A 72089-nucleotide genomic window follows, 5' to 3' on the forward strand; every position below is an offset into this window, starting at 1 on the left:
AGGTCACACGTACTATACGCCGTATCTGGCCAGACATACACTCACAGCCTACCTACTGAAGTGGCGTCACACGGACTATACGCCGTATCTGGTCAGTACATGGACTCACAGCCTATCTATAGTAGTGATGTCACACGTACTATACGCCGTATCTGGCCAGACATACACTCACAGCCTACCTACTGAAGTGGCGTCACACGGACTATACGCCGTATCTGGTCAGTACATGGACTCACAGCCTACCTACTGAAGTGAGGTCACACGTACTATACGCCGTATCTGGTCAGAACATGGACTCACAGCCTATCTATTGAAGTGAGGTCACACGTACTATACTCCGTATCTGGCCAGACATACACTCACAACCTACCTACTGAAGTGACGTCACACGGACTCTACGCCGTATCTGGTCAGAACATCGACTTACAGCCTACCTACTGAAGTGACGTCACACGGACTATACGCCGTATCTGGTCAGAACATCGACTCACAGCCTACCTACTGAAGTGAGGTCACACGGACTATACACCGTATCTGGCCAGTACAAGGAGCCACAGCCTACATACTGAAGTGACGTCATAGTTATTATACACCGGACCTTGTCAGTACATAGTCTAACGGCCTACTGAGATGATGTCACACGTACTATATGCTGGACCTGTCTAACAGCTTCTGAAGTGACGTCACAACTACTATACGCCAGACCTGGCAAGTTCACGGCCTCATAGCCAACAAAGAGACGTTACGATATGCTGGACCGAGTTTTTACTCGTTCGTTGACAAACGCACTGCCGTAGTGAGGTATCTACATGCCACATGGGCCCTTGCTCGTGCATGGACTCACATAATGTTGTAGCTGTAGTTTCAATACAACACGGCGGAACTGGCCCTTACCTACCGGAACTGGCCCTTACCTACCGGAACTGGCCATTACCTACCGGAACTGGCCCTTGCACTCTTGACTTGACCAATACGGAGACTGAGACTACATCAGAAAAATAACAACACACTGGACTTGTCGCGTTTTCGCCGGATCTGGTCCGGAGACCTATGGACTCACAATCTGTTCTCCCTTGGCCACACATTACATGTAGATGCGAGGAACTAAACTTAGCCGTCTGAAACATTAGTGTGCGGCACTATTAGCTTGATTAACGAGTAGATGTTGAATAAGGTCTGTAAAGTAGCCGGATCGATAAAATAACATTTGTTTATTACCTTCTACGTACAAAATGTATATCTACATTGATCTACGTCTTTGATTGATTACATATATTTCCAGCTACAAGTATGTGTCTGCCAGAAGATATAAATGTTAGCTTAATTTCGTAGCCTTATTGACTAATATTAAAGCATATCAATTGCTTTGATCAGGGACGATCAATTCATGAACACTGATTACTTGGTTGGTTACTGATATATATACAGTATATAAACTTAACAACAACGAATTCTTCGATTTTTGTGTGACCTTTGCTATAAAATACTTCTTAACAAAAAAAGTATCAAATGCCCTTATACAAACAAGGCCAATATATACTGTTCTATATTTAGTGTTAACACAAATATAATATAGCACCACATATAATGCGCAAATACACTGCAGCGTCAACACATCATACCAAACTATACAAAACTTACTACGGCGTCAACACAAATACACTATAGCGTCAACACAAATACACTATAGCGTCAACACAAATATATTAAAGCGTCAAAACAAATACATTATAGCGTCAACACAACAATTCTTTAGTGTCAACACAAATACACTATAGCGTCAACACAAATACACTATAGCGTCAACACAAATACACTATAGCGTCAACACAAATATATTAAAGCGTCAAAACAAATACATTATAGCGTCAACACAACAATTCTTTAGTGTCAACACAAATACACTATAGCGTCAACACAAATACACTATAGCGTCAACACAAATACACTATAGCGTCAACACAAATATATTAAAGCGTCAAAACAAATACATTATAGCGTCAACACAACAATTCTTTAGTGTCAACACAAATACACTATAGAATCAACACAAATACACTATAGCGTCAACACAAATACACTATAGCGTCAACACAAATATATTAAAGCGTCAAAACAAATACATTATAGCGTCAACACAACAATTCTTTAGTGTCAACACAAATACACTATAGAATCAACACAAATACACTATAGCGTCAACACAAATACGCCATAGCGTCAACGGACATATGCTATAGCGTCAACAAAAAAAACACGATAGCGTCAACACAAATATATTATAGAGTCAGCACACATATACTAAAGCGTAAACATAAATACACTATAGCGTCAACACAAATATACTATAGCGTCAAAACAAATATACTATTGCGTCAACACAATAATACCATAGCGTCAACACAAATACACTATAGCGTCAGCACAAACATACTATTCCGTCAGCACAAATATACTATACCGTCAACACAAATATACTTTAGCGTCGACACAAATATACTATATCGTCAGCACAAATATACTATAGCGTCAGCACAAATATACTATAGCGTCAACAGAAATACACTAAAGCGTCAGTACAAATTCAATATAGCGTCAACACAAATATACTATTGCGTCAACCCACATAAACTATTACGTCAACACAAATACACTATAGCGTCAAGACAAATATACTATAGCGTCAGAACAAACATACTATTGCGTCAGCACAAATATACTATAGCGGCAGCACAAATATACTATAGCGTCAACAGAAATACACTAAAGCGTCAATACAAATACACTATAGCGTCAACACAAATATACTATTGCGTCAACCCACATAAACTATAACGTCAACACAAATACACTATAGCGTCAAGACAAATATACTATAGCGTCAGCACAAACATACTATTGCGTCAGCACAAATATACTATACCGTCAGCACAAAAATACTATAGCGTCAGCACAAATATACTATAGCGTCAACAGAAATACACTAAAGCGTCTGTACAAATACACTATAGCGTCAACACAAATATACTATTGCGTCAACCCACATAAACTATAACGTCAGCACAAATATACTATACCAATCAAACAGCTATCTTGGTGCCTTCAATTTTGCTATGACATATTCCAGGGATGCAGAGAGCGTAACTGAGCGTAACCCATGGATACCGAGAATGTAACTAGGTGTTCTGGAATGGTTTGCATTTCCTACACCATGAGTAGATACGTAGTATTATCGTAATTAAAGGATACTCTAAGAATTCCAGATCCAAAACCATAGACTAAAATTATCGACCTGTGTCAATTTGGAAATAGTACTGCAGGCCCCGCTTGCACGAAACTTCTTAATTCTTAGTTCTCAATTCTCAATTCTCAGACTAAGTACGAGCTTAGCTGAGAAGTTCTCAAAATTGGCTTTCTCAACCACGTTCTCAAATATTTGAGAACGTTCTCGACTAAGAACGTATTTATCGCGAACTAAGCGGCCTCGCAGGGAACTCTTTCGCGAAAGAAGGAAATTTTGCTACAAAACCACAGGGAACCTGGTGTGATGATTTAATTGGAGGTGAATGGGTTTTATCCTTGTTTTAATATGCTTGTTTAAATACATGTGTATTGTACGCGTATATCGTCCGCTTATTTACCAAAAATACTCAGCGATTTGATTATGAATCCTTAAATTCTAGACGTCAAAGTCGGGTAGAAAATCGACAATATGCAGCAGGTGTTTTAACTTCTTAGCGGTTGTCGTCAGTTGAAAGTCGGAAAGAGACTTTCACCGAAAAAGAGGGGATGAGGGCAGGCAAGTGGACGTAACACGACAAGGCATTGTTAGTGGAAGAAGAGATACATTGTTTATAAAAACTGCGGTGTCGGTCAACAGAAATTGGATCATGGAGAATAGCGGTGAATTTGGCATCAAATCTCCAGTGTGCTTTCTGATCACTGGGGTTCGTTACAAATGTCTGAAATACATACATATGTATATGATATACTGATATGGGTCACAATTTATGTGTGCTGTGACCCAGTCAGTATAGCATATGTGTATTTCAGACATTTGTAACGAACCCATGTGTTCCGATTGTGTCCCTTGGTACATGTGCAGTAATATTACGGATGAGAGATTGGCCAGTGTCATTTTGCGAATACCATAGTTATTTTTATTGTGTTTGATAACGCCGATTTATTGCCACAAGAACAAAATAACACAATGATGGGACTTTTGTTTTCTTTCATCTTAGAACTTGTCAGAAATATATATAGGTACCATATATTATAACTAAAGTTGTGAACCGAATGCCCCGTAATCCGCATGCTAAAATAGTTGGCCACCTAGACGAAACTTTATAAGCCCAACACATTGAGAAGGTGTTTTTTTCTATTTGCATTTTGACTAGTGTTGAGAAGATCTAGACCACATTCTAACATCTTTAAATGTGCTACTAGGGATGTTAAATAAAGACAATACATTTTGCATAATGAATTCCATTTTTACACATACTTTCATATTAATCCATATTTCTCTTTTTTTTTGTAAGTAGCAATTTATTTATTGTAATGTAATATAAGGAAGGAAAGAAAATCAGACAAAGAAAAACAAGAAAAAAGAAATAGAAGAAATAAAGACAGGTAAAACTATTGACAGACAGAAAGAAAGACAGGTAGACAAACAGATGGAAAGACAGACAGACAGAGGAGAAGAAAATTGTAGGTTTAAGAAACATCAATAAGTCTTTTCCATTTTTTCCATTCTTTCTTGAAGTTAATGAGATAGTTTTCATCTCTCTAAAAGTTCAATTAAAGAACATTACAATATTCAAAAATGTATTGCAAATAATTTAACTTTTAGTTCCTTATATAGATAAAGGCACTTAATAGAAAAGTTTGTTTATTAAAATCAGACGATTAATTAATGCATAAAATAAGGACTCAAAATTTTGTAAAATATTGTACTTTGTCACATCCCCGGGCCATGATACATGCTCTAGTGTCTCTGTTTCTGTGTTACACAGTTCACAGTAAGGGCAATTACTATATATGCCTACTTTAATCAAATATGCATTACACAATCAGTTCCGCATTTTGCAGAATGATTTTATCACAATATAATTTTAGCGATGAATACATTTTATACATAGGTTTACAGAAAAAGAAAAAAAAATTGTAAAAAGTATGTTTATATTATTCATACATTATATAGAAGCAGAACTGTCATCTAAAGAAGTACAATGAAGAATGAAAATTTATTTATACATTTTCTACATTAATTTTTTCGTTTATAAGATTTATGAGTATGGCTCAGATGTAATTTGACAAATAAGTGTTATTTAGTATCACAATAAACTTATTAATAACCACCTTAAGTTGTTTCTCAAAATAACACTATTCCCAGATATTCATACAGGTTTAGTTAAATACAAGTACAGAGGGGCACCTGTTAAATGCATGTACAAAACAGACCCTTTTATGTACAGAGGGGCACCTGTAAAATACATGTACAGTATGGCCCCTGCTACATGTATATTACATGTAATGCAAGTAGGGCGCCTGCTATATGTATAGTAGGACACCTGTTATATATCACTAAAAATACTGATTTAAAAATGTGTAGCAATGTGGTCACCAATTTCATTAGTGTCTTATTGTTATTAATATGACAAATTTATCCATTTCTATATCACATACAGATGGACCATTATAGTAACTTTAACTTTTCCTATTCAATATTTTTTCAGGTATGTGACCTTCAGGAACCTTCAGCATCCTCTGCAACAGCTTGTAACTGAACACATGTATTAGTGGATAGTGTTGTACATACACTGCTGGTCAGTGAGTGTCAGGTTATAAGAGTGTCTCATTTTGGAAGTTTACAAGAATAGATACTTCTGTTGATGTCTGAGATAATCCGAATACCACAAAGTCTAACTGAAAATTTTGTTTTGTGTCATTTTTATAAACTAAAATTTAAATTTGATATGGATCCCTGAACATGCATGTACCACCAACAAGGAGGAATACCTGAATACATTTGACTTAACAAGAAAATAATAAAGACAAAAATATAGGGCTCTTAGTTAGTTTATCTCTAAAATTTAAACAGCACACACAATATATTGAATGTGAAAACATGACTTAATTTATATACACTTAACACCCAACCCCAAAAGAAATATTCAAAAATGTAAATAGATATGAAAATTATCAAATTATTTTTTATCAAATAATCAGATAATTTCTTTACCTTTAAAATACTAGTTAGCAATTGTCAAAGTTAAAAACACCTTCCAACCTTGTTAGATATCTTTTTTAAATTAAAAAGCAAGTCTCAAAACTCACAATCACTGTTTGAAAATGAAGAAATTAGAGATATACATATACCCTTTGACAAATTAAAAGTCTGGTGTTCAACAGCAGACAACAATATATAACCCCAGGATGTCAACATACATATTAACACATTTGAGACTCAGATCATTTTGAAGAACGTAAAAAATTCTTTAACGTACACTCAAAGTTCACCCACTAGAGAATCTTAGTTAACATATCTAACGTCAATTCGGAATTAAAGTGTTTTCAGAGTGGTTGGTGGTCTGTGATCGCCTACATGGTATATATACTCCCTTCATCTCCAAGGGTGTCGCCAATCCCCATCTTCAGAGTGGTGACAGGTAAAATGTGCTATGTAGTGTTTGTGTTAAAGCTGAGTCCACCAGTTGTTTTATTAAAATGTGTGTTGGTATTTCGATTGTTTATCTCCTATCACAGTTTAAATCTCCTGTCAATATTTTAATCTTGAGTAATCATATCGACTGCAAGATCTAAACAAAGCCATTATATTTAAAATTTTGAATTTATATGTCCCAAGTGTACATTTCCATTTTGATGCATATTGCTCGAGCCAATACTTTTGATGAATACTCCCAACCTGAGGATCTCCATATACGTTTTATTATCTAGAGTGGAATCTTATTGCTTTAAATCAAAACCTATTGCATTTCTACACTTCCTGCCCTCACATAGCATGTCTGTATTCAATGTTTGTGTAGGAAATAACGATTTTCTCGGTTCCAGGTCTTGTTCTGAAGGAGAAGCAATCGTGACAAAAGCAAATGACATGAAATTATTGTTGAGCTAGAAAACCTGAAAAGTGCAATAATTAAACACAAACCAGCTGCATATGTTCCAGGAAGATTTTTGATTAGGCAACTTTTTGACAGTAGCACATGTTCAATATGCTCAAAACAAAACCGTCATGGAAGTAAGTTTTTAAATAAGGTTCGTAAATGGTTAATTATAAAAACGATGTGTTTGCATAGACTGCATGCACAAGGATAAACGCGGCAGCGCTAGGAATGCCGAGACATGCATTGTAGTCTCACTATGAAGCATTTCATCACTGTCTTCAATTTAAATCGCATCTAAAGAGAAGCTGGTTTAAACCACTAGCGAAGGAATCCATATCGATACAGCAAAGCTTAAGACATCACGTTTTGTCAGAAAATAAGCGAGCGAATTCTAAATATTCGCTGGAAGAAATTTACGAATACCACAGAAGTTGAAAGGTGCGCTCTGTAACTCACTGATTACGAATTATACTATTGTCGTTATAATTCCTCTCTTCTTACATGTATAACTGGAAAAAGACTGTAAGTTGTTCAAAATGTCAGTCAAGAGGCGACTTTCGTCGACGTTTCTTCAACTTTTGATAAAAAGAATATCTGCATAATTGTCATCTTGTGGGAGTGAAGACCTCGTATAAAACCCTGGAAACCATAAGAGATGTGCCACAAAGTTCCTGGTTCATATTGAGTTGGAGAAATCACTACATTTATAATTATATCCATTCACACATTTACAATACCCGTATCTATAATAAAGAAATAGAATGATTGTCAATGTTCTGGTCAACAACAGAAGCTAAAGGAGTATGTGAAGAAAAGTTCAATTAAGGTGGATAACATACGAAACAATTACGAACTATTGATACCAATAAATGCAAAATTCTGACTCGGGGTTACTTAAAAGCTTAGTGTTAATGTCCAAAACTAAAGGCATCTCCGTTAAGGACTGCTGCTGCAAGACAGATTGTAAAAAGAAGCAGTTAAGACTATGATTGTGCGGCAACAGAAGTAATCACATGCCGGAGAGGAGGGCTTCTTTCGGCCTGTAAGTATAGAAAACATCTAATTTCGAATATCAAGGCTGAAACAGAATTCTGTGGAAAACATGTTGTTGTGAATAAGATGTTGAGATACAGTCCAGCAGATGAAGCGGTAGAAAGTGGCAAGGAGGTACTGTATTTGGTTAAAACAGATTCTTTGATACCAGATGAAAGTCGGTAAAATTTACGTTTACCCTTAAACACAAATCCTAACAACATGTGATTGATAAACTGCCCATGTAAAGAGGCAATGCACTAGTCACAAATAACTTAGCCCATTGTTACTCAACGGTAGACTCAAGGATTCCATTTCCATTAGCCAATAGCTGTGGTTGACCTCGGGGTGAAAGTCCCTTTTATTTGAATGTAAAATATATGACTTATAAAAAAATAAAAATATTAAGATTAGAGAATGAACCTTCACATTAAAATATACATATGACGCATATTGACAAGACACGATAGGATCCAACATCCCTAATACAGCGCATCTTGACCTGACAGAAAACATGAAAGGTAATGTCCAGAAACCGATGGCTGTGCCACCTAAGTGTTATGCTGGTAATTAATGGCAGCATGGAATCGAGCAAGAACAACTTTGCGAGGCGGGAATGCTACACATTGCTGGGACATCACTAAATAGGGTTTGGAACTACGGCTTGCAGCGTTTATGGAAGGAGGTCCGCGGGATAGTATTGGTGTCAGTGACAGTAACCATGATAAACTTTGTGGTATTCGAATTATGCGAACATTTCTGTGTCCGTCATTGGGATTGAGGAAACAGCTATTTAAATTAATTCCAATGCTTGCAATGGCAAGACTTACCATATGCTGAATCGCAAACCCCTCGCCCCAGGTTGAGACGTCTCAGTCTATGACAAACAGGTTTGATAGATTCTATTGTTCTACGCTGACAATGATTTATCTTGTCAACTTCTGAATAATAAACGACACACGGAGGACAAAAATAGGCAATCACTAGATATGTTGTCGTTGATTCCATGTTTTATGGTTAAACGCGGGTTAACACAGGGGGCAGTCTTCTTTTTAAATTGTCATTTCACGTTTCGAAGAATATTATCAATCTATAAGAATACTTTTTCTATGACAAAGCCTGCACAATAAAGCAGACATAATCACGCCAATCGGTATCGGAAAGTGTCCGTTCATGTAAACGTTATTTGGTTAATGCAAACATTAAAAATAGCTTTCATATCAGACAATTGATACTCATGCTATTGCCCCTCGACACAACAATGTACACAGAGCAGCGCTCTTTGCCGACACCAATGTTTGCACACGCTTATGTCAATAGAAACAGTAGATGTCACCTTGTATAATACTCAACTGTTGAGTTTTATTTAGCAAGTAATATACGTTAATACTACCAAATCAGTTTGTCAGATATAATCCAATCCATATAACTCAAAAAAAAAAAAAGATATTGATAAATTCGTTAAAATTGTTTACGTTCAAAAATGCCAATCGTGCCGTTCAAATTACTTAATTTAACTAAAAAAATATCCCGTGATATATCAATATTTCCAAATCAGATTGCTGTTAGCTGATGACAAAGGTCGACTCTCGGCTTCCACCATCGGTCTCAGCAGGCTGTCAGGCAGTGGATAAGGCTGGAGCAGAATGACACTAGCGGCCAGCATTGAGGACGTGTTATACAGTGTACGGCCACAGTCAGGCACTCACACACTAGAACTGCTACTACATCATCTCCTCGGCCAGTTTGTATGTTAATCTCAACTATATGATTGCTGTACATTATGAAGATGTGAATTAACTGAATGGTGAAGGCTGGTGTGAGATGATAGAAGCCTTGAGATGGACATTTCGTTATGACAGCAGACGACATTTCGTACTAAGATGTTTCGCGTGAGATTCTGTAGCACGTGATGAGAGTTATCCGAGGTGTACATGACAACATCTACCAGGTTAGTTTATATATCATTATATCTTTGAATAGTATGTATGGACAAGTGTGTTCAGATACTGTAGGCGCTAATTGATTGGATCGATTTTATCCTGCCTTCTAACTTTTAATCGAATATCCAGTAATTTGTGTCGGAAAGCAAAGGTCTTTTTTTAGAATGATATTTATATATCTGTAGATTATATCTATATATCCTTCGGCTTATATCTTTATATTTTTAGATTATATCTTTATACTTTAGATATATCTTTATGTTTTTAGATTATATCTATATGTTTTTAGTCTAAAATCTTGTATTTTTAGATTATACAGTATCTATAAGTGTTAAGACTAAATATTTAGATTTTGTAGATTATGTCTTACATTTTCACTTTTACTCTTTCATTGAGATTTCTCATCCAGATTTTGATTAGTTCTAATATGTTTTGAATGTAAAAAAAAATATAATATGAATACCGTTTTTAAATCAATTATTTAACTTTAAAGGTTTCGAACATTACTTTAACTCTTACGCATACCTATAATGTCCGTACTTTATTCTGTTTTCTTTTGAAATATGCTTTTGGTTAAAAAAAAACATGTGATCTAGTTTGACAATGATATTCTGGCGATGTTCCGATGGTTAGAGATGATCTCGCTGGGTTTTCAGGGTTTCTCGTGCGAACAATTTCGCGTCGCGAATACGCGGAGAAAAATTCGAGAAGCCACCGCAGGTACTCACGTGTGAGCAATGAGAAAATTGTTCAATTGATAAACCCTAAAAGCATTGTGTGACCAACCGTTTATCAGCTATATACTGCTACCTTATGCATTTCCCAATTCATAAAAGGTGAAATAATTAACGTATCTACCAAATGACTTCTAGGCTAGTTGAATAAGTTAACTGGTACTTAAAACTCTTACTCAAACGCCTTGGTTATCAGAGAAATCCTAGAGATGAGACGACGCCCTGGGATGACGTAGAAACCCTAGTGTTGACATGACACATGGGTTGACAGAGACAATCTTGAAATGACACTACGCATGGGTTGACAGGGATATTCTAGAAATGCCACGACGCCTGGGTTGACAAAGATATTCTAGAGATGACACTTCATCTGGTTTGACAAGAGATATACTAGAAATTACACGACCCCTGGGTTGACAAAGATATTCTAGAGATTACACTACGCCTGGGTTGACAAGGATATTCAAGAAATGACACTACGTCTGGGTTGACAGAGATATTCTAGAGATGTAACGACGTCTGAGTTGATAAAGATATTCTAGAGATGACACTACGTCTGGGTTGACAGAGATATTCTAGAGATGTAACGACGTCTGGGTTGACAAAGATATTCTAGAGATGACACTACGTCTGGGTTGACAGAGATATTCTAGAAATGCCTCGACGCCTGGGTTGATAAAGATATTCTAGAGATGTAACGACGTCTGGGTTGACAAAGATATTCTAGAGATGACACTACGCCTGGGTTGATAAAGATATTCTAGAGATGTAACGACGTCTGAGTTGACAAAGATATTCTAGAAATGACACTACGTCTGGGTTGACAAAGAACTTCTAGAGATGTAACGACGTCTGTGTTGACAAGGATATTTTAGAGGTGACACTACGTCTGGGCCGACATAGATATTCTAGAGATGACACGCCCCCTGGGTTGATAAAGATATTCTAGAGATGTAACGACGTCTGTGTTGACAAAAATATTCTAGAGGTGACACTACGTCTGGGCCGACATAGATATTCTAGAGATGACACGCCCCCTGGTTTGACAGAGATATACTAGAGATGATTCCTCGCTTGGGGTTGACAGAGATCATCTGGATATGGCACGATGTCTTGGTTGACCGATATATTCTGGAGATGGCACGATGCCTTGGTTGACAGAGATCACCACGCTTGAGGTTGACTAAGATAATCTGGAGATGGCACGATGCCTTGGTTGACAGAGATATTCTGGAGATGACCCCTCGCTTGGGGTTGACAGAGATCATCTGGAGATGGCACGATGCTTTGGTTGACATAGATATTCTGGAGATGACCCCTCGCTTGGGGTTGACAGAGATCATCTGGAGATGGCACGATGCCTTGGTTGACAGCGATATTCTGGAGATGACCCCTCGCTTGGGGTTGACAGAGATCATCTGGATATGGCACGATGCCTTGGTTGACAGAGATATTCTGGGGATGGCATAACGCTTGGGGTTGACAGAGATCATCTTGAGATGACACGATGTCTTGGTTGACAGAGATATTTTGAAGATGGCACGATGCCTTGGTTGACAGAGATATTCTGGGGATGGCATAACGCTCGGGATTGACAGTGATATTCTCGAGATGACACGATGCCTGGGTTGACAGAGATATTCTGGAGATACCACGACGCTCGGGTTTGACAGAGATATTCTGGAGATGGCACGCCCCTTGGTTTGACAGAGATACCCTAGAGATGACACGATGCCTGGGTTGACAGAGATATACTAGAGATGACACGCCCCTTGGTTTGACAGAGATATACTAGAGATAACACACCCCTTGGTTTGACAGAGATACCCTAGAGATGACACGATGCCTAGGTAAACGTTTATATTAAAGAAATGAGTACATGGTCATTATCAAATGTTATCATTCTTTTAATCTTTGTAGTTTCAACTAAAGGTTACGTTTGATTATTTCTCATTTCATTGAAAAAAAGATGAGGTGGCTTCCTTTCATCAAATCAGAAAAACCTTAAAATAAAAACGGTACTCTGCATTCAAATCTCATTACATCGATCAATGGGACCGTAGAAACGAAAGAGAAGTGCGAGGTATTATCCTTTGAACAATGAACACATCAGAGACACGTTTTATCACAAACACATTGTATTGTAAATATCGACCCATTCTCGTCATACGTCTATTCCGAGGAAGTTAGTTTATATATGTGGTGTATATCAGACAGTAATTTGTTCTGGTTTTGACAGCTGCCTGTTTTCTTAACGTAAACAAAGTGATAAGATTAATCAATCACAAATTTTGATTGCCGGTACCATGTAATTGTGCACGTTTATGTCTGCGTTGTTAGTTACGTCTGCACGTGAATTTGTCTTATCACCGACATACAAACGTGTGTTGCCAGTGGCATGCTCACGTGTATGAGTTTTTGTCAGTGACAATTGAACGTGAATATTTATTGTCCATGACATGAACACGTGTATAGATGTCAGTGACATTAACACGTGAATGGATGCCAGTGGCACGAGTACGTGTATGGATGCCAGTGACATGAACACGTGTATGGATGCTAGTGACATGAACACATGCAATTGATGATAATTAAATGCACATGTATATTTGTATTGTTAGTGGCATGAACACTTGTATGTGCTTTCAGTGACATTTACACCTGTATGTGTGTTGTCAGTGATATGGACATTGTATGCGTGTTATCAAGACATGAACACATGAATGTGATATCAGTGACATGAAAACGTGAATGAACGCATGTAAATGTGATATCAGGGACATGCACAATTGCATACGTGTTGCCAGTAACATGAACACGTGTATGGGATGTCAGTGACACGCACACGTGTGTGTGTGTTGCCAGTGACATTCACACGTGTATGTGTTGCCTGTGACATGAGCATCTGTATGCGTGCTAGCAAGACACGAATAGGAGTATTGTATTATTCGCGACCATCTAATGTGGGCAAGATGACTAAACATATCTAATCTAATTTTACGTACAGTTACAGTGTAAACAGGTATTTGTCCCGAAAGCCTCACTCATTGACACTTAAACCGTAGCTAGTCAAAAATTAATTAAATTAACCACATGTTAAACGCTGTGAGATAATTGTCCCGTTAAAGAGGATTAGATTCTACATGATTCCAGCGTTAATTTCCCAAGTGTGATATTAAGCAATGGTTTATTTCTGCCATAAAAATAAATCTGGTAACTTTGTCATCTTCGAAATTCAATTAAAAACCTGTTATCGAGACGCTTTGAAATCAGAATTGTAAATACATGCATATTGCCCCTCGTTGGGAGAATAACTATTTAGACAAAATAACTCGTTATAACAGCAAATTAGCACAGAACTCAACTTAAGTCACTAAAGTTAAATCAGGAGTCTGTTTCCAGTTTTTGATGCTTTCTTCGTAAAAAAAGTTAAACACATGAATAAGATCATAATTAGAAATCAATACTGGTTCGGAAATGTAGTGTAATTAATTCATAAATTAGATCTAATATGCTTGTCAACAGCAACATAAACTGTATGTTAACCAAGGTACATCAACACCAAAGTGTCAAACGGCCAGTCCAAGGATACTTGGGAGATGCGTCACTAGTTTAAACTGAATAAATGCCAACAACGTTAGTCGTCTTAAACGACGTGTGACGGGGTATAATAACAACTGTCAGTTTCACTAAGAATACATTGCGTACTCTCCCAGAATGCATTTCGTACTTTCCTAGAATGCATTGCGTACTCTCCCAGAATGCATTGCGTACTTTCCCAGAATGCATTGCGTACTCTCCCTGAATGCATTGCGTACTCTCCCAGAATGCATTGCGATCCCCTCAAACATGTCTGTAAGTCCCACATGGCAATTAAGATTATCGAAACATACGTGCACCAAATGATATAGTAAAACCATGAAAGTAATGTTTTCATTCTTAACATTTAAAAGTATTGTTTTGAATTTGTCAGGTTAGTATAGTTATGATGTTTTCATCAATTATTACATTGGATTATTTTAGCGGAACATTCGCTGATTATTATTTTATTATATTTCCCATGTTGTTTTTCACATGGTGGGGTAGTAACAAAATTTAAATTCACAACGACAGTAATGTTATTTCGATAGTTATGAAATTGACTGTTGTAGATACCATCGCAATTCACCAGGTTAGTATGGCTCGTCAATTCCTTCAAAAACTTTGAACAGACGAGTGAGTTGTTCTTAGCGCGAGTCGCCTGGCAATAATTTACACTGATTATTTAACAATTTTGCCGAAATGAAAAAATAGATACTTCTCTTGAAAATCATTTGAAGTTGTGATAGTTGACGCACAAGAAGCCACCATTTTGTTACGATATAACTAATTATGACCTGAAAGTCAATTGATAAAGATCGTAAGTCGTTTAAAAAAGTGAATGGAGCTTACGGAACTCGTGGATAGATTTAACAACCAAGAGTGTATGATCTAAAATTCACAATTTCTTTGTATGGCTATTTTTTCATTAAAAAATTAGATAAAGACATAAAACTCCCATTTTTCAGTGTTAAAGTTCGTAACTCTTACAGTAACAGGACTGCAGACAAGTATCCTAAAGGCGTTAAAACACTTATTCGAATTGCCTGTAATACAGTTGATAACTATAGTTCTACTCGTATAAGACTGAAAAGTACACTATCTATTCGGTTTGTCTGTAATACAGTTGATAACTATAGTTCTACTCGTATAACACTGAAAAGTACACTATCTATTCGAATTGTCTGTAATACTGGTGATAAGTATAGTTATACTCTTATAACACTGAAAAGTACACTAGCTATTCGAATTGCCTGTAATACTGTTGATAGTTATAGTTCTACTCTTATAACACTGAAAAGAATTCAGTTTAATATTGACATGTTTTTACACCATATATCACGAGAACATGTTGTATTTGTTTACGCTTTACCAATGTCACATGGAACACCTATATACAGGTGATATCAAAGTCTACTCTGACCCAAAGTTAGGTAGATCAAAATATAACCCATTGCAAAGGTGATGACAAGTCTTGCTTCGACATTATCTTTGCATAAAGATCGGAATTTCATTCACTTTTCTGACCGGAAGAGGATGGAAATAAATTGTTTTACTTTATACGGCTAGATGTCAAAAAGAAAAAAAGGAACCAAAGCGTTCATATGCTTACATAAAATGTATTGAACTGTTTATGATTGGAAATGGCTGCACTTTCTGCCTGTGCTTCATGATTTGTATGTACATTTACACACAGCGGACAATGTGTTGATAGAGCGTATAATTGTAAATTTGAGAAATAAAGTTGCATTAAAAAATAGCTACTTTATGACCCCTTAACAATTGGTAATTAAGATAAACATCTGTTTAACAAACTAGGAATAATGATTATTTTTCTGCCTCCAAAGTGGCATATGTTGTTCACAGCAGGTTGAGACAACGTTTATGTTGCTTATCTAGTACATTTATCTGTTTAACAAATTATGAGAAGTTTTCCATTCTGCAAGATTTGAGATTCACAATCGATACGCTATTTTCTGATTTAGTGAAATATGATGTGGCAAGTTTGTATTTAAAATGAAATCGATAGATTTTGCATTCAACATCTAAACATCTACTTAGGTAGCAGTGTACAGTAGCGTACAATGGCCATGGGTGATCTTGTTATACAATGAATAACCCCTGTAATATAACATGTATCATCATTTTAAAAACAAATCAGCACTAAAATTTGCATATACATGATGAAGTGGACTTTGTGGGCTTCATAATTTAAAAAAAGAAAAATCGAATTTGGTTTGATACTTCAGTTTTGGGAATTTACAAATCTGTTTCTACACAACAAAAGCTAGCTTTTCATGTAGTCTATTTTTGTACTCAGCACATGTGTAAATATTGTGAAAAATCCACCGGAATGACCTATGCTTAAGCGTAAGTATTTCTGTTACCGAGTAGGCGGTATTTAATATCAGACGGGTTTTTAAGAAAAAAGTTACTACTTGCGGGGGTCAAATTTTGGGTTAAAAACATGTTTTTTTTGTGCATATTTTGGTTTTTTTTGATGTGGTAACCATGATTTTCACAAGTTCAAAATCTGGGGGAAACAGTTTTTGAAAAACAAATCAGTCTTCTAAACAAAATGAAATCAAAATGTAGTTTATAAATACGTATATATATGTTGGTGTGTTGTGCAGGTTTAATTCACTATCCATGTTTATCTGAGACGGGCCTTTTATTTTAAGGGTCAAGCCATTTCACGAATAACGGACTACTTTACATCGAGTTGACAATTTTCTCCTTTTTTCGGAAATCGATATTGCCAGATTGTACATTTCCCGGGTAGCCTCTGGTGGCCTTTCAAACAAACAAAACAAAGAAGCATTTATCTTCGTGTTCACTGAAATGTCGAAACACAGTGAGGTTCTTATTGTATTTCGAATGCACATTTATTGTTTAAGTAAAAGCATATACATGTCATTGCAAAAAGGAAAAGTAGGTTAATATATGATTCATTGCAAACGGAAAAATAGATCAATATATATTTCATTGCAAAAAGAAGCGTATGTCATTGTTATTATAGACCTTTAATAATGACATGAAGGTTTTTATCAGAGAAATCCAGGAAAATTAGTTTGAAGTTTTACGACACGCTCTTGTTGCAAGAAATTGCAAAACGATATTAGAAAAATAATATGTGGCCTGTCTTTTCTATGGATGATTAGTTCAGCTGAGAGAAACACGAGGAGGTACTTTATTAATGAATTTAGCGCTGGTATTTTATGTACACAAGTTTCATTTTTGAAAATACTTTACGACATTTCAAAGCTGTTTTTATTCTGTTGTTAATAAGTGTTATTTTTGCAAAGCTGAAATTGATTGATATGATCTATCGCAATTTAGATTGCGTTCGCACTTGATAATCGTAGCATTAGGTAGGTCTTTGTCCTGTTAACCTTTACTACAGTTATCCAGTTGTAATACATGCCAACATATAACATCGAAACGAAAACATCTTATTTATATAGAAAGAAATATACTGTTTAACCTTAAGAGTTTTATATGTGTTTGATAGCAGTTCAATTTGTTCTGTTAACATTTTTGTATTTATAGTAGTCTGGTATGTATTATGGACATTTTTGTATTTAAAATAATCTACTGTTTATTGTGTTTTGATGTTTTTTGAGTAATTGAAGTAGTTTTAATGTTGAAAACCAGCGCACTAATTATTGTAATATTTGATATAGAGGAAACCGACCCGTTGTTTCTCCTAAAACTCACCTATTTCCAATACTCTGACATTTTCCCTTAAAGAATTGATCCATCAGATATAAATTACTTGTTATGTTTGGTATACTGTTACCGTATATAGTCGATAATTTCTTACATAAAAAGGTCATAATTCGTTTTGTTCCGGTTCAACAGATAATTAAGGACCACTTTGTCTTCACAGGGCTCACGTGATACAATTAAACAATTATATTTCATTACAGCGTTCTCTGTACCAGCACCTTCATGTCATGTACGGTCGGTTAAGGAAGCCTCTAGACGCAGCGGAAGTACGGTGGGAGAATACCCAAAGGGATATATCATTATTTGTGATTTATTATTGTAAACTTATCGGAGGGAAAATCAATATGCTTCTATTTTGATTTACAAACATCACGAAACTGACGACATCAGTAATTACATCGACCATTGTCTCGGGGCTGTCATGATAAACTCTTTAAATTGTATATGTCCGTCTCGCTCACTTATACATACTGGCTGCTAAATCTATTTACCGTAATCTCACAAAATAATCAGCTGTTGATGGAATAGTCAAACTGCTACATCAAACGTGTAGAAAGTGTGCATGTTTATATTCTAATGTGAAATGTGTTTGGTCTGTGATTTTGTATCTCAAAGTATAATTTTTTCTTTATGTACCGGTAGTAGTCATGAAATGCGTCATGCGATTCCAGAATCTATATTGTTCAAAACCATAATTCGAACTAAAAATCAATAAAACTAGGGCAACGTATAAGCAAAGAAATATTTACATAGAGACTATTGAAAAAGTACAATTCGCTGTCACTGTTCTAGCTCTAAAGCATTGCTTGGATTTGGTCCCGACTTGCATGGCGGGAATCGTCGACAAGACGGAGGACACTTGCCCTTCCGGAAAACCTGCAGGGCCCGTTTTCATGAAACCGTTCTCATGCTCAAGCAAGGATTCTGTGCTCAAACCAGCTTTCTTGTTACGCACTTAAATCATGTAAACAATTCAAAAAGTAAAATGTAAACATTGAAAACAGCATTCGGCTTTATGGCTCTTCAATGTTTTTCTTTATCATTGAAATAATAGATTTTTTAATTAATTTTTAACCAAAACAAGTAATTAAGCTTCAGCACAAAGGCCATGCTTGAGCATGAGAACGGTTTCATGAATACGGGCCCTGGTCTTGTATTCCTGGTCTTTAATTTAACTTTATGCTAATCTTTCCTTTACTCATATTTTCTTTCCAGTATTTATCGATTTTGATTTGGTATTTTTTTGATACTTTGAACTAATTGTAGAGTACCAAATTAAATGTGTAATCTAAACTCCATGGGAGAGGATACTGATGTGTAATCTAAACTCCATGGGAGAGGATACTGATGTGTAATCTAAACTCCATGGGAGAGGATACTGATGTGTAATCTAAACTCCATGGGAGAGGATACTGATGTGTAATCTAAACTCCATGGGAGAGGATACTGATGTGTAATCTAAACTCCATGGGAGAGGATACTGATGTGTAATCTAAACTCCATGGGAGAGGATACTGATGTGTAATCTAAACTCCATGGGAGAGGATACTGATGTGTAATCTAAACTCCATGGGAGAGGATACTGATGTGTAATCTAAACTCCATGGGAGAGGATACTGATGTGTAATCTAAACTCCATGGGAGAGGATACTGATGTGTAATCTAAACTCCATGGGAGAGGATACTGATGTGTAATCTAAACTCCATGGGAGAGGATACTGATGTGTAGCATGTTCTTCTCTGGAAAGGATAACGTTTCCCATTTTTTTGTAGCAAGGTAACTTTATTCCTTACGACTTACAATGCAGTGCATAAAATACAATTGCTTCAACGTTCAACAAGATACAAGATACAAGAAACTTTATTTAACGTCGCATACAGGTAAACAAGGAACGTTAGCTCTTGAGAGCTATAATCGCGACAAACATATGTAAAAATAACAATAACATATTATATTATAAGTAAAGGGAGATAATCACATATATTAATAAAAAAAAACACCAGTAATAAATCATCGCAGAAAAAGAAAGTATACATATCCCAGGTTTCTAAGTGATTGGGAGTCCCCTACCTGCAAAGGCCCCCGGGATATATATATATAAACAGTGTTAATATATGAAAAGCATTAAATGTGATCACAGATAAGTAGTCTTCAGAATAGGTAAATAAAAGACATAGTTAATAGTGAATGAATACTTGTATATCACACAAGAATTACTTAGGACTCAGGTTTAAAACACTATGAAGTAAAATATACATACAATGCTTATATAGCAACGAATAAAAATTGACAGAATATACACTATTATAGTGTGAATTAAAAATGATTCCGAAATCAATTAACAAAATTTATCAAGTTTTGTAAAAATTTATATTTTAGAATATTTGAAATTAAAGTACAAATAAGATGCTGCAAAAATATAGAATAGAATTAAAACATATAAGAAATGAAATAAAGACAATAAAAGTATCACACAATCCAAAATGTCAGGTGGCAGAGGTAACCAGGGCATAGTATGAAGTATCACTCTTTGCAGATATTGCAAAGGCAGATGGGGCCATCCAAGGAATGGACCAGCATCCTGAATACTTTGAAGTTTTTAACTTTTCGGAAGTCATTTGGAAGACTGTTCCGCACCCAAGCAGCTTCAAAAGCAAACGATGTATGTCCATACTTCACAGTGTTGACCCTGGGCAACTCTGCAATATTTTCTTTCCTGAAGTCATAATTAGACATCTTAATATTTACAAGATTATGAATATATTCAGGAGAAATTTTGTTTATAATTTTAAAAACCTCACAACCCGTTTTCTTCAGACGCCTTACATGAAGCCTGTCGCTGTTGGTATTACTGAGTAAGTGTCTGAAGGATGAGTTGTGATCATTATGTATAAACTTTAAAGCTCTTTCTTGTATCTTTTCTAGCTTTCTGACACTCTTCATGGAACGAGAGTGTCAGACTAAAGGACAGTAGTTAAAATTTGAAACAATAAAATAATTACAAATTACAAGTCTACCTTGTTTGGTTAAAAAATCTCCCAATTCGCTTTAAAATGGACAATTGCCTTGAGGCTTTCCTACAAATTTCAGAGATATGAGCTTCAAAGTTTAAAAATGAATCAAAGTTCACACCTAAAAGTTTGACAACACTGTCAGGAACAATATCTATTTCGCCAATACTAAAATACTGTATAGCATCTACCGAACGTTTCCCAATACAAATGACCTGGAATTTATCAGGGTTTCCTTTCATCTGTTTTAAATTAAACCAGTCTATTAAATTTTGACAGTCATTTTCACTATTATGTTTAAAGCATCTGGGTCTTTATTTGATTCACTGACAGTGTTGTCGTCTGCATAATTATATAATTTACAGGATGTCACATATAAAAACGTATTATTTACAAACCATTAAAAAGCAAGGGTCCTAAAATAGAACCCCCTTCAGCACTTCCAGCCAGTCACCGCATTTGGAGCCAATTTTTACCTGCTGCTTCCTGCTGCTTAGGTAGCTGAACACCAGGTTAACTGAGGCTTTGCTCAGGCCATAGGCCTCCAGCTTCCCGACCAACAAGTTATGAGGAAGACAGTCAAAAGCCTTGGATAGGTCCATCAGTATGGCAGCGACATACTCATGGTTGTCCAGGGCTCTATGCCAATCCTCAACAAGTCGCAACGGGGTGGATTGACACCCAAATCCTGGTCGAAAGGCAGCAAGGAAATGATGAAACACATTACTAAAAAGGCAGTCAGTTGATCACACATGGTTCTTTCAAACAATTTCGATATACAAGGTAAAATACTGACTGGTCGGTAGTTTTGTTTATCTAAAATATCTTTTTTCTTAAAATTAGGAACTACCTGTGCCTCCTTGAGTCTGCAAGGGAGCTCTGATCTATCAAAACAGTTGTTCATCATGTCGCGCAGAGGCACACTGATGTCAGTACAACAGGCTCTAAGGAGTTTTGAAGATATGCCATCGATACCAGTGGCCTTCTTCGCCTTCACCTAAGAGATAGCCTTTTCAACCACGAAAGGAGAGACATGATTAAAACAAAACTTTGACTGATCATTATTGTGTGCCCTTATCTCTTTTGAAATAGTTTCATCAGAAGAATCTTCTGTACCGATATCAGAAGCAGCATTTACATAAAAACTATTAAAAAAATTGCTGACCTCTGTTTGATCACTGATAATGGCCTCATTTTCCTTTTAAATTACATTATTGCATTGTGCAGAGCCCTTATTTGATAAAATAATATGTGCCAATCATTGTTAAAGAGAATCAAAATAATATCACTAAAACAGCTATGGAGAGAGAGAATGAACCGCTATCATTGTTACGATGCAAAACTCATACGTAACCGATTCATTTATAGAATGGTGACGTATCAATACAGAAGGGTTCATCACATTTTCAAATGTTCATTGTTGGTTTCAAGGACCGAACTCTCGTTTAAACTACAGTAAGACTTGATTTCAAAGTTTTACTTTCTACACAAACAATGTACTATTAAACGTGTCGCAGCGTTAAGACCGACTGGTCCATCTGTCAAGCTATGACTGAGTGACAAAGGGACCAGTCGGTCTTGAAATGTTGCGACACGTTTAATACGTACATTGTTTGTGAAGAAAGTAAAACTTTGATATCACATATTTCCAAACTGATTAATGTTATTGAAAATACAATATAACTTGTTTGTGTCGAACGTGTTTACCTCGAATACAGCGTGTGGCTCGAATGTTTCCCTCGATCACAGGGAGTATACATAACATATCCATATTATTTTACAGCTTGAAATGTAATCCAATTTTGTTTTCTCCAGGATCAAATTGGTTTAAAAGATGAACCCTTTTTTATTCCGTAATTCACATGTGCATTTCCGTTTTTGTATGTTAAATTTAGGAGAGAAAAACAGTCAATCAATTCTATGGGATGTAGACCCTAGGATAGGATTTGTTAAATTGAGCACTCGCTACATGTAAAACTTTTTGCTTCAAAAATGGAATTTATCTCTCTACATCACCCAGGACTGATGGATTCTACAAATCTAAGGATGTTGAAATGTTTCTCCATTAGAGTAATTTTGCTTAGTAATTATTGACAAACGACGAAGTTTTAAGTTCGTCTCCGTATCCTTTAGATAATTTCCCCCTATGATATTGTTTTTGACTATGCTATTCCTGTCAACCATAGGTTTTACATAACACGTTGTCATTTATCTCGATGGTGACGGAGCCCAGGCCTGTCGTCAGGAGCTTCCTGATTATATGTCGCCGTTTTTTCGTGTTTACCATAATTGCCTTTCTAATCATAGAGCCGCTTTCGCTATATAGTGAAAACCTGATAATCAATGCGATGACTGAATTCGTTTTAATAGGCTTGCACCGTTATCCGTCGTAAATATCTCTGAAGTCTGATGCAGATGCCTGTTTCGCTTAACATGATGAAATAATTACGTGGCTATTAAGGAAAACAATGAGTATAGAAAATTGACTAAGGATGTGTATAATGTCTTCACGCAATCCCAACGAGATAACAAGTGTGTTTAATATTTTGTTTTTGTCTTAGATATAGCGTGCGATACTGAAATATGGTGTTGAAACAAATATGTATTTAGTCAATTTTAAGAAAATTTACGATGCAGTTGTTATGGTCACTAACACTAAAAGAAATTCGCGTCAACTTTCCATGGAACTTTCCATGGAAAGTTGACGCGAATTTCTTTTAGTGTTAGTGACCATAACAACTGCATCGTAAATTTTCTTAAAATTGACTAAATACATATTTGTTTCAACACCATATTTCAGTATCGATCCAGAAACGAGTTTTAAAATCTGCTGAACCCCCAAACAATACTACATCCTGTATTCCAATCCCCTAGGTTCTAAATTCGGGGGAGATAAGCTGTAGTAAAATCCAGTTGAGAAATTCTTCATAAAAAGTTAGGGGCTGGTAACCAGTCTAGTAGGAAATATGCTGGAAGTAGTTAAATATATATACCAATCCCCAAACTAAAAAGTTTTCTGGGTCTGGTAACAATATTTTCAAAGAACCTGAACTCAGAAATATGTTGCTCCTGACATATACCGCTCCAGCTTTGACAGGCGACATCAGGAATTGAAAAAAATGAACTATAGAAAACCTTAACCCTCGCAGAACTTCTTTTATCTCTGTTTCACCTCATCTCTGTACTGTTTGAGTGGGTAGCCTTAGTATCGTATTGTTTGATTTTGTATCACCCCGGTACTTGTTGCTTCCATGCAGTAACCATCTCTAGTGCCTATAACATACATTCTTACATGTACATATACATCGTGTTTGTTTTCAGATATACTCCCGATAAAAAATCGTTTCGATCATAATGTAAATACATTGATATTAAAAATACCCAAACCTTCCCCCTCAAAAAAAATAAAATAAAAAATACGATAAGAAATACGAGAAAGCTTCATCACAAAGTCGCGTCTCCTTAACTCAAAGAGCATTGTCTTTGTTGATATGGTCATGCTATGGGTCGACTAGCACTAGATTTAAAAGTAAGCACTTGGCACATGTACAGCTCCTGCATTTGACGAATCACACATAATCATACTATAACAAAGGTGTCAACCAAATCTCCGCAAAATGTCTGCTCCCTCTTATTTACTTCAACAAAAAATCTCTGATCGAGTCCAGAGCTCAATTTTCCTCTGAAAATTCTGTTCTGGAAAATATAGATGCCAGTTGACAGACACCTTGAGGAACATCTTGATGGTAAATTTCGTCCAACACAGCCTACAAGATGCTTTTAATGCATGTCTCAGTAGAAACTGCTTTTTTAAGAGTACATTCCCGTGGCATTGGGCAACAATTATACGGCAGTTCTAATGCTACCGGATACATCAACCTCAGTTTAATGTCATTGTAAGTGACACAATGTTTAAGAGCCTGAAATAAAAATATGGTATATCTTCTGACGCATTTTCCTGTATCCTGACATATTTCACAGATATAAAGAGTGGCAGTGGGTAGTGTTTTCCTTAAAAACAACTCGATTTAGGTGTTTCGCAAGGATCGGTGTCGGGGTCAAGGAAAATCATAATACAAACCTTATCATCGTTTTGTTGATGGTACATAAGAGTGAATGTTCATCGGATTTCAGAACAATGAGGAGATATTCTCATTCCGACAAAACGTGTTCTTATTGTCACCAGTATATTGATGCAATGTCTTGAAATCGAACCGTGAAAAACCTCATCGTAATAAGAACATGCCTTCATTATGGTTTGAGTTGGTTCCAATCATATCAAGGCTATGATACAATGAGAAATTTTTAGGTCTTCTGGGGGTCTTTATCTAAGTTAAAATAACTAAAACAAAATAAAAACGAACAAATGACGTTAGTAAGTAAATTATTCAAGAGAAGGAATGTTGGCTGCATTAGTTATTTCCATACCAGAGATGCCTGGAAGACACTTGCCAATGCACTGGTGACATCTAGACATGACAGTAGAGATACACTCACTGTAAGGTATCTCTGGAACTTTAATGAAGCATCATCAGAAAATGCTAGATACAGCTTCCCGTCTCCCTCCGGATATGTAGTTCTTTTAGCTAATTTCAGCACGTTTTTGACGTCCGATCTCTTTAAAGCCGCTTTGAATCTTTTTAATCCTAGAGGAATTATTAAGGGTTCATAGCGTCCGGTTTTACTGTACTTTAATTTGAAGACCTTTGGTGGTTTTTTATTTTATTTCACCAAATGTCAAGGTTAAGATTCATCTTATGCAAAGCTCTTTATATGGATTCTCCTTTTTTGTTTTTATAAGATAAGGGAATCGTATATGCCCTTGTCTATTTGGACGCTTTGCTTTCACAATCAATTTTGTTATCACTCTAAGGTTCCCCGTAAAAAATTTAAACTTTTAAAATGAAATTTTATTACTGGCATAACTTCTTTAATAAGGCATTTTTAAAAGAAACCTATATCTTGCAGATTTTTTCAGAATAATAACAAAGATAAATAAATATTCTTTATCAACGATATTTTGGGACAAAAAAAATTCTTTTCAGACACTGGGATTCGAACACTTGATTTTCGATCGTATAACTGTAGTTCTTCCATTGCGTCGAGCAATATATTAAACCGGAAGTCATAAACTTTGGACGGAAATCACGTAATAATATACCCTGAGATATGTTAGATTCTTTAAAACATATGATAGTTGGCTGTTTTTTGGGTTTTTTTTTGTTTATTTCACGGACATAATTGAAAAATAAAAATAAAAGTTTCTGAAAGTGAATATGGGAAAGACCCGGAACCAAACCTTTGTTTTCATACATTTGACAGTATCGCCTATTTCGACGGTTCATCTCAGGATTTTACAATGTCATTCCTATGTCATGTAGTTATTCTTCAGTTCATTAAGTTAAAATGAATTTACTGTCTCTAAATCACATTCCTATTTCTTTAACTGCTAACTTTAAGGAAACACTTTTTCCAATTTAGTTCAAAGATTCATACTGTTTTGTCAGGGACTTCAAAGACCTCGCTTTTGTTTTATGTGATATAATACGTTTCAGTAATTACACATGGAGAAAACATTCCAAATACTGATATAAGAACGATATAAAACAGTGCAAGTTTATAGCATGGTTTAAGTGTTGTTGTTTTTTTGGAAAAGTCTGTTATCGTCACTGTTGCTGTTATCGTCGTCGTTAGGGTACTATTATTCGGTATCAGAGGACTTACGTCATTATCCCATCAACATCTAGGTTCTATAACGGATCGCTCTTCTGTAGGTAATGTTACATTACAGAAACCTATTTACCATAAGTAGCACTGTGTTCTATACCTTACTCCAGCACACCGAACACGTCAGGCAGGTATACTGACTTATTAGCGTGATCAGTGTACGTTACACTTAATCGATCCAGGCTCAGTCACCTGTAGAAAGATCTGTTTGTGCTAATCAATCTAGTCTATAGCTTATACCCCGCCGTCCTTTCACATGTTTTAAATTCAAATATGGCTTTTATTAAAGAATCGCGTTCCTACCTAGCTAATGCATTTTCTGATCAATAATACTTATTATAACCATACCTTTTTATCAGTTATTCTCCTACGGCTTCTTGGGTTAAGGATTAAATTTACAACAAATAGCTATAAATCAACCCTATTTGATCTCGCGTTAGAGTTTCAACATCAAACACAAACACAAAATAGACCGATGGATAGAATCGCCTTCTAAACAGCTACAAAGGTCAGCTCTATTTTGTTTCTATAGGGACTGTATAGGGACTATAAGGGACTATAAGGGACTATATAGGGACTATAAGGGACTATATAGGGACTATAAGGGACTATAAGGGACTATATATGGACTATAAGGGACTATATAGGGACTATAAGGGACCGCTGAATCCTAATAAACTGAAACAACGATAATCTTCTAGTGCTCTTAAGTTTCCTTTTGACATGTGNCCCCCCCTACCCAACCCAACCCAACCCAACCCAAAGTGATATGCTTACTAAGCAAATGTCTATTTATACAGCGAATCTCACACTTTGTCACCTCTCAATGAGGAAAAGGAAGGTTCAGTTTTCTGATAAGAGTCCTTATTTGATAACCAAATAATCTGCGCAGAGATATATACTGAGATAATACACTATCCGCCTCTGTAGAGTGTGATACAGACAAAGAACTGTTACCTATCTAACATACTAAACTGTGTACGTACTGACAGTTATAGGTAAATAACACACTCGTATGTAAGGTTGGTTAAGTATTAATTGTCAGCAGGGTATTAAGATACCAAACTTCTCCAGTACAAGACGCATTTGAACACCACCTTTAAACTACTTAAATATAACGACTTTACTATCATAAGATAAGTTAATCCACAGATACCAAACAACTTTATGCTGCTTATCAAGTATCATTCTCTATATATAATAAATAAATAAATACTTCATATGTTCAGTGAAAAAAATATTTCCACAAATGTTAATCTCATAAACCCACATATACCGTTTTACAGTATTAATTTTCACTAAGACGCGATGTTATTTCTTTTATTATGTATAATTAACAGCAGATCATATATGTCCGTTTTTCTGCAGTTCCCTGCATTAGAAATTATTTTCCTGGGCGTTTTCCAGCCGTTACACCCTATCCCCGTTATATAACAAGAAGAAAATCCAAAAGAGAATTCCAAAGTGCCATAACAATCATATTGCGAATCAATCAAAATAGGGCAAATATGAACAAAGGACAAATTTACATGCAAACCTTTAAAAATGTGCAAGGAGAAGAAGACCAGGTGTTCAGAGGGGTAAGCGTCGACCATACCCGACATGTAAATAAAGATCAAATCTAGGAAGTGTAACGTCCTTAAATCTGGAACTCGGGTAGATATCAAGTGACAACAAAACGACCAGAACACTTAAGAGCATAATCTAGAGCATCGACCTTCGTATCAAACGAAGCAAAAACATGTTTTCCTCTTGAGATCATGATGGCGTCCATACTCTTCACCAACTTGCATTTTATGAAACCCTGTATTGTAAGTTTGTCCGTCAACATCTATCATAACATAAGGAGCAACTTCTTAAATGTTGAATCAAATGCGAAATATACACACCTTAGGTAAAGGAATTAGGGATGTTACTATCAAAAAGGGGAAGTTTACGATCGGAAAGTCAGAATCGCTCTGCTTATGTAACACCTTAGAAGTTAGCCGTCCCTGGTGGTCATGCTGACAGTAGACTATGTGGTATATTATTTTCTTTTAATCTTGACGCTGTTGTATATTTTGGCCTTGTTAGTTGACTCTGTTGTTAATATCGTCCTTGAATTTTGACGCTGTTGCGTATTGTGACCTTTTATATAGACACTGTGATCGGTTTTGTTCTTGTGTGTTCACGCTGTGATATATATATATATATATATATATTCTAGTATGTTCGCAATGCAGTACTTCAGTTTCATCACTTTTTTTTTCATTTGTAGAGTGAGTGACGTCTGAATGTGTTTTCCTATGCTGTAACGTGCGTCATTCCTTGATTGAAATGGCATGTTGATGACGTAATTCCATTTGTCTTGTGTTTCCTCGGTTACCGTAGTTAACTCCTCCCGTATCGACTTTGAGTTTCAGTTTTACCTCCGTGTGAGATCTAACGCTTGTGGCATACTTATTATATAGCTTACTACCCGTCGGCCCTAGCACAGTATAAAACACTGCCGCCGTGAAAGCCTACACAGCTTATAAACCAGACTACCTTTAAGCCCCTTTGGATGGCGACACGATCAACATACATCACAGATGGAAACCGGCAGAATATTTTGAAAGAAAAATAATCTGTAAAATAAAATAAAGCAAATTGAAGCTACATCAAAGGATATAGAAAGACAGTTTGTTCTTAGAGACACCTTCAATGTTTGGCGTGTACCTGTACATTGTACGGGTAAGTTTACATTATAAGTATAAGTTTAACCCTTAGACTGCCACAGGGCCGATTTAGGCCGATTTTTAGGTTGACTAACGCAGGGCCGATCTGGGCCGATCGGCTTTTAACGAATTTTGACGTCACGCTCGGCATGATATGGAAACTATTTGTTCTGTAAGGCGATTTATGTTCAAATTTCATTCATTGTAAAAAATGATATCGGCATCGCAGACGCACATATCGTATACCATGGAAAGCTGAGAACCCGATCTTGAAGCTCGTTTTTAAAAGAGATGACATGCTTTCTCCGTTTTTTGAAATACCCATCCATAGAATAAAGGAAAAAGAACAAAATCACGACATCAAAGTATATATTGCGTGGCCGTTTATTGCATTTCACGCAGTTGAATATTCTAATTTGATCTCCACCTTACTTCCTGTTTCGGTGTCAAGTGATAGAGTATGGATATTTTTGATTTATTTATCTATTCTCTTGGACTTTATGAGAATATTCGGAGCAACGGTGTCAGCATATTAGAAACCATTCACGGACTTTCGTGCTTTCAGAGATGAAATTGAACTTTCAATTCCTCGGAGATATGACGTTGGATACGGCCAGTGGACATATGGCACGGACAAGGTGTCTAATCCCTTATATTTACATTTGCATGGCATTGTCACTATATAGCCTCTTTGAAAGCTGTGTCGTTGATGGGACTTTAAGTACCATGCATCACGAGACACAATTCTAAAGGGTATTAATACAACACTGACCGGAACTACACTATCCAATATAAATATAAACATGACGGCTGCTGAAATATCGCTGGGCATTGTGAGATTTGACAATGCCATTGTAAATTTATATGCAAAATTAAAAATAAAATTTGAAAAACTCACTTTTATTACAACGAAAACAAGACCAAAGCCTGCCATATCGTACAAAATGCACATCGGTTGAAATCACCAATGCCGGCAATGGAAACAATTTTAACGTTCATGCAATTTAGCAGAAATATCGTCTGTTACACTGCACCGATCAACAGGGGTTCGTTACAAATGTCTGAAATACACATATTATATAGACTTACTGACACGTATGTTACAGACCTACTGATATGAGTCACAGCACACATAAACATTTCAGACATTTGTAACGAACCTGTGCGTCATCGAAAGATCACTCACTTCAAACGCTATCAGTTTCACGCGTCTCGCATCCACCATTCCTCAGTTTCTGACGACATGTCAAATAACGAGGATTTTATAGAATCTACCGACTGTTGTCAGATTCCCATACAATCTACAAATACATTCACGCCTGGATTCTTCACAAAATGAGCAAAGAGAAAAGTTCGAATATACGTCCAAAAATAACTCCCTCGTGGAGGGCAAGGTCGGATTTACGGTGTTCACTGTATTTGTCCATGCACCAAATTTGTTCCGGTGGAAAATCGAAACAATTTAAAATCTAACTTTCAGCTCAGAGTTCTATTGATAAACTTAAATCACCCTATATACATATCATATGCAATTGTATTGATACTGAATTGTGGAATAAAATTGAAGTGTTTGTTAAAATTTCAAAGTACTACTTTGTTTGCCAATCAGCACGCGACAATACGCTGTTCAAACTATTGAACGAAATTGTGTGGACTGTCGATAAGGCGGCCATTTGTAATTTTAAATATCAATTATAAGTTAAAAAAGAACATAAGAGGCAGAGAAAACGTAAATATAAGTATTGAACTGTTTTTGTATGGTATTTATTATCTATTTGAATGACACAGCTTTGCAAGCAAACAACATAATGCGCACTAAGTTCAATGCTTAAATATACATTATCTGGTATCATTTGTTAAACTAACTAAACTTCTATTTTTTCCAATTTTAAAGGAGCTGTGGTTCTCTAAGTCGCTTCAAACAGTTACTAATAACATGTAACGACCTAGTTTGACGAAGATATACGTGCCTCGGCGAGCAAGAATCAGTGAGAATAGGTTATTGTATTATGAACTTGAAGACGTCAATAAAAAACACTGAAATAGTAAATATAATGTCGACTGAAATATTTGGTACTTTGTTTTGTTTGTCTTAGTTATGTTAACTTAATCAAACAATTGATAACTTACAAGAAGAATGTCTCACCTGTTGGTTGTCTCACAAATTCCTCATTAGACGTAAGTAAATATTATTGAAAAAAAAAATGGTTCAGCATCATGTTGGGACATTTGGACGCTACACAGCTAACACTAGCCAAATTTCAGTTTGTCTAAGGTTTTGCTGGCTATGATTTGCTATGAATGGCGTTACACATTTTTATTTTATTTACGTCATATCGGTATCTATTACGTAAACAAAATTTGCCGCCCTAACCATCACCCTATCCCAACAAATTAATTAGGCTTTATATTAGAATAATTAGCGATACCGAAAGTATCTGACAGTGATTAAAAGACGAATACATGTACAAAATAGAGAAATGACTCACCGGTTTTATGTGCATGTTCAACTGAACATTATTGCAACTCTTTTGAAAAAATGTCTTCGAAATCAAAGACTTCCGCCCTCGATTTTGTACTGAGCGTGTAACCCTTGGATTTCGAAATTGCAGGAAATAGAGAGCATCATATATGATTGTGTACAACAAATCGTATACACATTCTAATTCGTTGTCAGACACTAAAGGTAAAAATTTCCACATCTGCAAGTTTCTACAATATACCTTAATATCGGCCGGTATAGCAACATGCGCACTAACTGCTGAATTACATGTAATTATATAAAGTAATAGATAATTATTCAGGTTTTCCATAGAGGTATAACATGTGGTTCTAGGTGATCGTAATAGTTTTATATGATCGTTTGAATATGAAGTTATTCAATGTATTTTTCCATGACGTTTCCGTAGTAAACGTAGTTGGATCTACGCATACATTTTTGACGTCAACAACGACGTCATCATAGGACATTTAAAAACCACGCTGAAAACTTGACCTGACAGAAAATCAGAGTTTTCACTGTGGCAGCGAAACTTGTAGAATACTAAAACTGTATCAGAATAGTGCTATGTATCTCACCGAGTCCACATTTGGTCGACTAGGAGGCATGTTTTCTGATCGAGTCTGTATTTGGTACCTCGGCATTGATGTGGTTGGTCCATCAGTATGAATGTGTTTGGAACTTTTTTCAGATATCACTGATTTTCAATTGATGATGTTAATCCTTAATACATGTAATATAAAGGAGTCATAATGTTATTTCAATAAGAAACCCTGTCACAGCATTGGGGTTCTAGTGTCTGTCCGAGACTACAACAGCAGTCTGATAACCAAATTTTAGCCCGATAACTCAAAATAATCCCACAACCCCAATATCAGTCCGAGACACAAATATCAGCCTGATGCCCCATTACCATCCCGATACCTTTATAATCTTCCGAGACTCGAACATCAGCTCAATTTCCCGACTTCTTTTATCGGCGTATCCGGCTGATCACATTCCGCTTACGTCAAAGAATTTCTGAGAGAATTATAAAAGATCTTGACACACGATGGAGGTGGTGATAAAGGGAGAGCATGAGAGAATTGATACAACTTTACAAACTACACTGCTTACACATTTAGATCACCCATTTCCCTTTAACCTATACGTTTCTTATCTACTAAATTGGCAGGTAAAAGGTATAATTTTGGGAGAAAAGTAGGATCAACAAAACAATATCTGACGATGTCAATTATATAACATCTCATGTAACACATCAATATCAATCGGGCTCGTCAGTGACAGAAAAAAACTAATTTATATCGGTAACGCAAATATTTGGGGAGTAATCAACAACTACTTTTGATATATGATTGTGTTCGTATTTCTTAGAATCGTCGTAATTTGTTAGTAATTTTACGAAGGTTATTCATCTCGTAGAATATTGCATTTCAATACTGTTAAGAGGATATATATTGGATTTGGTTACTGAGGTACATGTAATAAGTACTGTAGTACTTAGTATATGTAAGTGTTATTATTATATCTCTACTGAGTTTTCCCTATATAAAAACAATACGATAAAATCTGCTTTTTCCCTTAAATCACTTAAATATCTCCATCTGAGAGCTACTCCCTCCACAAATTAGGACTACTCTCTGCCAGAAAGAGGACTACTCCCTCATGAATATTTGTAGGTGGAGCTTATAAGATTTCAACCAATGAAAACATTAAATGTGCTATTTTCCTCATACCCATTCTATAACTGTATATTATTGTATACAAGTGTTTTTTATAGACTGAATCTCATAGTCACCATTCTTTTCCTACCATATCTAGATCATGAGATCTAGTCCTAGCCACTTTTTTTAAAAGAGCTTGCATGACCCTACTCGTCGACGCTTCCGGCATTCCGTTCTGTTGAATAAGTTTGAAGTGAATTCACTGCAGTCTTTATAACTCTTTTGTATTTAAGCTACGTTTAGCGTCCAAAATCTGCTGTAACTCCTCTTTACTACAACAAAACGGCCTTCATCGGTGGCCATTTTCACTGTTGTCATTTGGTTCTGAAAATGTGACGTCACGAGCGTCACGGAGAAGGCCCCGCCTACCAATGTTTTCATTAGTTGAAATTTTATAAGCTCCGCCTACCAATGTTTTCATTGGTTGACATCTTATAAGCTCCACCTACAAATATTCATGAGGGGGTAGTCCTCTTTCTGGTAGGGAGTAGTCCTTTTTTTGCAGGGAGTAGTCCTAATTTGTAGCTCTCAGATGGAGATATTTAAGTGATTTAAGGGAAATAGCAGATTTTATCTTACTTATTGTTTTTATATTGGGAAAACTCAATAGAGGTATAATAATATACAGTTATAGAATGGGTATGAGGGAAATAGCACATGTATGGTCCCCCGAGGTGAAAAACTATTTCCCGAATATTTTTCACCAAGGTTGACCATAAATTTGCTATTTGCTATTTCCCGAATTACCCATTCTATAACTCTTTTATTATAACGAAACAAATTATCAAAATCAGTGATGATATCGATATTGTTATACAATATATATATCTCACTGAGGTAATCAGTACTGTAGTCCTGTAGTACTTATTATATGTTAGAGATGATGTCGATATTGTTATACAATATATATATCTCACTGAGGTAATAAGTACTGTAGTACTTAGTATATGTTAGTGATGATATACATATTGTTATACAATATATATCTCACTGAGGTAATAAGTACTGTAGTACTGTAGTACTTATTATATGTTAGTGATGATATCCATATTGTTATACAATATATATATCTCACTGAGGTAATCAGTACTGTAGTACTGTAGTACTTATTATATGTTAGTGATGATGTCGATATTGTTATACAATAAATAACTCACTGAGGTAATCAGTACTGTAGTACTGTAGTACTTATTATATTTTAGTGATGATATCGATATTGTTATACAATATATATCTCACTGAGGTAATAAGTACTGTAGTACTTAGTATATGTTAGTGATGATATTAATATTGCTATGCTAATTATGTTATCAATATTCTAAATAATTGCTTTTATGATGGAATCAATAGGGCTGTCATATAATGATTCATGATAATAGCCAATCTCAGAGTACACTGTGCTTTTCATATAATCAATCTATCTTTTATTTATTTATTTATTTATTAATGTTGTAATGACATACATGGATAAGGTATGCATGTCTCAAGTAAATGCCTAGAGAAACAATTTTCACGGAGACTTGAACAGAAGATCATACTTCAAACATGATCAATCAGGTAGATTTGCGTACGTAATACAGTGACCTACCTGTACTAATAGCATGTGTGGTTTGTGTATTGCCATGTTTAATATCGCTTTGCCACCTCCCGGTCTCCAAGTGACGTAATATAACTAATTGTATTACGCCCGTTTATGATATGTCCTACTTATAGATACAATAAAGGGCAGTCGTCAAGGTAAGCTGATATTCAGGTAACGACGACACCTTATTATAATTCAGTATTAGGTTATGGTATGTAGAGGAGACCAATTCATTTAAAGTGACCATTTCGGATAAATCTGATTCATAAAAGATACAAAATCGTTTGTCAAACACCTTCGGGGCCCACTTGTATAAAACATCTCAAAGTTAAGGAAAATCTCAAGCAATGTATACGTATTGTCTATGGGAAATCTTAGACTTGAGGAAATCTCAAGAGTTGAGATATGTTATAAAAGTGGGCCCTGAGATGCTAATTAGCAATATCTACCCTGAGTTGTCGTTCCTTACACCCACTTACATGTACACCTCTGTCTGCGGCAAAATGCCAAGATTTCGGCGAAGTCTTGAAACGTATTTTAGCTGGAGCTATTACGTCTGCCAGAAATGATTTACATAATCATTTGTTTAAAAAGTTTACGTCTCCAATTGTTTTTTACCGTAAGACAACTTTCAACACAAAATCAATAGGATTATGCGGCATTGTGTAATACCGTTTGGTATCTACGTACGACACCTAAACAAAACCACGTGGTTAGCACATTAAGGATTAAGGATGAGCATACAAGCTGATATTATCAGAATTTCAAAGAAATATGAGCCTGGTTTTGGATTTAGAGACGCCTTGGAATAAAGTGACATTTTGATGAACTTACATAATGATGAATTAGTCCAAGGGCGCCATATTCTGACTTTGCGTATTGCAGAGTTATCTTCTCTTGGGAGCAGGTGTTGATTGTTACGTCACTTGTTTGTGAGAGTAACGTCATCAATTTTGGAGAAAACGACGTTATTTTTTCGCACAAACCAATGACGTAACAATCAATACCTCCTCCCAAGAGAAGATAACTCTGCAATACGCAAAGACGGAATTGTACGGTTTCATGGCACATGACCTAGTGTTTCATGAGCAGAGGCTTAATATAGTATTTTTTTATGATTTTAGCCGTTGACAAAGGTATAAGTAACGACAACTCTGGGTAGAGATTGATGATTTATCAAATTTACGTCAGTAAAAGTCACACTTAAAACATATGTGATACTTTACTTATTCACATACAAATAGCATCATTATGCTAGCAGACTTCTTTGAAATTTTTTACCGAATCTTTAATCATTATAATCTTAAGTAAGTATTTTTAACTAAAAAAGAAACAAACACTTTGTTGTGAAGAAATTAAAATTACTTCATAAAGCATAAAAGTGCTAGCAAAAAAAAGGATTTTATTACATGACTCCCATTTAATTTAATATTCAGATATTTTGATAAAGTGTTTAAAAACAAGAAATTCAAGAACTACCTAGTGGACCTCCACAGTTTGAATAAACGAAACTTCCGTCACATCTTGTTTATCTGAAAGTCATATCTTGATATTTACCCACGATATGATAACCTCACCATCGAACAGGAGCACAGACTTCCATCTAAAAGGCCTCAGTCTGCGTTAAATTGATTTTGAATCGCCATGGTTACGTGATTTCTATAAGTTGAATTTCAGTTTCACGTTAAGTGCTGGTAATGCGTATCCGACAGGAGTACGGATTTCGTGTCCGGTTTGTATGGGGTTCAGGTTGTCATTTCTTTTCTGTAACAGCTTTATCTGTGACCCAGAGGTGGAGGGCTAGTGGTAGCAGAATGTCAGACGACTTAACCATCGAGAAATTTAGAACTATGATATTGTGTCAAGATTAGTTTTATAGTTAATTGTCCTACATTTCCGTTAGTAAATATTTATTTTACAGGAATAAGTAAGATGAATCAAACTATCAGTAAAGCAAATACCGATCAAAATATTAGAAGTGTGTGAGACGGCAAGCATAATAATGTCAATCTTAAATGTAATAAGTATGTTGTTTCAAATAATTACAAGCACCGCTTTATAAAACGCAGAAGCGGTAAATTGAAGTCAGAGTCAGGGAAAATATCTGAATGAGTTTAAATATAAAACGGTGGGCAATTCTACAGCGTGTAAGGGAAAATATATATAAAAAGCATCCAAATTAAAATAATTCATTGTTCATCATCGACGTATCACAATGTGAACTGTAAATTTAACTTATTAATTTGATAGAAACAGTACAAGCGTAATAAAACGTTCATTTTATACTTAACTTCATATGGATGAACCAATAGAAATCACCGATATTTAATCGTTAATCGTAAAGAATATTGCGCAACTAAATAAAAGTTGTTTGTGTTTTTATATCTACTTGTTACTCATAGTCAAATATTATTTTCAAGAATGTTAAAAAAGTATAGAAATAGAAAAAGGTCGACCCTTTTATTAAATATTTATTTTCATAATCTTTTATTTGTAGGATCTTGTAATTATTATTCTCAATTATATTTGAGTACAATATTAAACCCCAGTTTATATTAATTGTTCGAGAATGTTGACGCAATCAATATTTAACATGAGAGTCGACTGAATTATTTCCAGTAGCATCAGCACGCGTATTTGATGTTCAGCAAGAAACTGTATTAAGAGATACAATGTTTCATTATCAATGAATCACACGGCAAATGTGGCTAGCACCGCTCCAAGCGTTTCAATCAGCAATTTAAACAATTAAGTTTGATTAGTGTATTAAGCTTGATATAGCGTGTAGATAAAGGGTACAGAATTACGTAATGTTTTTGAGCCAACACGAATTCTTTACTGAATCATTTTATGTTTTCTACATATATCGCGGATTATCTAACATAACTACAAACATATTTTAGATCACACATTTCCTGGCAGAACTACAAAAATGTACATCAATATAATACACCATACATGTATATCCCCAGCTGGGCTGTCACAGACGTTGCACGTATATTCCTTAGTAGTAATACACAATGTATCACGATACACGTGTATTCCTTATCAGCAATATCACGATACACGTGTATTCCTTAACAGAAAAATCACGATACACATGTATTCCTTAACAGAACTATCACGATGCACGTGTATTCCTTATCAGAACTATTACGATACATGTGCATTCCTTATCAGAACTATCACGATGCACGTGTATTCCTTAGCAGAACTATCACGATGCACGTGCATTCCTTATCAGAACTATCACGATGCACGTGTATTCCTTATCAGAACTATCACGGTACACGTGCATATATTTTCCTTTTAACCATAGAACAATTGATAAATTTTATTTATTTGCGGAACAGCCCTATCTAACTAAAATTGGCGCCAATAATTAAATCTAGCCAATCGAGTGTTTGACGCAGTGGCATTCTCCATGCGAAACGACAAGACTCTTATTGAACAAGATTATTAATCTATGACGTCATAAGTAAACCATGTGTTACGTCACGAGAGTTTCTGCTTTCATAGGTACTGTTCATATAGTGGGTTGCAGCGCAAATATAAATATATAAAAATTATTGCATATTAAATCATAGTCATCAGATGAAGTGGTCATTGATATTTTTTTTCAAACATTGTCATAGATGTAATCCTCAGATCAATTATATAACTCAGGTCCAAGTGCCTCAGCGTGGAGCCAGACCGAGGCTACAAATGATTAGTCAAGTGCTTTACCGATGGAGTTAAAGAAAAAGCGTATGTAGCAAAACCAGTACATTGTACAAAGACCGCTTGGTCCAGTCAGGGATAAAGTCATACGTCTCTGGTCCAGTCAAATACATATAAAGCCATACGTCTCTGGTCCAGTCAAATACATATAAAGCCATACGTCTCTGGTTCAGTCAGAGATAAAGTCATACGTCTCTGGTCCAGTCAGAGACATATAAAGCCAAACGTCTCTGATCCAGTTAGAGACATATAAAGCCATACGTCTCTGGTCCAGTCAAATACATATAAAGCCATACGTCTCTGGTCCAGTCAGAGACATATAAAGCCATACGTCTCTGTGTTTTGGTCTCTTCTCAGTTCCTCTCTGTGTATTTTTCTTCTTATTTTTGTGTTGATGTCTCCGCTGTCAATGTTTTTTGTCGTTCCTTTTATTTTCTATCCCAGAGGTAACTGTTCTTGTCTTCATTTTGTTATAGTGTCTCTTCTTTTCCTGTTGTTGTTTTTCTGTTGGTTTCGGCTTGTTTTGGGTTCCTGCTGTCTTTATGTTGCCTTTGGTACCCCTTAAGTTCCTGTTGTTGTCTTTATGTTGCCTTTGGTACCCCTTAGTTTCCTGTTGTTGTCTTTATGTTGTCTTTGAGTCCCCTTAAGTTCCCGTTGTTGTCTTTATGTTGTCTTTGGTACCCCTTAAGTTCCTGTTGTGGGCTTTATGTTGTCTTTGGTAACCCTTAGGTTCATGTTGTTGTCTTTATGTTGTCTTTGGTACCCCTTAGGGTCCTGTTGTTGTCTTTGTGTTGTCTTTGAGTCCCCTTAAGTTCCCGTTGTTCCCTTTATGTTGTCTTTATGTTATCTTTGGTACCCCTTAGGGTCCTGTTGTTGTCTTTTTGTTGTCTTTGGTACCTCTAAGGTTCCAGTTGTTGTCTTTATGTTATCTTTGGTACCCCTTTGGTTCCTGTTGTTGTTTTTATGCTGTCTTTGGTACCCCTAATGTTCCTGTTGTTGTCATTATGTTGTCTTTGGGTCCCCTTAAGTTCCCGTTGTCGTCTTTATGTTGTCTTTATGTTATCTTTGGTACCCCTTTGGTTCCTGTTGTTGTTTTTATGTTGTCTTTGAGTCCCCTTAAGTTCCCGTTGTAGTCTTTATGTTGTCATTGGTACCCCTTAGGTTTATGTTGTTGTCTTTATGTTGGCTTTGGTACCCCTTATGTTCCTGTTGTTGTCATTATGTTGTCTTTGGTAACCCTTAGGTTCATATTGTTGTCTTTATGTTTCCTTTGGTACCCCTTAAGTTTCTGTTGTTGTCTTTATTTTGTCTTTGGTACCCCTTAGGCTCCTGTTGTTGTCTTTATGTTGTCTTTGATACCCCTTAGGTTCCTTTTGTTGTCTTTATGTTGTCTTTGGTACGTACCCCTTAGGTTCCTGTTGTTGTCTTTATGTTGTCTTTGGTACCCCTTAGGTTCCTGTTGTTGTCTTTATGTTGTCTTTGGTACCCCTTATGTTCCTGTTGTTGTCTTTATGTTGTCTTTGGTACCCCTTAAGTTTCTGTTGTTGTCTTTATGTTGTCTTTGAGTCCCCTTAAGTTCCTGTTGTTGTCTTTATGTTGCCTTTGGTACCCATTAGGTTCCTGTTGTTGTCTTTATGTTGTCTTTGGTACCCATTAGGTTCCTGTTGTTGTCTTTATGTTGCCTTTGGTGCCCCTTAAGTTTCTGTTGTTGTCTTTATGTTGTCTTTGGTACCCATTAGGTTCCTGTTGTTGTCTTTATGTTGCCTTTGGTACCCCTTAAGTTTCTGTTGTTGTCTTTATGTTGTCTTTGGTACCCCTTAGGTTCCTGTTGTTGTCTTTATATTCTCTTTGGTACCCCTTTATGTTGCCTTTGGTACCCATTAGGTTCCGGTTGTTGTCTTTATGCTGTCTTTGGTACCCATTCCCCTCCTGTTGTTGTCTTTATGCTGTCTTTGGTACCCATTAGGTTCATGTTGTTGACTTTATGTTGTCTTTGCTACCCCTTAGGTTCCTGTTGTTGTCTTTATGTTGTCTTTGGTACCCCTTAAAGATGTACACCTCTGAGAAGTCAAAAAATTCCTGTATGAAACATTTTTTCTGATATGGATTTTTGGAAAAAGGAGTTAATGGCATAGTAGTAAATGCAAAAAAAAAACTATATGTCGGTGTGTTCGTTTTTGTGCTATGATCGGTCAAAGATACCAATTTAACACAACATGTGATTTTAGGTGATTTTTTGGGTTTTGACCATTTGCGGAACAAATTCATACAATTTCTTTCAAGTGTGTTATCAGATATGTATGAATGTTTGTAGAATTGATAAAAATACTATTTTCTTTAATATTATGGAAGTAAAATTTCTTAATCTTATTCTTTTAACTCAGAAAGCCGATTTCAGTTACCCCTACCCCTATTTTTTAATGAAAAATACTCATTTTTTTACCATTTTTTGCAGATTAAACGCTTGATATAAAAAGTTCTGGTATTAAACTTTTTTTTAATATTTAATGAATTAAAAGAAAATGTGTTTCTCTTTCTAAAACATCCATAAAAAAGGGGGGTCGGTGTGCTTCTTTTTTGTCCCATTATCATTTGTGTTATTTTATTACCTTTTTCGGGGTCAAAAATCAGAAGTGCTTCAGTTACACTAAATATGTAAAATAAATATCAATAATGTATTATTTTCCAGTTTGTTGCAAATTATTTTTATCATATTAAACATTATAAAGTTGTACAACAACATTGAACCTGCTATAATTAAAAATGGCGACACAATGACCACTTAAGTGATCAATCTAGTGTCAAAAAAGGTGAAATTTTTGCCTTTTTTGAAGCCGAAGAAATACACATTAATACTCATTTTCAAAATGGCCGCCGAATTGGTATTCTTTTTAAACTCTTGTAAAAAAAGTTCTACAAACAACAGATTGGTACCCCTTAGGTTCTTGTTGTTGTCCTTATGTTGTCTTTTGTACCCCTTAGGTTCTTGTTGTTGTCCTTATGTTGTCTTTAATACTCATTTTCAAAATGGCCGCCTAATTGGTATTCTTTTTAAACTCTTGTAAAAAAAGTTCTACAAACAACAGATTGGTACCCCTTAGGGTCCTGTTGTTGTCTTTTTGTTGACTTTGGTACCCCTTAGGCTCCTGTTGTTGTCTTATGTTGCCTTTGGTACCCATTACGCTCATGTTGTTGTCTTTATGCTGCCAATGGTACCCATTAAGTTCCTGTTTTTATCTTTATGTTGCCTTTGGTTCCCCTTAGGTTTATGTTGTTGTCTTTATGGTGTCTTTGGTACCCCTTAGGCTCCTGTTGTTGTCTTTATGCTGCCAATGGTACCCATTAAGTTCCTTATGTTGTCTTTAATACTCATTTTCAAAATGGCCGCCTAATTGGTATTCTTTTTAAAATCTTGTAAAAAAAGTTCTACAAACAACAGATTGGTACCCCTTAGGCTCCTGTTGTTGTCTTTTTGTTGACTTTGGTACCCCTTAAGTTACTGTTGTTGTCTTTAAGTTGTCTTTGGTACCCATTAAGTTCCTGTTTTTATCTTTATGTTGCCTTTCGTACCCATTACGTTCCTGTTGTTGTCTTTATCTTGCCTTTGGTACCCTTTACGTTCATGTTGTTGTCGTCTTTGGTACCCCTTAAGTTACTGTTGTTGTCTTTATGCTGCCAATGGTACCCATTAAGTTCCTGTTTTTATCTTTATGTTGCCTTTGGTACCCATTAAGTTCCTGTTGTTGTCTTTATGTTGCCTTTGGTACCCATTACGTTCATGTTGTTGTCTTAATGTTGTCTTTGGTACCCCTTAAGTTCCTGTTGTTGTCTTTATGTTGCCTTTGGTACCCATTAAGTTCCTTATGTTGTCTTTATGTTGTCTTTGGTACCCCTTAGGTTCCTATTGTTGTCTTTTTGTTGTCTTTGGTACCCCTGAGGTTCCTGTTGTTGTCTTTATGTTGTCTTTTGTACCCCTTAGGTTTATGTTGTTGTCTTTATGTTGCCTTTGGTACCCATTACGCTCATGTTGTTGTCTTAATGTTGTCTTTGGTACCCCTTAAGTTCCTGTTGTTGTCTTTATGTTGCCTTTGGTACCTATTAAGTTCCTGTTGTTGTCTTTATGTTGTCTTTGGTACCCCTTAGGTTCCTGTTGTTGTCTTTATGTTGCCTTTGGTACCTATTAAGTTCCTGTTGTTGTCTTTATGTCGTCTTTGGTACCCCTTAGGTTCCTATTGTTGTCTTTTTGTTGTCTTTGGTACCCCTTAGGTTCCTGTTGTTGTCTTTATGTTGTCTTTGGTACGTACCCCTTAGGTTCCGGTTGTTGTCTTTTTGTTGTCTTTGGTACCCCTTAGGTTCCTGTTGGTGTCTTTTTGTTGTCTTTGGTACCCCTTAGGTTCCTATTGTTGTCTTTATGGTGTCTTTGGTCCCCCTTAAGTTCCTGTTGTTGTCTTTATGTTGCCTTTGGTACACATTAGGTTCATGTTGTTGTCTTTATGTTGTCTTTGGTACCCCTTATGTTCCTGTTGTTGTCTTTATGTTGTCTTTGTTACGTACCCCTTAGGTTCCGGTTGTTGTCTTTTTGTTGTCTTTGGTGCCCCTTAGGTTCCTGTTGTTGTCTTTTTGGTGTCTTTGGTACCCCTTAGGTTCCTGTTGGTGTCTTTTTGTTGTCTTTGGTACCCCTTAGGTCCCTGTTGTTGTCCTTATGTTGTCTTTGGTCCCCCTTAGGTTCCTGTTGTTGTCTTTATGATGTCTTTGGTACCCATTAGGTTCCTGTTGTTGTCTTTATGTTGACCCCTTAGGTTCCGGTTGTTGTCTTTTTGTTGTCTTTGGTACCCATTAGATTCCTGTTGTTGTCTTTATGTTGTCTTTGTTACCCCTTAGGTTCCTGTTGTTGCCTTTTTGTTGTCTTTGGTACCCCTTAGGCTCCTGTTGTTGTCTTTATGTTGTCTTTGGTCCCCCTTAGGTCCCTGTTGTTGCTTTGAACCTGCCACGGTCCTGTTGTTGTCTTTTTGTTGTCTTTGGTACCCCTTAGGTCCCTGTTGTTGTCCTTATGTTGTCTTTGGTACCCCTTGGGTTCCTGTTGTTGTCCTTATGTTGTCTTTGGTACGTACCCCTTAGGTTCCTATTGTTGTCTTTATGGTGTCTTTGGTCCCCCTTAAGTTCCTGTTGTTGTCTTTATGTTATCTTTGGTACCCCTTAGGATCCTGTTGTTGTCTTTTTGTTGTCTTTGGTCCCCCTTAGGTTCCTGTTGTTGTCTTTTTGGTGTCTTTGGTACCCCTTAGGTTCCTGTTGGTGTCTTTTTGTTGTCTTTGGTACCCCTTAGGTCCCTGTTGTTGTCCTTATGTTGTCTTTGGTACCCCTTGGGTTCCTGTTGTTGTCCTTATGTTGTCTTTGGTGCGTACCCCTTAGGTTCCTATTGTTGTCTTTATGGTGTCTTTGGTCCCCCTTAAGTTCCTGTTGTTGTCTTTATGTTATCTTTGGTACCCCTTAGGTTCCTGTTGTTGACTTTATGTTGTCTTTGGTACCCCTTAGGTTTATGTTGTTGTCTTTATGTTGCCTTTGGTACCCCTTAGGTTCCTGTTGTTGCTTTTATGTTGTCTTTGGTACCCCTTAGGTTCCCGTTGTTGTCTTTTTGTTGTCTTTGGTACCCATTAGATTCCTGTTGTTGTCTTTATGTTGTCTTTGTTACCCCTTAGGTTCCTGTTGTTGCCTTTTTGTTGTCTTTGGTACCCCTTAGGTTCCTATTGTTGTCTTTATGTTGCCTTTGGTACCCCTTAGGTTCCTGTTGTTGTATTTATGTTGTCTTTGGTACCCCTTAGGTTTATGTTGTTGTCTTTATGTTGCCTTTGGTACCCCTTAGGTTCCTGTTGTTGCCTTTTTGTTGTCTTTGGTACCCCTTAGGTTCCTATTGTTGTCTTTATGTTGCCTTTGGTACCCCTTAGGTTCCTGTTGTTGCCTTTATGTTGTCTTTGGTACCCCTTAGGTCCCTGTTGTTGTCCTTATGTTGTCTTTGGTACCCCTAAGGTTCCTGTTGTTGTCTTTATGTTGTCTTTGGTACCCCTTAGGTCCCTGTTGTTGCTTTGAACCTGCCACCATGTCCTACAAGCTGGCTGTGTATTCCATGCTAAGGTTCTCCTCATATCAATATTTGCATTCGTTTGAAATAATTCCCGTTCTAAAGCTCAACTTATGACAAATAGTCGACAATATCTTGACTGTTCCCTTTTAGTGCTATATGTTTATCCTTGCTTACACAACAAGGAATAATGCTTTGAACAATATGACAGATTCGATAAAATCGCTGTCAATGATATTCTGTTTAAATTACAATAATTGTTCTCCGAAACTTTAGATTTGTCAAATTCAAAATTAGAGATCAATTTTAGTTCATCGAAGTAACAGAACCCATGGAGATTACGTTCTAATATTATTTTACGTTTGGTTACCATGGCGACACAGGATTGTCATCGCAATTACAGCACCATCACCTCAATGACCTTTGGAGTAAGCGAATATTAATTTGAGACTATTCCAGTCTTGTGATAAATAGTCAGGGTTTCTAGACTGACCAGATGTGAATCGATCTAGTCTGCAGTGCATCTACCGTCGTGTGTTATTGTACCGACAGTACGGTACGTTCTGACGGCTACTGATTTAACGTGACACTGATACATGTACCTAGGTATGTATTGTGATTATAGATGATTTTATTATGCGATGATGTGGTCATGTTTATGTCTCTGTCTTTGAGAGAAATTCAGAAGTTTGGAGCTTATAAACCGTAAGATTTTGTTTCAATTGTCATTTATTTATTTGTATGTAATCTCAACTATATAGGCATGCAGTCGTTCGTGTATATTAAAACATTCAAACAATCATATCTATTCCATTCCTTCCATAGTAAACAGATCAATAACATGTTGTTTCTGTTTGATATGCTCCCTTGTAATATTTTAAAGACGCGTTGTCATAAATTATCTGGATGTATTTATCTGTATACACATAATATATTCAAACACTTAGAAACCTTTGACTCATAGATAGCAAACTAATAACCTTTTGGCTGCCATCTGTTATTGAACGTCTCTTGACAGCGTTTTAATTACTGTTTGTAGTTCGGATGGGCGTGTTGGTATCGCACACGCAGTATTGCCACGTTAAGTATAGTGTAATATACTATTTCACATAGAAGGAAGTGGTGTGTGGAAGTGACATATACTTTATAACATACAACATCTGGTTTTGTTTTGATCACCAAACATCATGATGTAAAATCAATTTCAAATTTGTATCAAATTTTGAGAGGTAACAACAAATACTCGATAGCTCGAGATTTCTCAATATTTTTCACTTAAGAAATCAAAAAAATATCAACACAGATTTAAAATGAAAGACATTTAATTAAAATTTGTATTTGCATTCATCATAAAACATGAAAAGCTGTTCATTTGTTTTAATCGCTGCTACTTGTATGCTCCTATTATTATAAAAAAAAAACACCGTCAGTATTATTTTCATTTTTAAAGGGTTTATTACAATATGTACTTTTACGACAAGAGACGCCTTACCTAACAAATATATATTAATTGTTATTTAACATTTGTTGTTTTTGTCGTCGCTCTTGTATCACTTGTAATTTACAGTCAGTTTAACATTGTTACATTGTATTCTGACCCTACCTTATGTAAGTGTGCAACGGGTCTTAAAATGAAATAAAACCATATATGGTGTTTTTCTGACCTTAGTGTTCCATGTTGTGGTACATTTAGTGTCACCTTTTCTGACTCTGTAGTCAATTTTGACCTTTTGTGTAGACGCTGTATGGTGAATGTTTCGTACATTATTTGGTTATATAACTGTGGTATTATTTATTTATAATACATGTTTATGTTGCTTTGTTAGAAGAAAATTAATTGATTGTCTAAAGTTTAATTTTGAATATTTCTTCCTATGAATTTCTGTTGCAGGTGTCTTCGTTTCAACCAGCAATTCCGGTTACAAACAACTGTATGCGCGCAATCCTTCCGGTGGTGTCAGTACTTAAACAACCTCGGATGTATATTTAGCAAATTTCTTCTAATTATCACATAAGTCACACGTGCATACTTCGGATTTCAACTTAATATCAGGTTGACAAGACACGCTTGTTACCATGGCACTTATTGATGGACAGGAAACCTACATAGGCCTTATTCTCAAATGGATACATGATAACAACAGTACAGAGGGTGTTGATTTCACACAACCGCACGTGCGGCGTTCCTTGCGTTATGTTTACCCCTTATTTATGTTCCTCCATGCTATTGTTGGAGTGTTCGGATTGGTTGGAAACATCGCCATTCTCGTTGTCATCGGAAAACGAGGATTGTACAAGGACCAAACATTCTTCTTCTTAGGAAACATTGCCTTCTCAGACCTAATTAAGTGTATGTTCGTCCTGCCTGTCACTTTGTCTAACTTATTAATCGGGAATTGGGTCTTTGGAAGCTTTTTGTGTTTCTTTCTCCCTATGATGCAATGCTTTCCAATTCATTCCACAATGTTGACCTACTTGATGATAGCCATTGACAGGTACCGTTTGATAGTAACCCCATTTAAAGCTCGAGCGCCAGCGGGGCTGTGTATAATTGGGGTTTGGGTGGCGGCTGTGTGTCTCGTGTTGCCTTTTGCCGTTTATCTCCGCTATATTGACCTTGGATCCATTTTGGGTGACCGTTTTGATGGAGTTGGCATTTGTTATGTAAACCAGGAACGTCACATTGAGGAGTACATCCGCGCCATGTTTGTGACATTGTATGCAATGCCTTTAGCTGTTATTGGATTCCTCTGTGTGAAAGTTTCTGCAGAGCTGAAATCACTTGAGACGGTATCTCTATCGGTTCATTTCTCAGCGCCATCGGAATTGTGCACGCATTCCGAACAATCGTATAACTCGCGCATCCGATGGGCTGATCCTGATACTGAGTCTTCACGCTGCGACACAGACGTCCCGAGTAGCGAATCAAGGTCTCCAAAGGACTACGCCGACGGCACCACACAGGATAGTGATGATGACATTGACCTCGTTAAGGAAAAGAGAACCCAAAATTATCTTATCACCATGGTAACACTGTTTGCGATGTGTTGGTGCCCTCTGAATATTTTGATTTTGGTACAATTTTTCGTCCATGAGAACGGTAACAACACTGGCCATTTCGACATCACGTATACGACATTCACTGTTTTTGGATTCCTCTCCACGTGCATCAATCCTGTCCTATTTGCCTCCTGGCGCATGTCGAGCTCGACGAAAGACCGCTTACGAGGTTATTTCCGGTTTAGCAGTAGAAGTCGAACAGGAAGCCAGGTTTGATAATGGAAAATCACAGGGAGACGTCGACAGCAAAGAAAAACATAAAGGTATGTATTGAAATCGTTACTTAACGCACTTACTGATTTTATTCTATTATCACCAGCTATTTTTGGAAAAATTGAAGATAGATTTTTTATATCACAACGGCGTGATCGTAACCGATGGCCTTCCCCACCAACTAGCCAGTTGCTGCCATTACTTGTTTGTCCTTTGAAGATAACTTACTGAAAGGATCTAACAGAAATGGTTATTGATTTTTCTACCATTTGACAATTTAGATACGATCTCTATTGTTCTGTCTCCACCAAAGTTATATCATTCTAAAATGTAAAACCAGCCTTCAAATGTCCATCTGACAAAGCGATAGGCCATGTAGGTGGTAGAGCGTCCTGCTGCAGACAAAGTTTATATTCCCGTTTTAATAGTCTGCGGGTTAGATAAAAAAAAAAAAAAAACTATACACACCAATTATCCATTGTTCAATAAACCTGTAATGTGATGGGCAATTACAAACCTCATCCATTATTCGCAAATTGTATTTCATTATTTCCGAATTTATTAAGGAGTAATTTGATGAGATCTATTTCAGTAGACGTAAAATTAACAGTTTCCTTTATTGATGACGTCATAGTATTTATCAATTACTGATATAATTTATTCGAAAATCATGTCAAAATAGTTGAAAAATGTTTTGGCCGGTTAACAGAAGTTCTTAAGCGTAAAACCATACATCAATTAAGCAATATGAAATAAACTGTTCTATGATGAATAAACCTGTTGTTCGATGAATTAAACAACTCAATATATCAACTTAATAGTGGTCAAACGTGTATACTGCTATTAACAGTCTTACATAACCCTGGCATTGGAAAATAACAGTGTATTTATGTTTATATATATACATTTAGATTGTGTTCTCTTTGCAGCCTTGAGAGTGATGATTCCTCAGCGTGACCTGTCGTGCCATTTACATACTGTAAAAATCTGTCAAAGGTCAGCATACTTTTAGTTAAAAGATTGGACTAAATTAATCGTTTCTGATTGAATTTGGAACATCTGTTACTTGTTTAATAAGCATTGATTAAATACACATCGTTATTAGGGCCCCGTATCGGAGATACGGGTGCCCTATAGTAATCAATCTGTCTGTCTGTCTGTCTGTCTGTCCGTCAACAAATTTTGTTCCTGGCTGATAACTTTGGTATCTATGGACCGATGTATATAAAACTTGGTCAAGATGTGAAGTTCACAAAAATACACATTGAGGTGAAAAGTCAAGGTCAAAGGAAAAGGTCATTAGGTTCAAAGGTCAAGGTCAAATTTTACATCTTTTGTATGACCTTATGAAGAAAAGTTGATCAGAATTAAACAAGGAGTCAATTGACCTAAGGTCAAGGTCATCGGGTCAGGGGTCAGGGTCAATTTTTGTAGCTTTTCACTGGTGAACATTTCGCTATGACATTATGAAGCAAAGTTGTTCCAAATTAAACAAAGAGACACACTGAGGTAAATGGCAAGGTCAAAGGTCAAGGTCATTAGATTCAAAGGTTAAGGTCAAATTTTGCATCTTTTCACTGATGAACATTTTGTTATGACATGATGAAGCAAAATTGATCAGAATTAAACAATGAGTCGACTGACCAAAGGTCAAGGTCATTGGGACAAATGTCAAGGTTAAATTTTGTATCTTATCACTGGTGAACATTTCGCTTTGACACTTTGAAGCAATGTTGCTCAGAATTAAACAAGGAGTCAATTGACCAAAGGTCAAGGTCACTGGGTCCAAAGGGTCAAGGTCAAGTTTTGTATTTTTCACTGATGAACATTTTGTTATGATATTAAGAAGTAAAGTTGGTCTGACTTGAAGAATAAGTCAACTGACCAAAGATCAGGGTCACTGGGTTAATGGTCAAGGTCATTTGGGTCAAAAGGTCAAAGACAAAGTGGATCTCTGACTTTGACCCTGGGTCTTGATGGAGGAGGTATATGAGGTGAAATAAAACAAATCAAAGCTATCAAATGAGTGTTGCACTGGTATTTACATTTCTGTTAGCCCAGCAAATATGGAGGTGGAAGGAAACTAGACTCACATTATAGTACATGTAAAATGTATATTTTGCTTCCTTGCGATTCTTTTTGAAGTCCAAATGTCAAACGTCAAGCTCAGCTTTATGGGCAGATCACTTGTTGATGATTATGGGAGATATATTGCCACAAGACGGGGCCCTTACTGACCTGTCGGTGTTCTAGTTAGCATTGTCATCAGGATTGTGTAGGAATTGTATACTCCCATAATACTAACAGGTTCTACACACCCAGGAACTGACATTGCCATTTCAAAATTACGTTCATTATGTACATATTGAAATCAATCTTCAGTACATATCGTTCATCCGCATCACAAACGACGAACAAACAGTATTTTATAGGTTTTGGAATACAGTCTATATTTTTGCAATAGACTCTTTGTTATTGGACATTTTTGTTTGTCAGCAGATATAAACAAAGAATGTATATGCTGAATAATATCATTGGTGTTTTAAATCCAATACCCGTGTAAGTGTCTGGTGGTTATACAATGTTTGCAAGTTTTATTCAAACATAAACCTCATTGGTTTAAATACATATACCTGTGTATATAAGTTTGCGTTGTATAACAATTGTTAGCATGCATGTAGAATATACCTTATGTTTCTTTGTAAATAAAATATTATATGTTATTTGGTTTTGATAACATTTTGAACTTGTCGATGAGCCGCTTTAAAGCCTGTGGACACGTTTGAGAAAAACGTGATTTTCAAATGATATTGACAAATATGAAAAGAGAGTTTTACATAGCGTGACATGTGAGAGGAGAGTTTCACAAGACGCTGACATGTGAGATGAGAGTTTCACAATACGCTGACATGTGAGAGGAGAGTTTCACGAGACGCTGCCATGTGAAAGGAGAGTTTCACAAGACGCAGAAATGTGAGAGGAGAGTTTCACAATACGCAGACATGTGAGATGAGAGTTTCACATAACGTGACATGTGAGATGAGAGTTTCACATAACGTGACATGTGAGAGGAGAAATTCACATAACGTGACATGTGATAGGAGAGTTTCACAAGACGCTGACATGTGAGAGGAGAGTTTCACATAACGTGACATGTGAGATGAGAGTTTCACATAACGTGACATGTGAGATGAGAGTTTCACATAACGTGACATGTGAGAGGAGAATTTCACATAACGTGACATGTGAGAGGAGAGTTTCACACAATGTTGGCACATGTTAGCTGACAGTTTCACATAACATTGGCGCATGTTAGCCGACAGTTTCACATAACATTGGCACATGTTAGTTGACAATTTCAAATAACATTGGCGCATGTTAGTTAACAGTTTCACATAACATTGACATATGTTAGTTGACAATTTCACATAACATTGGCACATGTTAGTTGACAGTTTCACATAACGTTGGTGCATGTAAGCTGACAGTTTCACATAACATTGATACATGCTAGTTGACAGTTTTACATAATGTTGGCACTTGTTAGTTAAAAGTTTCACATACTATTGATACCTGTTAGTTGGCAATTTCACTTATCATTGGCGCATCTTAGCTGACAGTTTTAATTAACCTTGGCGGATGTTAGTTGACAGTTTTACATAACGTTGGCACTTGTTAGTTGACAGTTTCACATAGCATTGGCGCATGCTAGTTGACAGTTTCACATAGCATTGGCACATGTTAGTTGACAGTTTCACATAACGTTGACGCTTGTTAGTTGGGAGATTACATTACGTTTCACATGTGAGAGAAATGTTGCGCATGACATTGACATCTTATCAAAGAAACTTATTTGGGTTTTTTTCATTTTGATAACGAAATTATTAAAGATATGTTATGTATATGTGTATTGAAGAGTATTTGTATTGTACAGAACTGTTATAGCCTATATACGTTTCATCTCAATGCTGTGTTGTGTCCTTTGGAAGGAATACACTGTAGGAAGCGCTAACATATCACTGTATTCTGTATACGGTTGAGTAAGTAGGGAAAGTTGATTGGAAACAAACTTAATCTAAATATCTGAGGAAAAATACCTTTCTATGATTTTTTTGTACATATATAATTTTGTCATTTTGTTTAGTCGATTAATGTACACACAGATACATTTTTGTAATCAAAAGATCAAATCAATACGGAAGTCTATTTAGATGACTAAAACTTAAAAAGCTATTTTTATCTCGTTTTAATGCGTACGTTATCTTGTAATTTCAAATTAAAACTAACAGGCCTCCGTTAATATAGCTTAGTAAATTAGAACAAGAATCCAAAGTTGAAAGTGTAAGACAATTTTCTCGATATGAACAAGGTAAACTATTTAATATAAATATATGCCTTAAAACTATCACTGAGGGCAATCTGCTATACATGTGTTATTTATTAGTTATATTAGATTAAACACCATATATGGTATCAATATAAATCAATTCTACTAATATCAATTTTCAAATGAACAAAATGTAGTAAGATAAAACTAGTTTTGTGTGTTGTTAAAGTTAAAGTTAGTGTCCAATACGGGAGCTGATAGAGCTCCTGTACACTTCAGGATAGTGAACACACTATTCCTACTACCGTTTGTATTCACACTTAGATCAAATTTGATTTAAAAAATTGTAAAAAAGAGTATATTTATATATGTATTGTATATTGCATTAGGATCCAGTGTTATGTTGGATTGTACCGTCTATATTACTTCTTTGACCCATATGTTTTGTATATAAAATACTTGAATTAAGAGCTTCATTATCATAATGACATCACGTGATTCTTGTGGTTCATTGGTGTTTGATAACAATATAAAATGCGTATCATTGAAGAATTAAAAATGTGCCTTTTTAAATGAAAGCTTATACTTGTTAATCATTAAGAATTATTTTTGTGGTGTTGTCATTTTATTTGCATCCTCAAACATTTGTATTATTGTAATATTTTTACGTAAGAAGACATATTGTATTATTATATTTATTTCATATGGTTAATCTGTAATTACGTTTTTATCAGTTTTAAGCAAAGGAAACATGGGCTATGTTAGCGGTTTAATAAAGAGCTGTAAAACTAATTGGAAAATTGCATCCAATCGTTAAAATACCTAATTAAAAAAACAGGTTTTAATTTTTGAAACAAATAAATGTCAATACTAACATATCGTGTCAATTGCATCAAATATTTTTTGTTTGGCGCGTGTTAATGAGGAAAATGCCGACATATCATGTTCCGCTTATTCAGAATATATCTTTATTCTTTATAGTGTTTTTTAAACTAGAAATGAACTGATAGACGGATCGAACATATCACCTAAATAATCTAATATGATATTAAGGTTATCAAAGCATTCAATACTTTTAACACGTAACTAAATAGCTAGCTTAATACATGTAAGTGGCAATTCAACGGATTTGTTTGGTCCAATGTCAGCAGTATTTTAAGGAGATATTTCAAATATTTGTAATAATGATTTTGTTGGAGGTGTTAATGCGTTAAAGAATTAGGTATCCGAATATGTAGGCACCGTTTTAGGCCATGATAATGTGATGTCATTTTTTCGTCCTCATTATTTTTTGTCGGTCATTATTATTCGAGTTTTCACAGAAAAAATTGAACATTAATCTGAAGAAAAAATAAAATATATGTAAGGTTTGTACACGAATTAAATCAAACATATAACTGTGCTACAGAAACTTTAACTGACGTCACATCTAATACGAGTTTGTTGCGCAGACGCAGACGAGCGGATGTATTCATCGAAACTTAGACCTGATTTATTCGTTTGCACCACATCTTGAGCAAGATTATCTGCCCATTTGATATATCTTCTGTGATGTTTTGCTCGCAAACATGTGCAACTCGACTCTTTTTTGTTCCATGCAAATAACGTTTATAACTTTAACCCATACAGATTAAGTTTTGACTGTCTTACAAGTAAATGTGTATACACGTTTCGTTAATTTGTGGGTGATTTGTAATGGCTGTGTATAATGATTAATGAATAAATTACAAAAAGTCAGCTTATCTTCTCTTCTTTATTGCTTACACAGATATCAACAAAACTTATTTAACATGCATTGTTATACCTATCTACTCTATTGGAGAAGGAAAACGATATACTCAACTGAATTAAGTGAAAAACGATATTTTGTCACAGAATGGTAACGGAAAAGGGGATTTTTTCCAGATTTTTCTTTATTGAGTTTAAAGATGGCTGGCAAAGAATTCTGCATAAATTGGTATAATGTGTCATACACAAATTGTGTATATATTAGTTACACAACGACTGATTGTTGAATATGGTATTTATTTCACTCTCGTTAGTTAAATTTCAAAAGTTACAGAAAGACACTCGCTAGTGTCTTTCTGTAACTTTTGAAATTTATCTAACGAGAGTGAAATAAATACCATACTCCACAACCACGAGTCGTGTGATCTGTTTCTACCACAATCTCATGATCAGTCGGAAATAACATACACACATGTGTTTGTTGACAAGGCTGGCGTAGTGATATGACGACCCATATGTAAAAAGTCACTCATTAATATTCAAAAATGGCTTTTTTTTTTTTACAAATCCAATAATTGTCAAAATTAATGTTTCGGCAACGACCTCATGAACAAATATAATAGATGAACGACTTTAAATATTGGGAGTAGCAGTATTGCATTAATTTATATAAATTAACCACGGACTATATGCGCGTAAGCATATCGTACGAAGTCTGCCTCCCGCCAAGTGATGAAGACGAACTTATCGCTGTCAATGTCCAAAACCATAGGCCTACGTTCTTCGTGACGGTTCTATGATATGGTTGACGTTTATAGTGACAGTTCAGCCATAGTCAGACCGTCCAAATGGCGATACCGGGACGTTCGGAGAACGAAATAATTTCCGACACTGTGACAGATTAGGCAAAATTGCTACAGACGCTCAATATCGTTTCGACGTCACACCGTCGCGTGTCCAGGTCGTGAAACCAAAACAAACTGAAACTAACGATTAAATCTTTAAGTATCGTCTTCTTTTGATATTGCCTTCATAACCCCCTTTTCCGCATAACCTGACAAAGTCACCAACATTTGTCGAATGTTGACAGCAGACGACGGAAACAAAACAGAGTGTGGCAAAAAGCGCATGAAAAATGTCGTCCCGGTCAAAGTTTATCTTCTCGACCAATCAAAACTCGTGTAGGTCATATACCACGTGTGGTATATATCTCATATTTATCTAACAGTCTGCGTGTTTATACAATGATCTGAGAGTGGAATAACACAGCGTATTGTGGTAGAACTCTTTATACATGTACCGTTAAATTCAAAATGTAGAAACTGCAGCAATATAGCATAGTAGAACCAAACAACAAACATACCACCCAATAACACGCAACGACGAATCTGGAACTAACATGTACACAGTCTATAGGATACATCAAAGCAAAGGGATATACCTTCTAGCTGTAGAGTAACAGCCAACCTCTGGTACTGACAGTCCACCAGCAGATTCAACCACCCTGTGACGTCATATAATCACCTGATATGTGAAGTAAAGAAACACTTATTTTTATTTAAGTACATTGTAAGACGAAGGACTCATCAGTGAAAATAGGCAGAAATACAGCAAAAAGGAAAAAGGGGGCATAGAAAACCCTTCAGAAACATCAGAAAATATATTCTTAAGATATTCTTTCATGTTAACCATGACAGAAAAGACTCCCTGTACAAGGTCAAAGCCACCCTTCATTGTCATCCAGAAGAATCAACAATCTGTTGACGCCAAATAATCATCAAAAATGGGAAGAAAGAAAAGAAAGAAACACCTATGTTGAAATTTATTAAGTCGCTACAGAAAGATACACTGGACTGTAGGACTATTTCGTCTATGTAGGTTCCATCAGTTGAACTAAAGGTTGTAAATATATGTAGAAAAACGGCAAGAAGATAGTTGCTTAGAAAGCCCCTTACAAAGTTACATTGACAACTGTGACCACAACAGATGTGATCGTGCCTTATTTCGTTGCTGTGTTTGCTAGGTTAAGACAGAAATGATTAGCATACCAAGCATCTTAAACTCATGATTTAAATCTACAATGTAAACATTCAAAATAATTTGAATTTTTAAATGTTTTTATGGAGCTTAGAAGGCCACAGTTGTCTTTGAAAATTTGTTTTGAAGTGATCAAGCTGAAGATACATGTAAGAAGCTGAGGGAAAGGAATATAACATATTTTAATGGCAAATTTGAAAGATAATTGGGATGTTGGTGATTCTCATGATTTGCTTTTCGACAGCAAGCCAACATTCAGTTGTTAATGACGCTGTCTGTCACTTGCTGAACTAATCTACTTAAAGCTGGGGGATTCGTTAAGCGGATAAGTTTGTAATGCACAAAAACCTATCCAAACTGTTCATGATATACATGTACATGTACATATTCAGCATCATGCCGAACTGGCTCTGTACATTTTATAATATTTGTGTTTGCTTGCCATTTACTTGTCATTACCAGCGTTGACACCTTAACATATCCGCTCGTTACATGACTTCCTAATGTAGAAAGAGTGCATTTGATAGACATGTAATTACTATGTCAGAAAAAATAATCGATATTGATTCATTAACCTGAATATCGATCATTTATGTTAGAATTTCATTTCTGCTTAATTATGTTGTTCCGTGATCCTGTATTGCCATAGTGACGGAAGACCACAAAATTAAATATCGATAGCATATAAACAACAACTTAGGCAAATATTTGGCTTAAATGTGAGTTAAAATTTGCCTAGAATATATAGGGTTAAACACATTAATACAGAAAAGTAGCCTAGAAAATTGTTCATGGTATGTTCAACTTAAATATGAATGTTCGATTTCATACACAGTAACAAGTTTGCACCCACAGGAATAAGACAGGGCTTTATCAGCTGTCATTATATATTTCAATGAGACATAACATTTACAAACACTGGAAGATAATTTATAACAGAAAAATGATAACAGGAAAAAAAAAAGTCAATTAGTCCATTACAGTACCGCTTAATGAAAGCTATAAAAGTAAAACGATGTGCAACATTTCATTTCACTGTAAGTTCCAAAATCACTGTTACAGAAGTCAAGGTGGGTTATTTTGTTAATTTAATCAAATTATTTATAACAGACCTAGAATATTTCGAATATTTTTATGTTGTATTCCTGCGTAAGAGATTTCTAAATAATATATATGCTACTTTATAACGATTACTGGCCTGTATTACATGTATATAGTAGTTAAAAATAGCTTACTTCTACACCAGTCATTTCCTTAAATTCAACTTTGGGTCCAATCTTTTACCTAGGTATATGGACAAAGCATTGATGAAAATCATTTGGAGAGGAGATACTCTGTAATGTACGGGTCCACATAAACTGTATTGCCGGCATTGAACTTTTTTTTCCTTTTTTTTTTTAAAACGAGTTTTTTTATGTAAATTTACCTTAAAATGTATACCACTTCTTACAATACGTCACCAAACCTAAACTGTGTATCATAAATAACAGTTTATTAGGGATAATAGCATATAATTTAGTAATATATCATCCGTTAAATCTATTACCCATTCATTACTAAGTGTCATTTGTAACCCTAGCGTTTTTTTGGTAACACATTTACAAATACCGCTATGTAAAATCAATTTCAGACTCTTCTTGGTGATATATTTACTTATACCGCTATGTAAAATCAATTTCAGTCTCTTCTTGGTAATATATTTACTTAAACCGCTATGTAAAATCAATTTTAGTCGCTTTTTGGTAATATATTTACTTATACCGCTATGTAAAATCAATCTTTGCCTTTTTCTGAGTGGCATGTTCACTACTACAGATATGTAAAATCGAAACCAACCCTAGCATTTTCTTTGTTACATATTCACTGGTACCGTTAAGTGAAATGAAACCCTAGACCTTTCTCTGTAATTTATTCGATTAGTGTGCGCACAGAATAATTACACCCTTGGCTTGTAAAAGACGAAGATTTCTCTTGAGAAATGAATCCTAACATGTACAGTTGCAGTGGTAATGATCACACCTCGCCCAATTAACGGTTCTCGACACTCACTCTCACATAGCCTTAATGATCCAAACATATCGATCAGGAGCTACGGATATTAAGTAATTTAGGTATTTACCTTATCGTATTCAAAATGCTCCAACATTTGGTAAGCTTAACGTTTTTAAACTATTAAAACCACAGCGTCAACACACAGGGATAACATGCATGTATATCGAAACCTCTATAACACCGGCAACGTCTAACAAATGCCAGCGTCAACACACGACAGCGTCAAAACAGTGGTAAAATGAGGTTGTATTGTAGCTAAATGCTAAAGATGAATAATCTGCGGTTTCAATAAATTAAGATTACAGTGGAATCGTTTTTTGTCGTGTTAATTACAAGTATAAAACAACGTCGCGGTTATTTTTATAGATCAGTTTTCATATATCTTTATCAATTTATTAATTTAACTGATTTAAGATAAATTCCAAAAACAATAATCATATACTTGTACAAATGTAAATATGTCCTGTAATTTTAATTGTTATTTTCTTGAACGGACATCTGCTCAGATATGACGTTTACTGAGCTGTGTTATTTCGGATAAGTATTTTCCGCTTAGCAATACCACGATTAACGTTTTAATTACGATTTTTTTCCAATTTTTCTAGTGAAGCTGATTATACCTCAAATGAAACGACTTATGTTTCTAAAAATAACCTTTGTGACTTTCTTGTGCTGGAAAGTAAGGGTAACCTGCATGTAATAATATATTACGTCTACAGGAAGTGCTGATGTGATATCTCTAGTGGCAGGTAGACTCTCGTTTGGAGTAGCTCTGGCGACACCGATGGACAATTTTCGTCCAGTTCACATAATCAAGGTCTCTGTTGATATTGATGAGGTGTCCCTAACTAGCTGGATCTTGGGTTGATGGTTGAATTGACGTGGGAAAGCCGTGTGATGTGTTGTTCTATCTCCTCGTTAATGTATAAGTCGTCCGGCGCTGTTGTAAGTGTCATGTCCAGACAATGGCTTGACTTCTCATACAGTCTGTATGTCTGGTTATCAGATTGATGTTAATCTATTCAGTTAAATTAAAATATTTGCTCAAAGACGGATTCAAAATTTTAACTTAAACCTTCTGGAAACAAGCAAAGTAGATGATCGACTGACCCCCGTCTCAAGAGTATTGAATGATTAAGGAGGGAAATGCTTTAATCATTTTGATCACTTGGATGCCTGTTTCTTCTCAAAATTACGGGAGGGAAGCTAGTAGTAAAAAGCAGCTAAGAAACTTTTCATAATAACCTAGGGACTGGTGGCCAGTCAAAGTGGCGGATATATAAGATATTCGTGGTCTCTTCATGAATAATAACGTAGGGTAAACATCTTGATATTAACACAAATGCTAATTCCCCCTGTGTAAGTGAAATAAAACTCGTATTCATCAAGACACCTCAAATATTCTGGGTTTTTCTCCAAAAACTGATTGGTCGGTTTCCGTTGAAATTATATAAAAGATGTGTTATCTGTCACAGCTATATTTTTACTGTAAAACATTTTACTTTAATGTCGTTTTCAGTGCTTGGTCAATGCATGTTGGCAGTTGGATGGTCACATGACAAAAGTAGAGCATAAACAAATGTCATGATTAAACCCGACAAACTGATTTCGAGAAAACATATCTAACATGAAAAGCCTTATGTAGGATAGCAAGGCTTTGATGTACACTTTATTGAAATGTTTACTCGATGTTAAAATTATCTTCCAGTATATGTACATATATATCGAACAATATCCTTTTCATGAATACTATAAAACTGCTTTTTTATTGGTGTTGACATCTGTAGTCAAGACTTAAATTAACACACAGCATTTTTCTTTGATTAATTTTAAACTGCCACTCGCTAATGACATTCAGCGACTCGTTGTTTATTTTTGTCTTGGATTGTTCCCGAAAAGCTTGCTGTAAGACCTTGACTAAACAAGCTTTGTTTCAAAGAACACGGTAGTTGGTCATATTTACAGACTATTTGTATATTTGTTAAAATGTTCGTTTAGTACTTAGGCAATAGTTTCAAGATTTGTAAGCTTCTCACAGTCCAGTGGACCGCGAGGTCAAGGGCGTTTGACCAGACGTTTAATCCCAGTGTATTGGTGCATGTCGACATATGGCGTCAGAGCAACATGCGTTTGACCTTTCAGCATGATAAATTAAACACAAAATTTCAGTTCTCCGTGTACATAATTGATTAAAGGAGCTTCCCAAAGTTGTATAAAATTTAAGGTAAAATGGAAATGAGTTTACCGTTACGTTTGTCATATGCTCATCCAAAATTAGTTTGCATTTTGTCTTTATATATTTCAATAATGAGACAGGGGAAATTGAAACTAAGAAAAACGCCTCCAGCTCAGCCGTTTTGGTGTGATATTGTGGGGAGACTATATGGTCTGTTATGATGTCAAGTTGGCTGCTGTTACACATAATATACAAAAGGAGTTATATGATGGTTGTTATCACAATACGTAGCAAGCTGAGTGGGTGATTACATATTTAAGATTATATTTAAACAGCCCGTGAAATATAATTGTTTTCCGCGTGTTAATTCGGGGAATATAACATTTCTGAAATAAAAGAAAAGCACACTTGGTCAGAAACCACAGGATCCCTCATTATTGTTATTATTATTATCCTTGGAAATAATGACCATATCAAAAGCTGAGATGACTATGATAGAGCCAGCTGTGTTCAAAATCTAGTAAATGAGTATAGCACCACATGTGGTATATCATCATTTACAAAACAACCTGGAAACCCGACTCGGTCACCTCAACACCTAGTCTGCCAGCTCCCGTTTTAGAACTCACCTCGTTAGCACTGTTTCGTCGCCATGGTCTCTGCCTAAGTAAAATCCTCTGACACTCAGTAAAATATGTCATCTCTGTCATAACGGCAGCAGCTGGTCCTTCAAAAATACAAACATCACCTAGGTTAAACAAAGCCAACGGGGTCACTTTCCTTCTCCATGTACAGTGAAAGGAGTGACATTGCTTTGGTGTATAATTTTATGACGCCCCCTGAATTTTTTTCCCTACCAACCTCGGTGAAAAAATGAGGAATTGTCTTATTTCATCAATTTTAGTTCTATAATGTCCGTAATTTTCTACATGTATGCACTGTGATCAAACAAACCAATTATTAAGCAGACACAGGCTTGTCAAAGCTTGTCATACTTTGTTATTCCATTAACAATTATATCTAGATAATACATCACGGCTTTCTACGTCATATAAAAATTAAAACGCCTAGTTTCCCAATAAAAATCTGAATATGACTGATTACTAATATTATTCAAAGAAGTAAACAAAGTATTTCGTTGTTCGATATACAGTGGACAATTGAAGAAATAATGAGAGGCTGTTTCATACTCAAAAGAACAAGCACAAGTTGGACTATCTATTAAATGGTCTCGATATAAATCAGAATTGAAATTACTACAGAAATTTCTTAATTGGCAAAGAATAATATTTACCATTCTTTCACCATCGTTTTTAAAAATTAAAGTTACTTCTCTGTCCTTAACTTTATCTGTATTTTGTAATTTTTTAAACAGAGCAAGAGATGGAGAGTTCAACATATCAGTATCCATAGTGTTGACATCGCGGCACATAAAGGGGAAAAAACCTGTCAAAATAGTTATTAGTTCTACACATAGGTGGGTTGAATAGTCTGGTTTGCCTAAGAGAGTAGGGATTGTTATTATGATTGTTAATAAATGGATTTGTGACATTTTGCAAGTATTGAGGTGAGAGTCCATGCATTATCTTATACATCAGTATTTGTTTATGTTTATACCTTCTTGCAGACAATGTTTCCCAACCAAGTTCATTATATAGTTTATTGTGTGATGTCCCTGAACGAAGACCAGTTTTAATCCTAGCTGCTTCTAGTTGTACAGATTCAAGTAATTCAATAGATTGTAAGGTGCAATTATCCCATACAATGTCTGCATACTCCAAATTAGTCTAATAAATGCAATATATATTTTAATTAATGACTTACGACCTACCTTAGATTTGATATAACGAAGAATATTTAATCTGTTGTATGCTGTATGTGCTGTTTCCATGATGCATCGTCTGTAAAAGTTAGTCCTAAATGTTTATGTGTTTTTGAATCAGTGATTTGATTGTTTTGAAAGGATATTGGGGGTTGTACGTGGTTATGTTTTCTAGAAAATACGACAGACTTTGTTTTATTTGGGTTAAAATGTATATCCCATATATATGCCCACTCACTAATGTTTACCAGGTCATTCGAGAGATCCTGGGCTGCCTGAACTGGATTTTTGTCTATGATTACATACAAAGAAGTGTCATCTGAAAAAACTTTAATATTAGCAGAAACATAGTCAGTAATATCATAAATTTAAAGAAGAAACAGGAGTGGTCCCATAATAGATCCCTGAGGTACCCCTGCATTTATAGTCCTAAACTGAGTGTGATATCCTTCAGTGCTAACTCTTTGCATTCTGTCTGTTCAATAATTTTCAAACCAGAGAAGCAAATTTCCATCAATACCATATGTCCTAAGTTTATGAATTAGACCTTTATGCCAAACCCTATCAATTGCTTTGCTAATATCACAGAAAACAAATCTAAGTTCCTTACCCTGGTCCATATTACTAACAATTTCATTATATATAAACAAGAGATGATTAACTGTTGAATCACCAGGTGTAAATCCAGATTGGTGCTTAGTGATTATAGAATTCTCCAACAGGTAGTTATAAAGATATTTAAACACAATTTTTTCCATTATTTTTCTAAAGCATGAAGTTACTGAAAAGGGTCTGAAGTTTAAAACATTATTAGATGATCCATTACCCTTGTAAACTGCATTTATATTTGCTTGTTTCCAGCTATTGGGAATCACTCCTGTTTCTAGTGTTTTATTAAATAAGATCATGAGGGGTAATTTAAGAGAGGAATTCAATCTTTAAATAATTTTGGGAACAATTCCATCAGGTCCAGGGGGCTTATTTATATTAAGAATATTAATTTGGTCAGCAACATCTTGTTCAGTAATATTAATATTAGATAGTGAATAAGGAATTGCTGGTTGTGCTGTCTGAGGTAGTTGGAGGTCAGGTGAGGATGTGGAGATATTAATGAAGAGATTATTGAGGACCTCAGCTTTATCAATAGGATGGTGAACGGCTTGGTTACTAATTACAAGAGGAGGAATTGGAGAAGATTTATTGGTGAAGTTAGAGATAGATTTAGCAATTTTCCACCTTTTATCTGGAGGAATCTTATTGTCATTTAAAGAGTTTTCTAGGGTTTTGATATATGTTGACTTAGCTTTACGGATCAGGTCAATGGCTTCATTCCTGAGAATCCTAAATCTGTTCTAAAAGTGAGGACTATTTGTTAATTTGGCCTTTCTGTGAATTCTATTGCGTTGTCTCATATTTAATCTTATGTTGTTGTTCATCCATGGTTTATCATTAGGACGTACTGTTATTACTTTAACAGGAATGAAGTCATTTACCTGATCCATGATTAAATCAGTTATGGTACTGTTAAATGTATTAGAGTCCTGGTTTGAAGATAGATTCACCCAGTCAACATTAAGAAGAGTGTTATTCATACTTTCAAAATCACCTTCTTCATATTTTAAAAGACTTTTCTTGTAACTTGCTTGTTTGAATACACTAAATAAAATAGATGCATGCACAGAGGAATGATCACTACAGAAAGGTGGTGATGTATAAGTATTTCTAATTATGTTTCGGTTGTTTGTAAAGATAACATCAATGGAAGTGACAGTCTTGAAAGGTGATGATTAGGTAAAAGGGTTAACATATCGATATTAATGTCACCGGTGAGTACCACATCCATTGAAGTATCAGTAGCTCTGGTCAAAGTTTCATCTAGTTTGTTCCAGTAATCAACATTACTATCAGGTCTGTATATGCATCATAGTAAAAGTTTGTGATTATCAATTACTACTTCTAACCAGATCAATTCAATAGCATCCCTTTCCAATTCAATTCGTCTATAAATCATGATAGTATTTTTATAATAAACAATAATCCCCCCGCCTGGACCTGTAGTTCTATCTTTTCTTTTAGGAGAGGACGTAAAAGAGTGCATGTGAATGTCGGTGTTAGATATTAAAGGATTTAAATGGGATTCTGTTATACAAATAATATCAGAATTTTCTAGCTCTGCTTCAATAGGGGGTATTTTGTTTCGAAGAGACCTCACATTTAAATGAACTAGATTTATGTTTTGTAGTGGACCAGGATTTATTTCTATGTCACAACACCGTATCATTAATATAAGATGCGATATAAGAATAAAAGATAAGTTATCGAATCTAGAAAACGTAATAAAATAATACAAATAAATATGACGAAAGCCATGATAGATATCGAGATATTAATGTCACCGGTGAGTACCACATCCATTGAAGTATCAGTAGCTCTGGTCAAAGTTTCATCTAGTTTGTTCCAGTAATCAACATTACTATCAGGTCCGTATATGCATCATAGTAAAAGTTTGTGATTATCAATTACTACTTCTAACCAGATCAATTCAATAGCATCCCTTTCCAATTCAATTCGTCTATAAATCATGATAGTATTTTTATAATAAACAATAATCCCCCCGCCTGGACCTGTAGTTCTATCTTTTCTTTTAGGAGAGGATAGATATCGAGATATAGTTTGATCGAATATAATAAATATAGCCGGAGACAAACCTTTTCAAAGATAAGAATACAAACCAAATTAACATTTGTCGATGTGGAAACTATGAACAGGAAAGGATCGGTCAGCCATCCGGCTATAAAGAAATTTCACCGTCGTGATATCTGAAATCCAGTTGAGCATGGATGAGATATTACAGTAACACAAACATAAAACAGCTATCATACACACACACACACACACAATTTAATCAGAGAACAAGACTCATCAGGGTGCTTGAAACGCTTCAAGAATAGGCTCTTGGATAATTTATACAAATTTAAAATATCTATCTATACAACAACATCAGAAGAGACAAAAAAAATGTCATCCTTCATGGTTCACTGTTATTGTCAAGGCTTGTCATAGAAGTATTGCTTTGGTTCACTGTTATTGTCAAGGCTTGTCATAGAATTATTTCTTTGGTTCACTGTTATTGTCAAGGCTTGTCATAAAAGTATTGCTTTGGTTCACTGGTATTGCCAAGGCTTGTCATAGAAGTATTTCTTTGGTTCACTGTTATTGTCAAGGCTTGTCATAGAAGTTTTGCTTTATTTCACTGGTATTATCAAGGCTTGTCATAGAAGTAATGCTTTGGTTCACTGTTATTATCAAGGCTTGTCATAGAAGTATTGCTTTGATTCACTGTTATTGTCAAGGCTTGTCATAGAAGTATTGCTTTGGTTCACTGGTATTATCAAGGCTTGTCATAGAAGTAATGCTTTGGTTCACTGTTATTATCAAGGCTTGTCATAGAAGTATTGCTTTGGTTCACTGGTATTGTCAAGGCTTGTCATAGAAGTATTGCTTTAGTTCACTGGTATTATCAAGGCTTGTCATAGAAGTATTGCTTTGATTCACTGTTATTGTCAAGGCTTGTCATAGAAGTATTTCTTTGGTTCACTGTTATTGTCAAGGCTTGTCATAGACGTATTGCTTTTGTTCACTGTTATTGTCAAGGCTTGTCATAGAAGTATTTCTTTGGTTCACTGTTATTGTCAAGGCTTGTCATAGAAGTATTGCTTTAGTTCACGGGTATTATCAAGGCTTGTCATAGAAGTATTGCTTTTGTTCACTGGTATTATCAAGGCTTGTCATAGAAGGATTGCTTTGGTTCACTGTTATTGTCAAGGCTTGTCATAGAAGTATTGCTGTGGTTTACTGGTATTATCATGGACTTGTTTAGTATTTATCTTGTCCAATGGTACTGTCATGGTCTGGTGGTACTGGATAGTCTGGTTGTACTCTCACGGTCTGGTGGTACTCTCACGGTCTGGTGGTACTCTCACGGTCTGGTAGTAATCTCACGTTCTGGTGGTACTCTCGCGGTTTGATGGTACTCTCACGGTCTGGTGGTACTCTCACGGTCTGGTGGTACTGTCACGATCTGGTGGTACTGTCATGGTCTTGTGGTACTGTCATGGTCTTGTGGTACTCTCATGGTCTGGTGGTTCTCTCACGGTCTGGTGGTACTCTCACGGTCTGGTGGTACTGTCACGGTCTGGTGGTACTCTCACGGTCTGGTGGTACTGTCATGGTCTGGTGGTACTGTCACGATCTGGTGGTACTGTCATGGTCTTGTGGTACTGTCATGGTCTTGTGGTACTCTCATGGTCTGGTGGTTCTCTCACGGTCTGGTGGTACTCTCACGGTCTGGTGGTACTGTCGCGGTCTGGTGGTACTCTCACGGTCTGGTGGTACTGTCATGGTCTTGTGGTACCCTCACGGTCTGGTGGTACTGTCATGGTCTTGTGGTACTCTCACGGTCTGGTGGTACTGTCGCGGTCTGGTGGTACTCTCACGGTCTGGTGGTACTGTCACGGTCTGGTGGTACTGTCACGGTCTGGTGGTACTCTCGCGGTCTGGTGGTACTGTCACGGTCTGGTGGTACTCTCACGGTCTGGTTGTACTCTCACGTTCTGGTGGTACTGTCATTGTCTTGTTTTACAGGTATTGTTCTGGTTCACTGGTATTTTTACAGTCTTGTTATGAAGACATTGTTCTTTTCCAACGGTACTCTCGCAGTCTGGCTATAAAGGCATTACCTTGGTTCACTGCTATTATCACGGACGTATCATAGGGCCGTTTCTCTGGTTCCTCGTTACTGTCACGGTGATAGAGATATTGAGATATTATTTGATCAGTATTAACACATCTGACGCGGTTAAGTTCATGACACATTTATCTAGTACACCTGTACTGTCGCAATCTTATATGGAAGAATATTCTGTTTCTGCAGCTCATCGCTGTTTTATTATAGCAGTCGGATGCATCTACATGTTGTTATATAGCCATTGTCTTACTTCATCGATAATGTTCTGCTAGAGGCATTAGTTCAGAACAGGCTTTTGTATAGAGGCAAAACCTTGGTTTACTAGTACTGATCTAGTTTTGTTATAAAAGCCTTGCCCTGGTTCATCCATTCTGATCGGGCTTAGTTATAGAGACATAGCCTTGGTTTACTAGTACTGACCTGGTTTGATAAAGATGCCTTGCACTGGTTCATCAAATCTGACCGGGCTTAGGTATAGAGACAAAGCCTTTGATTACTAGTATTGACCTAGTTTGATAAAGATGCCTTGCCCTGGTTCATCAAATCTGACCGGGCTTAGGTATAGAGACATAACCTTGGTTTACTAGTACTGACCTAGTTTGTTATGAAAGTCTTGCCCTGGTTCATCCATTCTGATCGGGCTTAGGTATAGAGACATAGCCTTGGACTACTAGTACTGACCTAGTTTGTTATAAAAGTCTTGCCCTTGTTCATCCATTCTGATCGGGTTTAGGTATAGAGACATAGCCTTGGATTACTAGTTTTGACCTAGTTTGATAAAGATGCCTTGCCCTTGTTCATCAAATCTGACCGGGCTTAGGTATAGAGACATAGCCTTGGGTTACTAGTACTAACCTAGTTTGATGAAGATGCCTTGCCCTGGTTCATCAAATCTGACCGGGCTTAGGTATAGAGACATAGCCTTGGGTTACTAGTACTAACCTAGTTTGATAAAGATGCCTTGCCCTGGTTCATCAAATCTGACTGGGCTTAGGTATAAAGACATAGCCTTGGTTTACTAGTACTGACATAGTTTGTTATAAAAGCCTTGCCCTTGTTCATCCATTCTGACAGGGCTTGGGTATAGAGACATAGCCTTGGTTTACTAGTACTGATCTAGTTTTGTTATAAAAGCCTTGCCCTGGTTATCCATTCTGACCGGGCTTAGGTATAGAGACATAGCTTTGGTTTACTAGTACTGACCTAGTTTGTTATAAAAGCCTTGCCCTGGTTCATCCATTCTGACCGGGCTTAGGTATAGAGACAAAGCCTTGGTTTACTAGTACTGACCTAGTTTGTTATAAAAGCCTTGCCCTGGTTCATCAAATCTGACCGGGTTTAGGTATAGAGACATAGCCTTGGGTTACTAGTACTAACCTAGTTTGATAAAGATGCCTTGCCCTGGTTCATCAAATATGACCGGGCTTAGGTATAGAGACATAGCCTTGGGTTACTAATACTAACCTAGTTTGTTAAAGATGCCTTGCCCTGGTTCATCAAATCTGACCAGGCTTAGGCATAGAGACATAGCCTTGGTTTACTAGTACTGATCTAGTTTTGTTATAAAAGCCTTGCCCTTGTTCATCCATTCTGACTGGGCTTAGGTATAGAGACATAGCCTTGGTTTACTAGTACTGACATAGTTTGTTATAAAAGCCTTGCCCTGGTTATCCATTCTGACCGGGCTTAGGTATAGAGACATAGCTTTGGTTTACTAGTACTGACCTAGTTTGTTATAAAAGCCTTGCCCTGGTTCATCAAATCTGACTGGGCTTAGGTATAGAGACATAGCCTTGGTTTACTAGTACTTACCTAGTTTGTTATAAAGCCTTGCCCTGGTTCATCTATTCTGATCGGGCTTAGGTATAGAGACAAAGCCTTGGTTTACTAGTACTGACCTAGTTTGTTATAAAAGCCTTGCCCTGGTTCATCTATTCTGATCGGGCTTAGGTATAGAGACATGACCTTGGTTTACTAGTGCTGACCTAGTTTGTTATAAAAGCCTTGCCCTGGTTCATCAAATCTGACCGGGCTTAGTTATTGAGACATGGGCATCGGACAACAGAAGTTGGAATTCAACAATAACAAATCTGAGAGCAGAAGTTGATATTCCACAACGGATTATTTGACAAAAGGATTTGGATTTCCACAACGGAATATCTAACAACAGAAGTTGGTATTCTGCAACGGAGTATCTGACAACAGAAGTTGGTATTCTACAACGGAGTATCTGACAACAGAAGTTGGTGTTCCACAACGGAATATCTTGCAACAGAATTTGGTATTCAGAAACGGAATATTTGAAGTTGGTTGTTATACAATCATACAACAGAATGCTGAGACGTAAAGTGTATCTAGGGTTAATCGTGTGGAGCTGAATCCTCGGCAGCACGATCCAGGACTTGCCAACGTGATTCTAATTAATTAAACCACCGCCAATAAAAATATGAAATTTACTTTGTGTTAATAGCATTCATCTAGATAACATTAAAATCGATCTGAGTATGACATTGTAGACATCAGCGCTTCATCAAGAGCCAATATTAGAATTAGCGAGCGCGGCCATGCAGAAGGACAGACTGACAATTACATATCGCCACTAAATGAATACAAATATGACTTGTAAACTTGATATCTTGAACCTAACTCGGGGGAACGCTAATGACGTCATATAAGCTTATTCGGTGTAGTTCATTTCCAAACTGTACGCTTTCAAACTGGCAACGTTGATAACAAAATGTTGTTCCCTCGAGGGCTTAGATCAGTTTTTGTATTGCAGCAATGAAAAAAATATATACAGACGTAAACTGTTCACGTCTAATATGAATTAAACATAATTACCTGAAACATATACCAGTCTTGAAGGCTTGACCTTTTGGCTTTTCTGCAGGAGGTGTATATACGAGTATATCCATCATTTTGAAAAAGGTCTTACCGGACAGCTAGTTATCTTAGTAAGTATATTAGAGGTGACGATCATATGTCTGACCTTGCATATGGTAAGTTTATAAATGGTAATGTACGTGTCTGACCTTACATATGGTAAGTTTATAACTGGTAATGTACGTGTCTGACCTAACATATGGTAAGTTTATAACTGGTAATGTATGTGTCTGACCTTACATATGGTACGTTTATAACTAGTATTGTACGTGTATGACCTTACATATGGTAAGTTTATGACTGGTAGTGTACGTGTCTGACCTTACATATGGTAAGTTTATAACAGGTAATGTACGTGTCTGACCTAACAAATGGTAAGTTTATAACTGGTAAGGTACGTGTCTGACCTTACACATGGTAAGTTTATAACTGGTAATGAACTTGTCTGACTTTTTATATGGTAAGTTTATAACTGGTTATGTACGTGTTTTAAATGAAGACCAAGTTTTACTACAGGCATTTCTTTGAATGCATTACAAACGGAAATATAGCATAATATTTATATTTGCATGGCATTGTCACTATATAGCCTCTATGAAAGCTGTGTCGTTGATAGGACTTTTATTACCATGCATAACGAGACGCAATTCTTAGCGTTTTAATACAACACTGACCGGAACTACAATATCCAATATAAATAAGCATGTCGGCTGCTGAAATATCGCTGGGCATTGTGAGATTTGACAATGTCATTGTAAATTTATGTGCAAAATAAAATAAAAAAAAAATTAAACACTTTTATTACAACGAAAACAGGACCAAGGTCTGCAATATCGTACAAAATGCACATCGTTTGAAATCATCAATGCCGGCAATGGAAACAATTTTAACACTCATGCAATTTATCAGAGATATCGTCTGTTATACTGCACTGATCAACAGGGGTTCGTTACAAATGTCTGAAATACACATATTCTATAGACCTACTGACACATATGTTACAGACCTACTGATATGATTCACAGCACACATAAACCTTTCAGACATTTGTAATGAACCTGTGCTGCGTCGCAAGATCACTCACTTCAAACGCTATCAGTTTCACGCGTCTCGCATCCACGGTTCCTCAGTTTCTGACGACATGTCAAATGACGACGCTGTTATAGAATCTACCGACTGTTGTCTGGTTCCCATACAATCAACAAATAAATTCAAGCCTGGATTCTTCACAAAATGAGCAAAGAGATAAGTTCGAATTAACTTCCAAAAATAACTCCCTCGTGGAGGGCAAGGTCGGATTTACGGTGTTCACTGTATTTGTCCATGCGCGAAATTTGTTCCATGGGAAAATCGAAACAATTTCATATCTAACTTTCAGCTCAGAGTTTTATTGATAAATTTAAATCACCCTATAGACTTCATACGCAATTGTATTAATACTAAATTGTGGAATAAAATTGAAGTGTTTGTTAAAATTTCAAAGTACTACTTTCTTTGCCAATCAGCACGAGACAATACGCTGTTCAACGAAAGTGTGTGGACTGTCGATAAGGCGGGCATTTTAAATTTTAAATATAAATAATAAGTTAAAAAAGATCATAAGAGGCAGAGAAAACGTAAATATAAGTATTAAACTGTTTTTGTATGGTATTTATGATCTATTTGAATGACACAGCTAGCGCGCATTATGTTGTTTGCTTGCAAAGCAGCTATGTCATTCCATAAATGCCATACACAAACAGTTCAATGCTTAATTAAGATTTCGATATTATGAAGCAAGCTCATTGTGTTTTCATAAGCTTCAAAATGTCATCTCGGCGGGCTATAAGCTGATCAGTGAGACATGGTTTCTGTTTGTGGAAAAAC

At 36.0% G+C, this 72089-nt stretch overlaps 1 protein-coding gene across 1 annotated transcript; it reads left to right on the forward strand.

Moving 5' to 3' along the window:
- Window positions 1-9772: 9772 nt before the first annotated feature.
- On the forward strand, window positions 9773-49597 carry LOC110466468 (prolactin-releasing peptide receptor-like). Its single transcript, XM_021522975.1, has 3 exons — window positions 9773-10107; window positions 47070-48501; window positions 49381-49597. Exon 2 carries the CDS (start codon window positions 47255-47257, stop codon window positions 48452-48454), a length of 1200 nt encoding a protein of 399 aa, XP_021378650.1. The 5' UTR covers window positions 9773-10107; window positions 47070-47254; the 3' UTR covers window positions 48455-48501; window positions 49381-49597.
- The last annotated feature ends 22492 nt before the right edge of the window (window positions 49598-72089 follow it).

This window comes from Mizuhopecten yessoensis, unplaced genomic scaffold (genome assembly GCF_002113885.1).
Source record: "Mizuhopecten yessoensis strain PY_sf001 unplaced genomic scaffold, ASM211388v2 scaffold11133, whole genome shotgun sequence".
Classification (NCBI taxonomy): Eukaryota; Metazoa; Mollusca; class Bivalvia; order Pectinida; family Pectinidae; genus Mizuhopecten; species Mizuhopecten yessoensis.

Coding starts and splice junctions, on each gene's coding strand:
- LOC110466468 (XM_021522975.1), top strand. CDS start 47,255: ATGGCACTTATTGATGGACAGGAAACCTACATAGGCCTTATTCTCAAA.